This window comes from Rutidosis leptorrhynchoides, chromosome 9 (assembly GCF_046630445.1).
Source record: "Rutidosis leptorrhynchoides isolate AG116_Rl617_1_P2 chromosome 9, CSIRO_AGI_Rlap_v1, whole genome shotgun sequence".
Classification (NCBI taxonomy): Eukaryota; Viridiplantae; Streptophyta; class Magnoliopsida; order Asterales; family Asteraceae; genus Rutidosis; species Rutidosis leptorrhynchoides.
Genome location: NC_092341.1, coordinates 24,009,350 through 24,081,438, shown reverse-complemented (window position 1 = coordinate 24,081,438; position 72,089 = coordinate 24,009,350). Strand labels below are relative to the sequence as shown.

The following is a 72,089-nucleotide window of genomic DNA, read 5'->3' as shown; positions in this document are numbered from 1 at the left end:
AGAACACTTAGAGTTCCTAAGAGTGTGTTTTTTTTTTGGTTAGAGAAAGATGGTTGTAAGAATGAAATGAAAAACCAAGGTGATGGTGATACTTATAGGACAGTCTGGTTGTTGAGGGAACAAGGACAAATTATTGTGTTGAATTTTTGAGTAATAATGTATGCTAGCTTACAAATAAGATTCCCTCTTATCTAGGGCAGATCTAAAGCTGATAAGGATATTGATTTGATGTGTATTTACCAATAGTAAATACGTATGGATGATGGGTATGATACGGTAAAAGAAGCTCAAAATCGGGCTTTTATTTTGGATCCAACCGGGCCAAAAATAAAATTTTAAGACATTTTTAATAAAGCAATGTTAGCCCAAAAAAAATTTCCAAGCTGACCTGGCAGCTCGACCCCAGCCAGGGGCTCTGCCCCTTGGACCCCGCCAGGGATTGCCACCCCTTGGACCCCGCTTATCGGGGGCGCTGCCCCCGAACCCCCGTCATAATCAAGATAAGTTCAAACAAGTGTGCACTCCACACTTCCCCAAACTTGTTCGATATTTATCAAGATTATTTTGGTTACAAATTAATCCCATTACACTTAAATCATATTGGTGACATAAATCACAACACATTATAGATTGTAAGTATATATGTCAAAGAACGTTACATATAGTTATCGTTTTGAAAACTTAAGTTAGTGGTCTCAAAGTATACTTATAACTCATTGTTGTTAGTTCACAATGAAATGTTAAACCATCCTTAAATCATGTTAAATATGTATAGATATGTACATATACATAATCGTATAATTATCGTGTGTTATATAGTTCGTGATATCATCGGTCAAATTGGACGGTCAAACGTTGTGTAAAACTCTTTTCAAAAATATAAGTCTCAACAGTTTGGATTGCTTATCATGTTGGTAAGGTTTAATTTATGTAAATATTAATCTCATAAGTATAGAACGATCGGAAAATTCCGGGTCGTTACAACTTTACTTCCTTCAAATGATGGAATTGATTCATCGTGTAGATCCATCTCTTCTTTTCTTTCATCGGGTAAAACAGTTAATTATCGTCTAAAGCAAAAGTATTTTCAATTGGTTGCACAAAAATATGTGGTATATGTTTTGAATAACTTGGTAAAAATTTCCCTCACTTGGCTTTTATTTTCCTTAATTTGCCTTTTTATTCTCCTCTATTCCATTCTAAATGAATTCTAACATTTTGAGTTGTTTCTCAATTTATGTCCTTTCCGAGGTAACGATAATTTCGGTATTAACACCTAGTTTTCATCGTTCATAAATATGTATAAACATGATTTTGAATTCATTTAGTTGAAAATTTTGAAAATTTTTACTAGAATTGGGTAGTCAGTATATAAGACTATGGCTGTTCTTTATTACCAGAAAGCACTAGATTCTAATACAACTACTGCGTTACTAGTATTTTTAATGGTAACCAAGTGTTTAAATCAAAAAAAAAAAATTAAATCCGAAATAATTTAACCCCTTCCCACACTTAAGATCTTGCAATGCCCTCATTTGCAAGAAATCAGTAACAATTTAAATTATTGAGGGTGATTAGCGTAGAAAAATGATTAAATTTTACCAAAATTTCCAAACATATTGAATTTTTTTTAGAAATCTTTAACTTATAAAAAAAAATATTAATTAATTTTAAAAATTTGTTTCTCTTGTTATTTAGGACGAGGTCGTTTCGGATCGTTGTCCTAGTCCGTTCCTCGACAAAGTTTTAAAATTTGTCTTTTTGAAGCGATTGTTTTAAAAGCTTAGATTTTTGGGGTTTTTTTTTTATGTTTTTGGCATACTTTAATTCAATAAGATTAAAAATAATGGTAATAAAAGTTCTCATCCCTTCCTCGGGTAAAGCAATTTCGGTTCAAAGACTTAGTCTTCAACTTACGACGAATTTTAAAAATCATATTTTTAACTTAGCGAAATAAAGTAAATTTTTGTTTTTAAATTCACACCAAACTTAAATTTAAAATGCATAAAATTCAAAATTCATATAATAAAAATTAAAAATTCACACCAAACTTATATTATATTTTTGTTTTTAAACATACAAACTTATATTGAAAAGATTAATTTTTCAAATATTTACAATTTTAAATATATTAATTTTAAAAAGTTTACAATATTATTTTAATTTTTATATATTAATTTTAAAACATTGTAAAAATAAAATTAAAAATCTTTTTGGCTTTTATCCCACTTTAATCAATCAAATATTATCAAAAACATGCGCCCCTCTTTTCGGTAAAGTAATTTCGGTTCCATGACCTAATTTAACGCATGACGAATTTTTGAAATATTTTAAGTTGATTGATTAAAGATATTTATACCTTAAGAATAAACGTTAAATTTCGCAGTGATGTAATAAATTTTTGTATGATATCAATAATTTCGGTCGCCAAACCTAATTTTATTCAATACCAATTTAATACTTTATAGCGAACAAATTAGCGTTTATTATCAAAAGGTTAAAAATAAAAATAAAAAATAAAAAAAAACTGTACAGACTTACATGTGAGATAGTATTCTTAGTTATACGATCTATCCCATTCATAAGATAGTCAGTTTAATTGGTTTTCCTTGGCTACATAGGCGTAACCTCGATCATTCAGTGTTTTTTCTTCTAAACATATGAACGGTCCGTCTCTGCATAAAGTAACAAATTCGGTATTTGAATAGGTTTGATTATTTGAACATTTACCTCCATGTGACCATTTTCCGCATTTGTGACATCTTTCAAGGTGTCGTGCTCTTCTTTTCGATGCGGATTTTGATTTTCCTTTACCAAATTGTAACTTATTATCTTCTCATCTGGATTCTTTTCTTACTCCGTCCAATCTTTCTCTGATGATTACTGATACTATTTCACTCGGAAGTGTGTCATTATTACGTTTAGTGATCAAAGCGTGTAGCATTAGACCATGGTTTAGTTCACAGGAAGTCTTCATTTCCTAAAAAAAATAAAAATTCAGAATGGGGGGAGAAGACTAGTTCTTTAGGGTCTGCTAGGGAAAGACCATTCGGGTTCCATTTTCGAGAACTACACGAAAACAGACAATCTAACTCTAAAAGAAATACATAAAATCCTTAAAAGACTTGATTCTCCCCACACTTAGTTAGCTGTGGTATCGAAATTGTGATTAACTTCGTTGTCGACTTCCATCGTACTATCTATGTAATGTTTAACTCTGTGACCATTAATTTTAAATTCAATCCCATTTGAATTTATTAATTCTACTGTTCCGTATGGAAAAACTCTTTTGACTATGAATGGTCCAGACCATCTTGATTTCAATTTTCCAGGAAATAGCTTGAATCGTGAATTGAAAAGAAGAACTCTGTCTCCTTCTTTAAATTCTTTTGAACTTCTGATTCTTTTATCATGCCATTTCTTCATTCTTTCCTTATAGATTAACGAATTTTCGTATGCTTCTTGTCTTAATTCTTCTAATTCGTTTAATTGACTTAACCGTAGACGTCCAGCTTCATGTAAGTCGAGATTACATGTCTTCAAAGCCCAAAATGCTTTGTGTTCAATTTCTACTGGAAGATGACATGCTTTTCCATAAATAAGTCTAAAAGGTGTGGTTCCAATTGGAGTTTTGTAGGCTGTTCTAAAATCCCAGAGTGCATCCTCCAATTTAATGGACCATTCCTTCGGATTTGATCCTACGGTTTTCTCTAGAATACGTTTTAAAGCTCGGTTGGTATTTTCAACTTGTCCACTTGTTTGTGGATGATATGCAGTGGAGATTTTATGAGTTACTCCATATCTTTTGAGAACTTTCTCAAGTTGATTATCACAGAAATGAGTACCCCGATCACTTATTAAAGCTTTCGGTGTTCCAAACCTTGCAAAAAGACATTTTAAAAAGTTGACTACAACTCGTGCATCGTTAGTTGGGAGAGCTTGTGCTTCCGCCCATTTAGATACATAATCAATGGCTACGAGAATATAGAGATTATTATGAGATTTTGGAAACGGACCCATAAAGTCAATACCCCAAATGTCAAATACTTCACATACTTGGATGACATTTTGTGGCATTTCATCACGTTGACTTATTTTTTCGGCCCTTTGACAAGCATCACAGGATTTGCAAAGAAGGTGTGCGTCTTTGTAAATTGTAGGCCAATAGAATCCAGCTTCATAAACTTTTCTTGCTGTTAATTGAGGCCCATAATGCCCTCCTGTTGGTCCTGTGTGATAATGGTTTAAGATTTTACTAGCTTCATTTCCAAATACACATCGGCGTATTATTCCATCGGGACAACTTTTAAACAAATGTGGATCTTCCCAGAAATAGTGTTTTATATTACTGAAGAATTTCTTTCGTTTTTGGTACGACAATCCTTTTTCAAGGAATCCACAAACTAAGTAGTTTGCATAGTCTGCAAACCATGGGATTTCATTATAATCTATCTTCAATAGATATTCATCAGGAAAGTTGTCTTGTATGGCCGATTCATTTAGAACTTCTAATTCGGGATTTTCAAGACGAGAAAGATGATCAGCGGCGAGATTTTCTGCTCCTTTTTTATCTCGGATTTCAATATCGAACTCTTGTAAGAGTAAGATCCAACGGATTAATCTTGGTTTAGCATCTTGTTTCGAAAATAGGTATCTAAGAGCAGAATGGTCGGTATAGACCACCGTTTTAGCTAGAACGAGATATGATCGAAATTTGTCAAAAGCAAAGACAATAGCAAGGAGTTCTTTTTCAGTAGTTGTATAATTTGTTTATGCTCCTTGTAACGTCTTACTAGCATAATATATAGGTTGAAATCGTTTTTCAATGCTTTGTCCTAAAACGGCTCCCATTGCAAAATCACTTGCATCGCACATTAATTCAAACGGCAGATTCCAATTTGGTGTTATCATGATCGGCGCATTAGTGAGTTTCTCTTTAAGAATATTAAAAGATTTGATACATTCATCTGAAAAGATGAATGGAGCATCCTTTTCTAGGAGTTTGTTCATAGGAGTGGCAATTTTAGAAAAATCTTTTATGAAACGTCGGTAAAAACCGGCATGCCCTAGAAAACTCCTAACTCCTCTAACATTGGTGGGATGTGGAAGTTTAGCAATTACATCTACTTTAGCTCTATCCACTTCAATTCCTTCCTTCGAAATTTTATGTCCAAGAACGATGCCTTCTTTAACCATGAAATGGCATTTCTCCCAATTAAGAACTAGATTTGATTGTTCACATCTAATAAGCATTCGTTCCAGATTAACTAGACATGATTCAAATGTATCACAGAAGACTGGAAAGTCATCCATGAAAACTTCCATGCATTCTTCTATCATGTCGTGAAAAATCGCCATCATACACCTTCGAAAGGTTGCAGGGGCGTTGCAAAGTCCAAATGGCATGCGTTTGTAAGCAAAAGTACCATAAGAGCACGTGAATGTGGTTTTCTCTTGATCTTCGGGTGCTATTGGAATTTGAAAATATTCGGAAAATCCATCTAGAAAATAATAGTAACTATTTTCGGCTAATCTTTCCAACATTTGATCAATGAAAGGTAAGGGAAAGTGATCTTTTCTGGTGGCGTCATTTAATTTTCTATAATCAATACACACACACCATCCTGTTACAGTCCTAGTAGGAATAAGCTCATTTTTCTCATTTGTAATGACAGTCATGCCACCCTTCTTAGGCACGCATTGAACTGGGCTTACCCATGGACTATCAGAAATTGGATATATCAAACCTGCATCTAGCAGTTTAATAATCTCTTTCTTAACTACATCTTGCATATTAGGATTTAGTCTTCGTTAACGTTGCACATACGTTTTATGACCTTCTTCCATAAGGATTTTATGTGTGCAATACGAAGGACTTATTCCTTTAATATCATGAATCTTCCATGCAATGGCTGGTTTATGAGCTTTCAACACAGAAATGAGTTGTGATTTCTCATTTTCAGTAAGAGAAGACGATATTATTACAGGTAATTCAGATTCACCATGTAAATAAGCGTATTCCAAATGGTTTGGAAGTGGCTTTAACTCTAATTTCGGTGGTTCTTCTATCGATGATTTATATCAATATCTGTCTTCTTCTTTTAGCATTTGAATTTCTTCTGTTGTTGGTTCATATCCATTAGCTATTAGTGTAGCTAACATTTCAGCTTCATCAATTTGTTCAGTACCTTCTCCTAAAGAACATTCTCCTGTTCCTTGTAATTCTGGAAATTCTTCTAACAATTCTGCATGTAAATCTATAGTGTGAATATAATAGCATGTATCATCTGCAGATTGCGGTTGTTGCATTGCTCTATCAACTGAAAAGGTAACACTCTCATCCTCTATACTTAGGGTCAATTTCTTACCAAACACGTCTATCATTGCTTTAGCCGTGTTTAAGAATGGTCTTCCTAATATGAGAGGAACTTGAGAATCTTCTTCCATGTCCAGAACAACAAAATCTACTGGAAATACTAAAGTACCAACTTTAACTAGCATGTTCTCCATTATCCCTCTAGGATATTTTATTGATCTATCGGCTAGTTGTATGCTTATTCTTGTTGGATTCAATTCTCCAAGGTCTAGTTTAGTGTATAGTGAAAACGACATTAAATTTATACTAGCACCTAAGTCTGCCAATGCTTCTATTGAACTAAGACTACCCAGAAAACATGAAATTGTGAAACTTCCTGGATCAGATAGTTTTTCTGGTATCTTATCCAACAGCACTGCTGAACAATTAGCATTCATAGTAATGGCCGAGAGTTCTTCCATTTTCTTTCTATTTGAGATTAGATCTTTCAAGAATTTAGCATATCTAGGCATTCCTGAAATCACATCAATGAAAGGAAGATTTACATTTATCTGTTTAAACATATCCAAGAATTTGGATTGCTCGGCTTCAAGTTTCTCTTTCTTCATTTTACTCGGGTAAGGAAGTGGTGGTGGGTATGGTTTAACATAAGGTTTAGCCTTAACTGTGTTATCTTCATTAACCTTTTCAACTACCGGTTCTTTTTCCTTATCTTGATCAGGTTGTGGTTCTTGTGAAGTAGGAATAGCTTCATCAAAAGTTACAGGTATTTCAGGTGGTTTAAGTGTTGTACCACTTCTTGTGGTAATGGCTTTAGCTATTTCATTCCGGGGGTTAGCATTTGTATCACTAGGTAAACTTCCCGGTTTTCTTTCACCTATTAACCTTGCTAGGTTACTTACTTCTTGTTCCAAATTTTGAATAGAAGCTTGTTGATTTCTAAATGCTTGAGCATTTTGTTCATTCGTTTGTTTCTGAGATGTGAAAAACTGCGTTTGAGTTTCAACTAGCTTCGTCATCATATCTTCTAAATTCGGCTTTTTATCATCGGTTTGTGGTGGTTTGTTTTGAAAATTAGGTCTTTGCTGATTGTAAGTATTGTTGGATACTTGTTGATTGCTAGGACCTTGTTGGTTGTTGTATGGAATATTTCGGTTATAGTTTTGGTTTTGATTGTAAATCGGTCTTGGCGGTTGATAATTATTCTGATAATTATTTCCAGGCCTTTGGTTTATGTATGAAATATTCTCTCTTTGTTCCATTGTTAATTCAATACCGAGACAATCTTTTGTCAAATGTGGTCCTCCACACTGCTCACAACTAATTCGTATTGAGTGAATATCCTTAGTCATCTTTTCCATTCATCTCTCCACAACATCTATCTTTGCGGAAATGGAATCTAAGTCATGGCTAGAATCGGCTCTAGCTGCTTTAAATGATCTACCGATATCTTTTTCTTGGTGCCACTCATGTGAGTGGGAAGCAGTGTTATCAATAATTTTATAAGCATCAGTTTCGGTTTTCTTCATAATGGAACCACCAGCTGCTATATCGATGTCTTTTCTTGTAGTGATGTCGCATCCTTAGTAGAATATTTGTACTATTTGACAGGTGTCTAAACCATGTTGCGGACATCCTCTTAATAACTTTCCAAATCTTGTCCACGCCTCATATAGAGTTTCATTCGGTTTCTGTGTGAACGTAACAATTTCTCCTTGAAGTCTTACGGCTTTAGATGCCGGAAAGAATTGTTTAAGAAATTTTTCAACTAAAACGTCCCATGTATCGATCGCCCCTTCCGGTAACGATTCCAACTAATCTTTGTCTTCTCCCTTTAAAGTCGAGGGAAATAACATGAGATATATCTGTTCATCTTCAACTTCTCTTATTTTAAATAGAGTGCAGATCCTATTAAAGGTACGTAGATGTTCATTTGGATCTTCCTTCGGCGCACCACTAAATTGGCATTGATTAGTCACCATATGTAGAATTTATCCTTTGATTTCATAATCTGGCGCATTAATGTCTGGATGAGTAATTGCGTGACCTTGGCCAGTACGTTTAGCTCTCATTCGGTCTTCCATACTTAAAGGTTCTAGATTCTCCATAATTGAATTTGTTGAATCGGAATCACTAGAGGATTCTGATTTAATGGTTCGTTCCTCAACAATCTCTATTTGAATGATTGGTGGTTCCGGAGGAAAATTTAATGGTTCAGGATCTATGAATCGTCCCTGAATATTCTCCGGATTCTCAATTGTGAGGTCGGGTTCAAAAAATGGATTATCGGAAATTTGAACTGAAGTACTTGGTTGACTGGATGACGATTCTAAAGAAAAATAAACGGCGGTAATATTTGCTAAATGTCTTGATCGAGTTACAGGTGGTGAACGTACAAAAGGTGGTGAACGTCTTGCTCGGTGCATTCACTGAATATCCTATTAGTTTTTAAAAAGGAAAGAAAAATTATATAAGTTATCCAATTAATAGACTTTTCTGATTTTGCCCAAATTTCGAATAGCCAAAAGATGCAGCAGAGGGGCAGGATTCGTTTGGTCTCAATATAATTGAGGACTGTTTGGCTCCAATAACCCGGTCCACGTACAAATCCAACTATTACTACGAACCAGAAAATTTTGATGTCTATCAATTTAACCACTTAAAATAAATTTTCGTAATTTTAAGAAATTTAGTTAAGAAGTAGAATAAAAATCTATGTCCTAAAACTAGAATAGCGAGAAATAAGAAAGAAAAAGAGCGTGTCGGAAAAAAATCGAAAACTAAAAATAAGAAAGAAAAAGAGTAACTTATAGAACTTAAAAACACTCGACTAACCCAACCTTATTACTATCACTAACTTAAAATTATAATCGTAAATTGAGATTACTAATTGGAATGATAATTGATACATAGGTAAAAGGCGTCTAAAAATATTAAAGCTTGCAAGAAAAACTATATCCCAAATGGCAATAACTAAAAAAAAAAAAAACTAAAACTTAAAAAGGCGTCGCAAAATTCTAAAGTACCTAAATCTTAGTCTAAAAAAAGCACTTAAGGGATTTTACGGCAAAGCCTAAAAATCTAGAAATAAAAATATAACTATGGCAAAAACTAAGATTAAAACTAAAAACTAGCGAAAAATACAAATATTACGCTAAAACAATTAAAAAGGGAGAAAATATAAAATATACAAAAAGTTGTAAAAATTACAATTTTTATAAAAATATTATTTTTATAATATTTATTTATTAAAACTATTAATTTTACAATTTAAATAAACTGATTTAACTAAAATATATAAATTAAATAAAAAGTAAAACTAATTAATATATTAAAATTAAACCTAATTAGGGTTAAAAGTTAATTAATAAATATAAACCCCGTAATTAATGCTGATTAGGGTTTCTGTCGGCGTGTCAGAGTGGCTCCGCGAGTTGCGGTGCTCGAAGCTGGAAACTCCGCGAGTCGCGAGGTATCAAATTTCAGATCAGGAGCTTTCGTTTGACAGGTTTATATTTTGTTTTATTTTTTTTATTTTTCTGTTTAAATTTTCTGTTTTAATAAATATATAAAATATTTATATAAATTAAATAAAAACTTATGTTTTAAAATAGATTTATATATATATATTTTTTCGGTTTTTAATTTTTTAAATTTTAAAAAGTATATATTTTACAAAAACTAATTAAAACTTAATAAGAAATTTTTTTTTTTAATATATATTAGCGTTGCGCTTCCGGCTTTTAAGCTAGATGTTCCCCGGCAGCGGCGCCAAAAATAACTTGATGTTATGCGAGGTGTATATAAAATAGCTAATAAATTTTACAAGGAAATACTATTAAATACGATACAATTTTACACAAGATATTTATTTATTTAGAGAATGGATATACTTAAACCTTGCTACAACACTTATAGGCAGTGTACCTAATCGTACAGTAGTGTAGTGTTTAGTAAGTCCGGTTCGTTCAACAGGGAAAATCTTTTAATCAAAGCTTAATGCTATATTAGTTTAATTTTATAAAAATAAAAATATATATATATAAGTAATATTATTATTATAAAGGGGGGCTTTTATCGTTTAATGACCGGTTTGTCGATTTTAAAACTTTAGTCGCAGTTAAAACAAAATGTAAAATATTAAATAAATAAAAGACTTAATTTAAAGCATAAAGTAAATAACGATAATGAAATTGCAAATAATAAAAGTGCGATAAAATAAACTTGCGATAATTAAAAAGTACGATAATTAAAAGTGCAATTAAATATAATAACAATAAAATAAAATACGATAATTAGAAGTGCAATTAAATATAAAATAAAGGAAATTAAATATGAAATAAAAGAATTATGCTTATTTAAACTTCCGTAATCATGATGTTTGACGTGTTGATTTTAGTTTTATGCCCATGGGTTAATTGTCCTTTGTCCTGAATTATTTAATATGTCCGTCTGGTTTTTGTCCATAACAGTCCATCAGTCATAAATATAAAGTGCGAGTGTCCTCGTCAAATTATTCTTATACCCGAAGTCAAATATTCCAACTAATTGGGGACTTAAACTGTAACAAGATTTTAATACTTTGTTTAATAATTACACCAGGATGTCGACTGAGTGTAACCCAAGGTTTTAATACTTTGTTATCAATTATGCCAAGTGTCCTTGTACATAATTTCACCCATGTTTTAATAATTCTAGTGACTATTAATCCATTCCCGTGTCCGGTTAAATGAACGATTATTCATACATATAAATACCCCGTCCATCGTGTCCGATCGAGTGTATATGGTTATTTATAGGGACGTCCAATTGTAAATCTTTATATTAAAATTAACAAACTATCATTTAGTTAAACAAATATAAAGCCCATTAATAATCCATAGTCTAATTTCCACAAGTGTCGTTCTTTTGTCCAAACCCCAATTATGGTACAAATCCCAATTACCCAATTTTAGTAATTAGCCCAACATCATGATTACTTCGGATTAAATAAGCATAATAATAAATTAGCTACGAGACATTAAATTAAAAAGGTTGAACATAACTTACAATGATTAAAAATAGCGTAGCGTTACACGGACAGAATTTCGACTTACACCCTTACAACATTCGCTAACATACCCTTATTATTAGGATTAAAATTAAAATTAAAATTAAAATATAAATTATAAATATAAATATTACGTATAGATAGATGGATGGATATATATTGATGATTTTTGCGATCAGAATGCGTGAGCTTTATAGGCAGTTTTAACATTTGGGGCTCCGCGACTCGCGGCCCTTTTCTTCTTCAAACTCCGCGAGTCGCGGAGATCGTATTTCCAGCCCACACACCTTTGTCTTTTAATCTGCCGACGGAATTTAATATATAAATGTAATATAAATATATAATTTATATAATTAATTATATATTATATTATATTTATATACATAATTAATTTATAACTTTCGGTCCGTTGCGTCGAGCGTTGAGAGTTGACTCTGGTCCCGGTTCCGGATTTTCGAACGTCCTTGCGTACAATTTAATATCTTGTACTTTACGTTTTGAATCTTGTACTCTTGTAATTTCGAGACGTTTCTTATCAATAATTGGAACCTCTTTGATTGTATTTTGTACTTTTGAGCTTTTTGGACCTTTGCGTCTTCAATTCGTCGAATCTGTCTTTTGTCTTCACCTTTTATTATTTAAACGAATATCACTTGTAAATAGAACAATTGCAACTAAAAGCTTGTCTTTCTTGAGGAATAATGCTATGAAATATATGTTCGTTTTTAGCATTATCATATTGCCAAATTGCTGAATGAAATGCATACGTCTCCATCACAAATGGTTCCGCAATCACAAACGGCACCACATCAACACACATTGTCACAACAAAAACTTGTTCAAGATGATGAAGAATCCGGTGATTATCAAGATGATCCATCTTATGATGGATCTGATTCTGAAGAGGAGTCACAACCTATAGATAGTGGTGAAAGTGTTCATAATCTGCCACAAATTGTAGAAGTTTAGGAAGAACAACTAGAACCTGAAGGTGTTCGTAGATCATCACGAACAGTTGTCTTACCTCGACACTTAGATGATTTTATTGTTGATTCGAAAGGAGTTTCTGGAGCACCATCAAATGATGCCTCAACGTCTGAAAATCAGATATCTTTAACTGAAAATGTTATGCAAGCTTTCTATTCTTCGCTAAATAGGTCAGGCAAACTCTTCTTACATGCATATTCATGCTTTGTGTGTCAAATTGAACCAAACTCTATTGAGGAAGCTCTTCTATATGATGATTGGGTAAATGCTATGCAAGAAGAGCTTTTGCAATTCAAGCATTTAGGAGTATGAAAACTGGTGACTCCGCCTCATGGTTGCAAACCTTATGGGCTTTGATGGGTATGGAAGAATAAAAAAGACGAGCAAGGTATTGTAATCCGAAATAAAGCTAGACTGGTTGTGAAGGGATATCAACAGATCCCTGATATAGATTATGATGAAGTATTTGAACCAGTGGCTAGACTTGAGGTAATTCGAATATTTTTGGCATTCGCATCTTTTAAAGGCTTCAAGGTCTATCAAATGGATGTCAAAAGCGCCTTTTTGTACGGGACTCTCAATGAGACCGCGTTTGTTAAGCAACCACCGGGTTTTACAGATCCACACTCTCCAGAAAAGGTATATCGTCTAGAAAAAGCACTGTATGGGCTTCATCAAGCTCCAAGAGCGTGGTATGGTACGTTGTCCAACTATATGATTGATAATGGTTTCAGAAGAGGTGTCATCGATCAGACACTTTTCATCAAAGAAAAGGGCAAGCATATTATGCTAGTACAGGTGTACGTGGATGATATTATCTTTGGATCTACAGATAAGACGATGGTGGATGATTTTGAGGAGGTAATGCAGAAACGGTTCAAGATGAGTTCAATGGGAACTATCAAATTCTTCCTTGGTATTCAGGTTGTACAAACAAATCAGGGTATCTTTTTACATCAGACAAAATATGTATCAGATATTCTGAAAAGATTCAAAATGGAAGATGAACATCCTGCAAGGACGCCGCTATCGGTGAATCACGGGATTACACCGGATAAGGAAGGTGATAAGGTTGATCAAAACTTATATAGGACCATCATTGGTTCGTTGATGTATCTGACAACGTCTCGCCCTGATATCATGTTCGCAGTTTGTTTATGTGCTCGCTATCAAGCAAATCCGAATGTACATCATTTGCTTGTGGTGAAAAAGATTATGCGTTATTTAAAGCAAACTCTGAATTTGGGCCTATGGTATACCTGTGATAATGATTTTGTACTGACGGCTTATAGTGATTCCGACTATGGTGGATGCAAGAAAGATTTTAAGTCAACATCAGGAGGTTGTCAATTCCTTAGAAACAGACTAGTTACATGGCAGTGCAAGAAGCAGACAGCAGTGGCCTTGTCCACTTGTGAAGCTGAATACATTGCTACAGTAAGCTGTACATCTCAGGTTGTGTGGATACAACAGCAGCTTCGTGACTACGGTTTGAATATTTCTAACACTCCTATTTTTGTTGATAATTCTGCGGCCATAGCTGTTATGAAAAATCCTGTGAATCATTCTAAGACCAAACACATAGGGATTAAATACCATTTTATTCGAGACTGTTATGAGAAAAGGCTAATTGATGTTGTTCAAATTGGCACAACTATGCAAAGGGCTGATCTTTTCACAAAAGCTTTTGATAAACCACGTTTTAATTTCTTGTTAACTGAGTTAAGTGTCAAAATATAGTCAGATGTCGTTCCTGATGAAGAGACCAAAGAGTAACTTCATTTTATGTGTTCTGCATGCATAGTTGTATATACTGTGTGATTATATTTTTTTTTCTGATTGTTTATGTTTGTTTAAAATCCAAAAACCAAAAAGATTTTAGATTTTTAGTATTTTAGGGGGGAGTAATGAATGCAACATCAGAAATTCAAAAAATTAAAAAAAAAAAGAGTTTGATCTAACATCAGAAATTCAGAAAATTAAAAAAAAATTGAGTTTGATCTAAATAAAAATGGGATACGGACTTAATCATAGAATGAGATGATCATAATCACAATCATGTAAATATCTTGATAAGGAACTCATGGAAAGGTTTACAGCGGTTGAGGGTAGTCACTTAATTACCACAGGTGCATACTTTAAAGAAAATTGTTGAGGAAATCAACAAAAGGTGAGGGTATCCCCTATCATGACGTATAATCTAGAAACACATGATGTAGAATATCCCCAAGCAAATTCCAAATTGATGCACCATTGAGTCTCACGACTAATTGGGATATTCAAGCGATCAATAAACGTTGAAAATGTTCTGATTAACTGTGCATACCGACTTCTATCAAACTTTAATTCTTGAATCGCACCTAAACTCCAAAATAGTAAGTTTATCTCAATGAGAGTGTCTTTCCTGTGAACGGGTTGAAAAGTGTGGTTCTATATTACAGATAGTCCATGAATGAATGATTTAAGTTAATTGTTACAAAAATGAAGAAAAGAGATCTTCATCGCAAGGAAGTCAATTCGAGAACTAAATCTAAGTCAAGACTGCAATGTGTTGTTAAAAAAAAAAAAAATATGGCACATTGCATATCAAGTTATTATATCATGAAAACAGAAGTGAAATCATGGAAGACGAAAATATCAAGGTCAAAATAATGATGAAATCGAGAAGAGAAGTCTTTGTAAGAATACTAATGAGTGTGAAGCTTACCAAGAAGAACTTAAATCATTCATACTTTAACAAAACCATTCTATTGGACTTATTATCATTGTCTGTGATATGGGACTGTGCCCATTAAGGCCTAGATAGCGAAAGATGTTTTCAGAGGGATATTCTGAATACTCACTTATTAAGAAAGCTACGTCTTTCATTCCGTTTCCTCCAATAACTTTAATAATAAAGAAGGAATGAGATTGATAGCAGTTGGTTACATAAAAGATTGCACGATTGACAGAATATTAAATATACTATGAGATCCATCATAATCATATGAATTGAAAAGTATACGTTACGATAGAAGCTAATGGCTGACAGGGATATTCCAAAATTACTATGAGAACCTTCCTGTTCAATTAGACCTAACGTATGTGTTTGTGGTAACGGAAAGCGTCAATAGACTTGTGCTCAATTGACTACCTAAAAAATCGTGCGATCTCACATTGATGACCGAGTCTGTGATTGAATCTAACATAGCAATATGTTAAAGTAATTAATTAACTTGATCATCAAAATGTCTAAGAGGAAAGTCTGTAAAAGGTTAATGAAGATAGATACCATGTTAAGATCAATTTCTCTGGTATTATTTGCTTTTACTTGTGAAATTTTGTGTACATATTGTTGTCTGAATGTTGATTGAACATGTATACATTTTGATAGTTTAGCTTCCTTAGGTTTATGGCTTACAGAAACTGCTTCCTGTAAATAACATGTTTTATGCCATACAATCTTGGATCTTTCTTAACCTTGATCATTGACTTTCTGACATGAATTGTCCTTCATTTGCATTTTTATTGTGATAAGTTTTAAAATCCTAAAAACTGCAAAAAGATTTTTCAGTGTGTTGATATTTATTTTGAAAAATACAAAAACATTTTATTTGTTTGCTTATATGAATATGTGTATATTTACTTGAAGTTACAAATTGTGTCTCGACGTCAAAAAGAAACGAACTACACATCTCAAATCATAAACTTGTTAAAGTCTTCAAAAAGAAAATATTTTGCGTGTAAAATCAGCCAGTGGATGTGAATAGAGGGAATTATCGGGGTTTCTAAATCGAAAAATAATTTTTTAATAAGGGGGAGACAGTCGACCGATTTGGACTATAAGTCGGTCGACATTGAACAAAAATCGACCGACTTACTGGTTTGTCACATATGTCGGTCGTTTGTCACGTATGTCGACCGATTGTCACATATGTCGGCCGACATAATCACATAGTCGACCGATTGTCGAGCTGGGTATAAAAAGGCCTCAGACGGCCGAAGTTCGTTATTTCGTGCGATTGTGTTGTTTTACCAAAAATTCGAACTTTGCAAGGAGGAGTTTTTGATCGTGTTTTTCTTATACATCTTTGAATTGTGATTCCAGCGCCGTTAACCAATCAAGGTAATTCTTTTTAAATCGAAAGTTATTGAAGTTTTCTTGTTTATTTTTCATTTTCGATTAAATTTGTGCGAATTAAGATCTGTTAGAGTTAATTGGTGACTAGATCATGTATATCGGCTTTCTCTGGATCTTTATTAGTCATTGATTGAAACAAAACACCATAAAATCGATGGATTTGAGTTTGGATCTGTGTTTTTGCTCCGTTAAACAATCGACCGATTGACTTCCTAAATCGACCGATTTACCGTATGTCGGGCGACTTTATAAGTCGATCGATTTATATATATGTCGGTCGACTGTCCTTGAAAATCGACCGACTTATATAGTAAGTCGACCGACTGTTGTTTCTTGTATTTTTTTTAATGTTTTTCGATTTAACGCTTTTCGATTATTGTATATATGTTTGTATAGCAGAATCAATGGCTCAACAGGGTAGTCCAGTGAACGAAGACATACATGAGGAAGAGGTGATTCTGTCCAAGAATCTTTCGGGCCTGACGGTAAGCGAAAACGCCAATCTAGAGGCATGTCTAAACGAGGAAGGACCTGAAGCAAAAGAAGGCTTCGTTGATATTATCAAATTCTTGAAAAGGTCCAGGATTCATATTGCAATCACTCTAGAATGCAAGGCATACTACTCGCACCAACGAGAATTCTGGAACAATGCTTCTATTGTCACTAAACATGGAAAGAAGGTGATACGAAGCAGCGTTGGTGGTACAATTGTGAAGATCTCGGCTCAAACAGTTCATGAAGACTTAGGCTTTCCCGATAATGATTCTATGCCAGTTACACTGAATAGAACTAAGGTCCGAAGGTGTTTAGTAAGATGTGGATATTCTGGTGATCCGATGAAAGGTGCTGTTAAGAGAACTCGATTCTATCATCAATACAAATACTTAACTTTGGTGTTGTTGAGATGCATGAGTCCAATGGTAGGCGGTTTTGATGAGCTGAACGAGACTTATAGTTCGATGTTTGCAGTACTAGTTCTTCATGCAGACTTCAATTTCTCCGAAGTGATTTTCAGAAGCATGTTGGTGAACGTGAAAAAGAAAAGCCACTTAATGTTTCCTAGGTTCTTGGAGGTGATGATTGAAAAACAAGTGAAAGGATTGAATAAGGTTTGGGAGGATGAGATTAAACTGAATCATCTGAACGACTTGACTTTCAATTGAGTCAAGCAAAAGAGAGTTCCGGATGAACCATTCAAGAGATTGGTTGGCCACATCACAAATGAAAACTATGTATGTCCACCAGGTGCTGCCTGTCATCATGAGAACAGTACGTCTGGTAATGAAGATGATAGCGTCACAGTTGGTGAAGACGATCAAGAGGTTAATCAGCCACCTCCAGTTGTTACAACTGAGCAGATACTGGTTGATGAAGATGATGAAGGAGATGACTTTGACCCTGATCAATTCGAGCTGAGAAAGCGAAAAAAATCTGAGGGTCCTTCAGTTATGATAAAGCCGAAGCAGAAACGAATAAGGTTCATTAAAAAGGCAAAAAGAACTAAGTCATCTTCAGCTGCTGAACAGCGACAATCACAACAATCACATCAACAACGACAATCTTCAGCTGCTGCTACTCAAGAAACACGTGCTGAAACTGATACAGGAGTCCATGCTGCTGCATCCACGACTGTTATTACACAAGATGCTGCGGTTACTATATTAAGCGAGAAGGTTGTAAATATGGCTTCTGAATTTGAAAAGTTTAAAGAAAAAGCTGATGAACGGGAGAGAAGAAAGGATGCTGAGATTGCCAAACTGACCAAGCAGGTTGAAGATCAACAGGTTGAAATGAAGAAGTTACAAACTAAGTTTGATGCTCAGAATTTGCTGATTGTAAAGGCCGAGTCTGCAGCGAACAAGGCACTGTCGAAGGTGCTTGAGTGGGAAAATAATTTCGATATTGAGGCTGTTGATCTCGAGGAGGATATAGAATTTGGTAATTTTAACGATCAAGGCGAGGATGAGCTAGGTTTGGATCTTGCTAAAGGCACAATCGAGAACCCACTGTCAGTGATTCCTCTAAATATTGATTATTCTTTACGTGATTTTTTGGCAAAACAGGATCATATGAATCACTCAGTTGTATTTGATGATTTAGAAGAAGGGGAGATCCCGCCGGATCTAAGCGCTGAGGAGCAGGCCGAGCTAGTGCGTCAAGAGCAATAAGCAAGTACTTCAGCTGACGTGACTGCTAGCTCATCTTTTGAGAATCGTTACGATCCTAGTGATGATTTTGAGGAAATTATCGTAAGAAATGAAAACGACAACGATTTTGATGAAGTAATTATTGAAGATGAACCAATAGGTGATTTTCCGGAGTACGAATGTAATAACGTTAAAGATCTACCTACGTTTCAAGATTACTTCAAAATGAATGAAGAGCTTCTAAACCGTAAATGTGAAGAAAAAGAAAAGACCGAAGATTTGCCTCCAGGGTTTTTACCGGTCAAAATAAATAAAGAAAAGATAGAAGTTCTAGAAGTTGAGTGGAAGATCCTGTTGAGGATCAGAAAATATTGTGAGAAGCCAGCGCCGGAACCTGAATGGATGAATTACATTAATAGGTCGGTGAATCTTTTGGCTAAAGGAAAAATCATTGCATGGGCCTACATCAAAGAGTTTAATATATACGCAATAAAGAAGGAGTACGGAGTGGATTACGTCAAACATGGATTCGAGTTTACGACTCTACCGTACATTGAATTTATGCAGGTGGCTAGGCTCAAGATGTTATATAGGGATTATGACGGAATTCCTAATATTGTCTGCAAGAAGATAAGACGATCGTACTTGTCAAAGAACTTTGAGGGATTCAGCCCTCAATTTCCCACGATCACTTATCGAACAAACAAGAAAACGGGCGAACGAAGAAAGATTGTTAAATACAAGCCAGTAAAATATATGAGAAAGGTTCCTGTGATGAAAATGCCGCAGAACTTTAGTCCACGTTTTCGCTGGTGGTACTACGATGAACGCTCAGAGGAAGCAGCCATCGTTTTGGACAAATTGAAGGAAGATGAGACCGACTCGATACGGGTTTTAGATCCCGTTTGGTTGAGAAATTGCTGTGAAGCTGACATCTTCACATTGTACTACAACCGGATGCTGTACAGGCCAGAAAATAGAGTTCAAGCACAACAGTACATTCGTGTTGCAAAGGTTTGCTATTTGAACAATATGGTTACAGATCCGTACAGAGATTGAAGTAGATCGAAGACTTATGAGGAACTAGGTCTTAAGGGGAGTTTGTTAGTGCATATTTTGTAATCCCTAGTTCCATGAACTTTAATGTTTATTCGATCATGCAGTAACCTGTAATATTGTTAAACGTTGATTGTCAATTTGTTACTTTATATTTGTAAACGTTTAAATGTAATATGTAATGTTACTCGACAGTCGCCGACTGACATAGTCAGTCGACCGACTGTCATCCACTGTCGACCGACATACGATCTGGGATATTTAAGCCAAGTTAATCTCCACTAATTTGGTTAATGACTCAACACACTTTTTCACACACAAACAAACAGTTCCATGTCCGGTTTTTCACTCAATCTTCATGTCCAAATACCACAGAATGTCAGTCTAGGCTTCGTGTTTATCTAGATCTAATCTTGGTTTGACTCGCACGAACCTGAAAACCCATAGATATTCGTTTAAGCTCGTTCTAGTGTTATTCCTCCCCTAGATCGTATTAGGTTGATTCTAAGATCCTCTCCCAGCGTCTACAATTAGGATTAAGATTAGGATTAGGATGGATGTTGATACGATATTCAGTTTGGTATCTGATTGGGGGTATACAACGATTAAATATATTATTTAGTTTTGTTATCTTAGGGATGTTGCTGCTTAATTTGGATATAAACGTGTTTTCCCGTAACCTGTACTTATTGCGAGTAATCTATAATCATTGTTTTGCAGTACATTAGCAATTATATGGAGAAACTACAGAGGAGATCACAACACGGTGGTGTCTCGTTGGAGTTGATTCAGCATATACAAACATTGTTGTCGGTAAAACAAGCGGCTCGTACGTGTGTGTTTTCCGAGACTTGGTCACACGCTTGGTATACCATCCCTAATCTCAGGTTTGATCAAACATTATTTTCTCCTACAGAGGGGAAAAAAAGTGATTACAAGATGTTTATGGATCGCACCATGTCTAAGTATGTCCGAGACAACATACCAATAGAAAGTTTTGATTTGAAACTAGACGACATGCATTCGGTTTCTCTTATTTATGAATGGATTCGAACTGTTGCTGCACGTCTCAAGGAGCTTTCCATCCATCATCAAAGTTATGAATCTGAATATTTACTTCCGGGTGAGATATTCTCCGGGAAATACCTACATACTCTGTCTATTAAGAATAGTTCAGCGAGACCTAAACCTTTAATCAACTGTGTATCGTTGAGAGTACTCAAGTTGTCTTGTGTGAAGATAAGTGAAGATGTCCTCCATACCTTATTCTCTACTTGTACCTTACTCGAGAAAATTGAAGTTTCTAATTGCATCGATTTGAAGACTATCAAGGTTAGAAATCTTCGTTATCTTCAACGACTCACGTTAGAGACATCAATGCCATTTGATGTTTTGAAAATTGATGATGTCCCTAATCTTTGTTTGTTTTACTACCATGTGGTGTGTGTACCTATGAAGATATTTAACATGGCCTTTTTATCGAGTGTTACTGAATTATCATTACATGGTGTGACAATAGACGTCGCGTTTCTTGACATGATCAAATTTAAATTACCTTTTCTGGAGATTTTGGACCTTAATTTATGCACCGGACTCTGGAAAAGTTGGATTTTACAAGTTCTTCGTTGAAAAGACTGACATCTAATAAATTGGGCAAAGAGACGGATTGACATACAAGTTTATGCTCCAAAGTTACTTTATTTGAATTACAAAGGCTTCACAACGCATGATCTCCTATTAACATCGAGTAATGCTCCTAAAGATATCAAGCTTGAACAGGAAATGTGGGGTCCTGTTGATCATTCTTTCTTCCTAAGGATGAGGGACCTACTCAATTTATCAAGCAACTTTGATATCAAAATAGGATATTGGATTCATAATAAGGCGCTGAATATCGATGTTAATGATCTTGAAAAAAGGTTCCCAATTCCAGCTACAAACGTGCAACAATTATCATTTAAGACATTTTCACCAATACATTTGTCGGGGCACCAGAGAGTAATTGATGCACTTCTTTCGATTTGCCGTCCCAAATACGTAACCATATATACTTATAGTCACATAGATAGTCATAGTCTCGAGGTATTCGCGTATGACTTCTTTAAACTCATGATAAGTGGAATAATGGCAAAGAAGACATGTGACCAAAAAGAGATGGAGGTCATGAATCCTGGTAATGAAAAATGGCAAGTTCTAAAAGATTGTTGGACAAGTAGTATACTTTACACGTCGTATAATGGGCATGGATATTCACTTGAGTTGAAACCAAACTGGTAGAACCTAGCTAGGTAGCTAATCTTTGGTTCTATTGTTTGAAATTAATACTATATATGAGTTCATTGACATTTAATTTATCAAGTTTACCTTGTTTCTTTATAACTTTTTTTTTTCCCCATATTTTATAACGATATTAGTTAAGGCGATTTGAGCTCTACTAGCTTAGGAGTGTATTTAATGTCATGTGGCTTGATAAAAATGTTACATTTGATATTTCAATTGATTGATTTGATATTTCATTTGTTTTGATATTTGATTTTGACATTTAATGATACCTCGCTAACATCAAGATGTGTATTCAAGTTGGTTGAAAACTCATAGAGCTTAATAACTAATGCTGACTCTGATAAGAACAGATACCACAAGGCTGAGAAATTAGAGTATACTATACAAGCTGAAACACAAACAAGGCTTAATTGTGTATATCTTGTTTTTTGAACCTTGCCCATGAGACAAGACTCGAGTCGGTGTGAGTTTGTTATTGGAAGTACTCTTTGTGTTTACTGCTCTACTGTTTCAAGTTTTTAATTTCCTCTTTACTGAATTATTCAGCATAACATCTACGTACTCCAGATTGTTTTTAACAGCAATTTGGGATCACATAGGGGGACTAAACCACCCACACGTTCATCTCTCGCAGTTGCATAAAACGCCCTCAACTACTGCACGGGAGGAAATCTGGCCCAATCTGAGGGCATGGGCGGTAAAACCCCCTCCCCACCCACTGCCTCTACAACGTGATGTACAGAAAACACCGTTGGGTGGAATTCAAGGGTTAAGGAGAAACCTTGTGTGCAATGCTGGGTGGAATTAAATGTAAATATGGAAAGGTGAAAATTTAAATGGTTTTCTTAAGGTTGGAAGTTGACATGAAATTGAGACTGTTTTATACGTTGTACGATGAATCAAGTTATCAAATCAATTTGATATCAAAAGTATTCATTCATTTTAAATTTAATTATTTGGAAAAAGGATGTGATTCGTTTTTTACTTTTATTATAACAATTTTGAAGATAATTAAAGACTCTTTTGAAAATTCTTTAAGCTAAAACCAAATCTGAAATCTGAAATAAAATTAAATATGAAACGATTAGATCATTATTTATCCTAGTTTTGATATCCCCGTAACACTTTAAAATATTAGAGGTGTATTTTGGAGATAATATTTATATATTCTAGGGATTATTTAAAAATTATATTTGATCAATAGTAATCTTTATTAGGTTGATCTAGTTACCATTTATAATTAAGTTATTTATTTATTTATCAAGTTTGATTTAGTAATATATAATAGGCGTATATGTAAACTATTACTCTATTAGAATCACAATCAAACTTTTTTATTATATTATATTCCTATAATCAATCAAAGGTTTAGCAACCCTAAAAAGAATTCTGTCTATGGATGTCCCGGTGGAGTTGATTCAGCGTATACAAACGTTGTTACCTGTAGAAGAAGCGGCTCGTACGTGTGTGTTGTCCAAGACTTGGTCACACTCTTGGTCTACCATCCCTCATCTCAGGTTTGATCAAACCTTATGGTTTCTTGATGAAGAAAAAGAAAGAGATTACATCAAGTTTATGTATCGCACCATGTCTAGGTACGTCCAAGACAACATACCAATCGAAAGTTTTGATCTGAAACTAGACGACCTGCAGTCGGTTTCTGTTCCTTATGAATGGATTCGAACTGTTGTAGCTGCCCGTCTCAAGGAGCTTTCCATTAATACGAGTAGTGAATTTTATATACTTCCGGGTGAGATATTCTCAGGGAAATACCTTCATACTCTGTCTATTGAAAATAGTTCAGTAAGTCCCAAACCTCCTCATGTGATCAACTGTGTGTCCCTACGAGTACTCAAGTTGTTCCGGATGAAGATAAGTGAAGAGGTACTTGATACCTTATTCTCTACTTGTACCTTACTTGAGAGAATAAACCTCTCATATTGCAAGGGCTTGAAGAAAATTAAGGTTAGAAGTCTTTGTTATCTTCAACAACTCAAGTTAGAGACAAGATTACCATTTGATGTTTTGAAAATCGATGATGTTCCTAATCTTTGTTTGTTTTCCTACTTAGTTGAGTTTGAACATATTAAGACCTTAAACATGGCTTCATTAACGAGTGTGACTAAACTATCATTACATGGTGTAACCATAGACGTCCCATTTCTTGACATGATCAAATCAAAATTACCTTCTCTCGAGATTCTGGACCTTGTAATTCGGAATTGGACTCTAAAAAGGTTGGATTTTACAAGTACTTCGTTGAAAAGACTGACGCTGGAAAATGGTAAAAGGTGGATTGACATACAAGTTTTTGCTCCAAAGTTACTTTATTTTTGTTACAAAGGCTACATAATGCCTAGTCTCTTATTTCCATCGAGTAATGCACTTGAAGATATCGAGATTGAAGTAGAAACAGGGGATCCTATTGACCATTCTTTCTTCCTTATGATCGATGAGGGAGGCACTCAATTTATCAAGCAAGTTTGATATCAAAATAGGATATTGGATTAATGAGACGCCGCTGATCGATGTTAATGATCTTGAAATAAGGTTCCCAATTCCATATACGAACGTGCAACATTTATTCTTTTATACATTAGCTGGTAAACACTTGCCAGGGCACCAGATAGTAATTGATGCACTTCTCTCGATTTGCCGTCCAAAATACGTAACCATACATGGTGATAGTGTCAAGGAATTCTCTCGCAAATTCTTTAAACTCGTGATAAGTCGAATAATGGCAAAGAAGAAGTTTGAGCAAAAAATGATGGAGGTCAAGAATCCTCGTAATGAAAAATGGGAAGTTCTAAAAAATTCTTCTTGGCCAAGTTTTGGTCCTTACATTTCGGGTGGCGGCTACAATTATTTACTTGAGTTGAAACCAAACTGGTAGAACTACTCATCTTTGGTTAAATTGTTTGAAACTAATACAATATGATTTCTTACTTATTAGGCATATAATTTATCAAGTTTACCTAGTTACTTTGTAACTTTTTTCATATTTTCTAGAGATATTTAAGGGGATTTGAGCGACTAGCTAGGGGCGTATTTAATGTCATGCGACTTGATAATTTGCGTGAGAAATGTTTCATTTGATAAGACTTGAGTCAATGTGAGTTTGTTATCGGGAGTATGTATGCTTTGTGATTAACATATATGTGTTTATTGCTCTACTGTTTTAAGTTTCTAATTTTCTTCTTATTGAATTCAACATAACATCTACGTACTCGAAGTTCTACAATAAGACAATCAGTTGTAAGTTTCATTTATTTTATGTATAACTAGTCACTGGCTACGGGTTTTAGAATCATAAGGAGTATTTTTTACTCAAATGGATGGTGTGAGTTTGTTGTCATATTTTATTTTGTGTCATGGTCTCATGGTTGTCTACTGTCAAGTATATTACATTACATTACAAAGGGTTCCTTCATTCAAAAGTGCAGCATACATGGTGTTATTTACAAAGCTAATTCTGAAGTTAACTTTGAAGGTTTGACTTTAGAAAGTCAAGAAAGGTTATGTCACTTATTTGGGTTTACAACTTCTGTTATTAGCATAAAATTATTGGGGTGAGCCAGGCCAAGATAGTAGTGAAACACCAAAAAGATCCCAATAGCAAGCCATTGTGACGGATCTTTTCCCATGAAAGGGTCAATTTGGGTTTAGGATGTCAAAAAAGGTTATGTCAATTTGGGTTTAGATATTATAGTGAACAATGGTTCACATATGAGATATTAAACTAATAAGAACAAATAATACACTTTAATAATGTTAACCAAAAGGTAGAGAAAGGTATGCTTCTCATCTTCTGCCTGTCTTTTATAACATGTATCCATGTATCCTGTTACTTGTAAGGATATTAGGACCCAAAACAACGCAAGTGATTCAACAAGATCACTCACCGATAGTAATTCTACAAGATTACTAACGCACATAATGAACGAAAGATTATAAATGCAAGAAATGTAAATCGACACAAGAGATAACGTGGTTATATGCAATCGTTGTGATTGCTTTAGTCCACGGACCAACTAGAGAATGTATTTACTGAATATTGTGGTGTATTTACAATGAGTTACAAGAGGGTCTATTTATAGAATTATTTAAGGAGTAAGCTAAAAACAATTCCTTGAAGCTTCATGTGAGTTTCCTGACAGCTTCATGGAGGCTACATGTGAGTTTCCTGACAGCTTCGTGGAAGCTACATGTGAATTTCCTCACAACTTCGTGGAAGCTACATGTGAGTTTCCTAACAATTTCGTAGAAGCTACATGTGAGTTTCCTAACAACTTCGTGGAAGCTTCGTGTGAGTTTCCTGGAATCTTCCCTCTAATTGTTTAAAGTTCTCCATATCTCCAACAATCTCCCACTTGGAGACTTTGAACAAACCCAACCTTCGTCAACCCAAAATATCAACGATCTAACCAAGAACGTTAAACCACCATTATACCGCCAAATTCCATTTGGGACACGCACACTCAACACATACTTCGGATGAGCAGACTTTCGATACAAGGTCTTCAACACTACTTGTTAGAATTGAAACATTAACTCTCTAATTCTCTAGTTGGGGTCTTCTCTCATCAATTCATTAGAAGACCAATTGAGGTAATGCAAAACCTCAATTTCTCTGTCGTAACAACCTTAGTAAACATATCAGCAGGATTCTTCGTACCAATGATTTTCTCCAATAATAAAGTACCATCATTTATATGTTGTCGAATAAAATGATACCTTATCTTGATGTGTTTCGTACGACTATGAAACACCGGATTCTTCCCAAGATGAACTACACTTTGATTATCACAATTCAAGACGCAATAGTCTTGTCTTTTACCCAACTCACCTAAGAAGTTCTTCAACCAAACAAGCTCTTTAGAAGCTTCTGCAATAGTCATATATTCGGCTTCGGTGGTTGATAAAGCAACACTCTTTTGTAGTCGAGACATCCAACTAACCGCCGTCTTCCCTATTGTGAAAACATAACCCATAGTGTTTTTCCCTGAATCATCACATCCACCCAAATCAGCATCCGCATAACCCCTAAGTATGAGATTCTTTTTGAAGAAACACAATCCCATATTAGAAGTACCTTTCAAATAACGAAGCAACCATTTGACCGCTTCCCAATGCTGTTTCCCCGGATTAGACATATAACGACTTACAACTCCCACTGCTTGAGCAATATCGGGTCTTGTACAAACCATGGCATATATAATACTACCCACAACCGATGCATATGGAACCTTTTCCATATTCGTTTTGTCTTTTACCGTCTTTGGTGATTGACTTTTCGATAACTTAATCGTGCTACCCAAAGGCATAGAACGAGCCTTTGAATTCTCCACATTGGACCTCTCTACTACTTTCTCAATATATTTGGATTGAGACAAGTATAGAGTACCTTTCACACAATCACGCACAATACTCATGCCAAGTATTTGCCTAGCAGCACCAAGATCTTTCATCTCGAATTCACGGGAAAGTAATCCCTTCAACTTGTTAATTTCGGACATGTTGGAACCTGCAAGTAACATGTCGTCAACATACAACAATAAGATTATATAAGAAGACATGAGTTTCTTCAAGTAGCAACAGTGATCCGCTTCACATCTTAAGAAACCAATCTTCTTCATAAATTCATCAAACTTCAAGTACCATTGCCGAGGTGCTTGCTTCAATCCATACAGACTTTTCTTTAGCTTACAAACCCACTTCTCTTTACCCTTTACCTCAAAGCCCTCGGGTTGCCTCATGTAGATCTCTTCAACAAGATCACCATGCAAGAATGCGGTCTTCACATCTAGTTGCTCTAGATGTAAGTCTTCGGATGCAACAATAGAAAGTACCAAACAGATCGTAGTCATTTTAACTACTGGTGAAAATATCTCTTTGTAGTCAACCCCTTCCTTTTGTTGAAAGCCTTTGACTACCAAACAAGCCTTGTACCTTTTCTTGCCATCCAAATCATTCTTGATTCGATACACCCATTTACTTTGCAATGCCCTTTTATCATGAGGTAACTTCACTAATGACCAAGTTTTATTCTTCTCAAGTGACCCCATCTCTTCTTTCATGGCAAGCTCCCATTGTATGGATTCTTTTGTCTTCATTGCCTCAAAGTAACTTTCGGGTTCACCATTCTCGGTATAGAGCAAGTAGTTTGCTGATGGAGAATACCTAGGATTAGGTTTGGGCACTCTAGTCGAGCGTCTTAGTGTAGGAGCAACCGAAATGGTTGGACCGGTTTCATTTGTGTCCTCCTCATCACTAGAACTCGCACTATGTTCGGAATCATCACCGCTTTCCGAATCATTTCCATCATTAGCATTTTATGATGCCTCACCGTTATTTGGCAATTCATTGTTACCCGTACTCCCACTAGAACCTGCAAGATCATCAATAGAAACATCGTCAAAAGTAACATGACCCGGTTTAGGACTCCCCGTTTCAGGTTTGCCATAGACCGAATCTTCATCAAAAGTAACATCGCGAGAACGAATTACTTTTCTAGCCTCGTTATCCCAACAAAGATAGCCCATTTCATCCGACCCGTAACCTATGAAAGTACACTTCTTTGACTTAGCTTCAAGCTTGTCTCTATCCGCATCTTTGGTCTTCACATAAGCATTACACGCAAAGATCCTAAGGTGATTATAACTCACCTTCCTACCTTGCCATTCTTCCTCGGGAATTCGGAAACCCAACGGTGTTGAGGGTCCCCTATTTATCAAATAAGCCGACGTGTTAACCGCATCCGCCCAAAACAATTTAGGCAAACCGGCATGTAGTCTCATACTCTTAGCCCTTTCATTTAACGTACGATTCATACGTTCGGCGACCCCATCGTGTTGCAGTGTCTCCGGTACCGTTTTCAACATTCTAATACCGAGCTTTGCACAATGTTCTTTAAACTCAAGACTACCATATTCTCCTCCATTATCCGACTTCAAGCACTTGACTTTCAAGTTAGTCTCATTTTCTACCATAGCTTTCCACTTCACAAATGTATTAAATACATCAGATTTAGCTTTAAGAAAATAAACCCATACCTTTCGAGTGGAGTCGTCAATGAAGGTGACATAATAGCGAGAACCTCCATGTGATTCTACATTGGTTGGACCAAACATATCCGTATGAACAAGTTCCAATTTCTCCAACTTAGGAGCATTTCTCGATTTCCTAAAAGTCACCTTCTTTTGCTTCCCATATACACATGGTTCGCAAAATCCAAGTTCTACCTTTTTCAAATCTGGAATTCTCCCACTCAAAACAAGCATCTTCATACCATTCTCACTCATATGCCCGAGTCTTCGGTGCCATAGAGTTGATTCGGACTCAACATTAAGCGTAGCAACCACCGTGTCTTCATCAAACACTTCAACCATATAAAGAGTTCCCATTTTATGTCCACGAGCCACGACACAACTACCCTTAACCACCTTCCATTGGCGGTTTTCAAAAGTAACCGCGTTACCTTCATCATCTAATTGACCAACAGAAATAAGTTTCCTTTTTAATTTAGGAATGTACCTTACGTTTTTCAAGGTCCAATTAGAGCCAAGAGTAGTCTTCAATACAACATCTCCAATGCCCTCTATATTGAGTTGTTTGTCGTCCGCCAATCTCACCTTACCTTGATATGAACAGAAATTCTTCATCATGCTTTTGACATGAGTAGCATGAAACGAAGCTCCCGAATCCAAAATTCAAGACTCCATAGAATTTTCAACACTACATAAAAGTGCATCATCACTTTCTTCCTCAGTCAAGTTCACACCTTTCGGCGGACCATTTTTACAATTCCTTTGAAAGTGTCCTTTTTGATTGCAACCCCAACAAACAGCTTCACTTCTATCTTTCGATGGATACCTCTTCTTAGACTTCTTTCTACCCTTCTTCTCACCGCGATCAAATTTCCTACCACGGTTGTCGGTACTTAACAAAGAACCGGATGTCGATTCCCCCGAGTTTATCCTACGAGTATCTTCACTAAGAATCAAATCCCTTATTGCTTCAAACGCTAGCATAGTAGTTCCTGTAGAGCTACAAACCGTGGTAACCGTACCCGACCAACTTTCCGGTAATGATGAAAGAAAGATTAGTGCTTTTAGTTCATCATCAAACTTAATCTCTACCGATTCAAGCCTTGAAACGATATTATTAAATTCATTGATATGATCCGTTGCACTCGTACCTTCCTTCATCTTTGTATTGAACAATTGACGCATGAGAAATACCTTATTAGAAGCGGTAAGTTTCTCATACATGTTAGAGAGTGCTTTCAAGCAAGTAAACGTCGTCTTCTCATTCACAACATTGTATGCAACGTTCTTAGCAAGTGAAAGACGAATAGCTCCTAAAGCTTGACGATCCAAAAGCGTCCAATTGGCATCGTTCATGCTTTCAGGCTTGATTTCTAACAAGGGTTGGTGAAGCTTCTTTTGATACAAGTAATCTTCAATTTGCATCTTCCAAAAGCCAAAGTCTCTCCCATCGAATCGGTCGATTCTAAACTTCCCGTCTTCCGCCATCGTTCCCTTAACGAAACCTTGTGCTCTGATACCAGTTGTAAGGATATTAGGACCCAAAACAACGCAAATGATTCAACAAGATCACTCACCGATAGTAATTCTACAAGATTACTAACCCACTTAATGAACGAAAGATTATAAATGCAAGAAATGTAAATCGACACAAGAGATAACATGGTTATATGCAATCGTTGTGATTGCTTTAGTCCACGGACCAACTAGAGAATGTATTTACTGAATATTTGTGGTGTATTTACAATGAGTTACAAGAGGGTCTATTTATAGAATGATTTAAGGAGTAAGCTAAAAACAATTCCTTGAAGCTTCATGTGAGTTTCCCGACAGCTTCATGAAGGCTACATGTGAGTTTCCTGACAGCTTCGTGGAAGCTACATGTGAATTTTCTCACAACTTCGTGGAAGCTACATGTGAGTTTCATAACAACTTCGTAGAAGCTACATGTGAGTTTCCTAACAACTTCGTGGAAGCTTCGTGTGAGTTTCCTGGAATCTTCCCTCTAATTATTTAAAGTTCTCCATATCTCCAACATTACTTAGTTTCTTTTTCGGTATCAAAAGCAAGGTCACTGAAGAGTTAAATAGTCTTTAGCTTTCATGTCCAAAAAGATCAATCTATATTTTTATAAAATATAAAAGAAAGAAAAAAGCAAAAGCGAATTCTGTAATGAGTTGCTTTTACATGATTCTTCTTCAAGTGGTGGTATCCATCCATTAACTTCAAATTTTGATTGTAGTCATCGTGTTTCACTTCCACAAACTAATGAATTAACATTTGAAGCTTAAACAGTCCTTTAGTACCACTTTTAGACCCTGTTTTCTTCCCTCTATTTCTCTTTTTGATACTATCAAGTTTTGAATCCCAACATGATTTTGAGTAATTTCGAGTTTTGGCTGAGAGTTTGACCGACTTGACCAGGTACTCACCGACTAATTCTGAGTTCTTCAACACCGACTTTCGTACACTTGACACTTTTTAAACAAACAACTAACGTGTGCAAAACAGCTATGAAATGTCAACCAGAACGTATAGCGAAACGCGGGTTTAACATACCTTGGTAAAATCAGCAGTGATGCTTGGTTGCTTGGTAACACGTACCACGTACTGCGTTGAAAGGGACAAATTTACATTTCTAAAATTTTAAGGGTATATGTTAAACATTTTGTTAGATTTAGTGTCAATTTCACCAATTTTTCATAATATTGATTTGATCTTTTAAAATTTGGGCATTTTACAAAATTACGGGGTTATGTCACACGCTCTAAAACGCTACATCTTGTTCGTTCCCCATTAAAAAAAATAAACCCTAATACACAAAAAATTTCTACTCATACGATCCAAAAATCAAAAAACTATTAATTGGCGGCAGTCGAATCCTAAGTCTGGATTGATAACGAAGAGCTTAACAGTTTCAAAAGTAGAATTCGAAGATTAATCGAGTCAGATATTCTCTCGTTAGATAACGGTACGTAAAAATTTGTTCTTCAACAACAAATTAGGGTTTATCTTATTATACATTTGGTATTCAAATTCAACAATCTTCATATATCTGTCTTGCTGCTTAATTTGAATATAAACGTGTTTTACCTTAACCTGCTTATTAATGTATATTCAATTTGTTGCTTATTTATTAATTTGCTGCTTATTTGTTGTTCAATTTGTTGCTTAATTTGTTGCTTATTTATTAATTTATAATTATTGTTTTGTAATACATTGTTGATGAATATTCAATTTGTTGTATTCTTTCAGCATTCATAACTTTATATGGAGGAATTGCACCAGGTGGAGTTGATTCAGCGTATACAATTGTTGTTGCTGGTAGAAGAAGCGGCTCGTACGTGTGTGTTATGCAAGACTTGGTCACACGCTTGGTCTACCATCCCTCATCTCAGGTTTCATCAAACCATAATTTATCCTTCAGAGAAAAAAAAAAGTGAATACACGATGTTTATGGATGGCACTGTGTCTAAGTATGTCCGAGACAACATACCAATTGAACGTGTTGATCTGAAACTAGACGACATGGAGTCGGTTTCTCTTGCTTATGAATGGATTCGAATTGTTGCTGCCCGTCTCAAGGAGCTTTCCATCCATCATCTACGGTATATACCTGAATTTTTACTTCTGCCGGGTGAGATATTCTCTTGCTGGGAAATACTTAAGTACTCTGTGTATTAAAAATAGTCCAGTGAGAACCAACACTTAGAGTACTTGAGTTGTACAATGTAAAGATAACTGAGGAGGTATTTGGTAGCTTAATCTCTAATTGTACCTTACTTGAGAAAATAAACATTTTATTATGCTCCGGTTTGAAGACAGTTAAGGTTAGAAATCTTCAATATCTTCAACAATTAAAGTTAGAGACATCAGTAGCATTTATAACCCCTTTTGTTAAGCTTCTAGATCTTGGGCCTGCTGGGCTGTTAGTCATCATAGTTGGGCTGGGATCATTGGGTTATTCCTTATCAATACCGACGTCTTGAAGATGAGGCTTGTCGTCAAGCCTGAATTCTAAATTTTTGGCTCTGGAAATTGGATGGTGCCTTCCATAGAACCACATTGCCATGGAATAAGCCATTGGCGAACTTGCTCCTTATCCTTCCAGTATGTACTTCCAGTATGTATGAGCTGCTAAACCTCTTTGTCGAGTACAATTACTTTTTATGCCGACTGGAAATCCGGGTTCAACATGGGTGATTTCAACAACTAGTGTGATGGGTGAAACGTGCAATAACGAAGGAATCGTGGTTGAATCAGGAAGTTGGAGATTATAAGCAGGTGCATTTGTCAGGCTGATGGGCATGATAAGAAACTCGTAATGTCCATACTGATTATGAAAGATCGTCATCTCTTTGTCAGATATGTAAACCCGCACTTGATAGAATTCTAACTTCGAATTTATATTTGAAAATAAATGAAGCCCATAAAGCTTACGAAGGGGTTCTTCAATTCCTGGACTTGGTTGGAAATTGTTCATAAGCTTTCTTGATCATGTCCTTGGTGTTATGAATCTAACCATGCTATATCATGTAGGGTCACTGTATGATCTCGATCCCAGACTCGAATCTCATGAGCATGCCTATTAAACACCACATCACCTAATTGATCTAACCAGGGAGATTTTAGAAAGAAGTTCAAGGGCCCTAGGTCGGACACTAATGCATTAACCACACAACTAAAAGAATCAGCTTTCAGTGAAATATTCTTACATTGCTCAGTAACATTAATACGGTTTCCATCTCCCATAAGTATATTAAAACGAGAAACTGATGTAACAATTAACTCAAGAGTATCAACACACTTTTTAGATATGATGTTAGGAATAGCTCCACTGTCAATAAAAATTGCAACAGTAGAATTGTACACTTTGTCAATTATTTCTAAAAGGTTTGGGCAAGAATCAGAAAAGTTGTTAAAACGCTTTAGCGTTCCGTATTCTCCATAAATGGGGTTCAAGATTGGATCAGTTGATTGAAGCATGCTAGCATCGTCATCTAGACCCATACCATTGTCATCATCCAAGAGTAAAATGCGCAATTGATATGATGAGCAGTTGTGCTGAACCGTAAATTGTAATCCACAACTGAAACGAAACTCTTTACGACGACGATTTTTCCATTCTTGTTTAGATAAGTGTTTAGGGTTATGTGTTACAGGCTTACAGCAAATGGATTTTTGATAAATGGGCTAATAGAATAAGTGGACATTTCAATACGTAGGTAAGCATTTCTAAAAATGTTCTTAATACATTTCAGGATTTGAAAGGTCTCGTCTTACCCCGAGGTTGCTCAGATCATTCTCCGATTATGTTATTTCAAGATAAGGTTGATTTTGGTCCTACGTATTTCAAGATTTTTGATTCATGGTTCGATAGAGATGATTTTGATGATACAGTTCATGTTGCTTGGGAGACGATTAGTATGGACTCAAATCTTGATATAGTGGCTAAATTTAGATTACTAAAAGGCCATTTAAAGAGTTGGATCCATAATTCTAGATCTAGTGAAGCGAAAAGATTAAAAGAAATCACGAGTCAGATTGATGAGTTAGACAATTTTATAGATGCGGGTGTTGCTAGTGAAGATGATGTTCAAAGATGCAACAAGTAAGCTTCCGAAAAGAATGACTTAACTAAATTCATTGATCTTGATTATCTTCAGAAGGCTAGAGTTAGATGGGATGTGGAGGGTGATGAGATTTCAAAAATTTTTCAATTGTCTTTGAAACGTACAAGTCGTTTACAACATATTCAAGGTTTATTAGTGGACGAGACCTGGATCGATAACCCGAACGATATAAAGGACTGTTTCTTTGAACACTTTAAGTCTAAATTCGATGCACATGATTCTAATTTTATTTTCGATGATCCTAGGCCGAGAAGGGTTTTGACCGAATCGGAATGTTCTATGTTGGAAGCCGATATTGAAGACGACGAGATAAAAAAAGCCGTGTGGCGTTGCGGTAGTTCTAAAGCTCCCGGACCGGACGGTATTTCTTTTCGCTTCATCAAACATTTTTGGGACTTAATTAAGTTTGATTTTTGCAGGGACATAAGAGGTTTTTTCTCTTCTTGTTCTATGCCTCGAGGTGCTAATTCGGTGTTTTTTTTGCTTATTCCGAAGATATATAACCCGATGCTTATTACCGATTTTAGACTTATATCCTTGGTTGGTTGTTTTTATAAGATTGTTACCAAGATTCTTACGAATCGTCTTCAAGGGGTTATTGATAATATTATTAGTCCGGTTCAGACGGCTTTTATCGCTAGAAGACAGATTTTAGACGGGCCTATCATGTTGAGCGAGAGTATCGATTGGTATAAACGTAAAAATAAAAAGATGCTCATGTTCAAAGTCGATTTTGAGAAGGCGTATGATTCTGTTAATTGGGAGTATCTTTTATCTATGTTATCGATTCTTGAGTTTGGTGACAAATGGTGCTCTTGGATCAAGGGGTGCCTTTTTTCTGCCCGTATATCGGTTCTTGTGAATGGCTCTCCGACTCGTGAATTTCCTTTGAAACGAGGCTTGAGACAAGGTGACCCGCTTAGCCCTTTTTTATTTATTATTGTTATGGAAGGGCTACATTTAGCGTTCCATCAAGCCATGGAAAGAAATATTATTCATGGGATTAATGTGGGGACTGAGGATATTAGTCTTTCCCATTTTATTTATGCGGATGATGTTGTGATTTTTTCGGATTGGAATGCCATAGAATTGAGGCGAATTCTTCTTATCTTGGAAGTGTTTCATAAAACTTCGGGTTTAAAGTTGAATGTTAATAAGTCACATGTCTTTGGAATTGGTGTAGATCATATGGAGGTGGAAACATTTGCTAATGCTACAGGCACCTGAGTAGGTACGTTTCCTACGACTTATTTGGGTATTCCCATTGGTTCTAATATGAATATGGTTTCGAATTGGGAATCGCTAGTGGTTAAGTTTCGTACTAAGCTGGCCACATGGAAAGCGAATCTTATGTTGGTTGGTGGTAGATTGACTATTATAAAATTCGCAATGGGTAGTTTGGGGATTTATTGGTTCTCATTGTTTAAATGCCCCGTTACTATTATTAAACGTCTTGAATCGATACGAGCTACATGTTTTTGGGGTGGAAGTAATTCGACCAAAAAAATTTCATGGGTTAAATGGGAGAAAGTTTTAGCTTCGTTTGATAAAGGCGGGCTCAATATTGGAAGCTTTAAAGCATTTAATTACGCCTTAGTATTTAAATGGTGGTGGCGTTTCCTAAAGAGCCCGAATGCCTTATGGACTAGAGTTATGAAGTCGATCCATGGTCATAATTTTTCCGATGCTACTGTTGGCTCATCTACCTGGTCATCGATCACTAATTGCTGCTCGAAATTGGTTTCCAATCAGACACTTCCTTCTGATTCTTTTGGGATTCTAGTGGGTAATGGTTACAACATACGTTTTTGGCACGATTTATGGGTTGGAAATGAACCGCTTTCTTATCGTTTTAATAGAATCCTACACCTTGATTCTACACCTAACGCAACCATCTCGGATAAATGGGTTAATGGTAATTGGGTGTTCACTTGGGTTAGAGATAACTTAGGTGGGAGAAATGAAACTCTTATAAACACTCTTTTCAAGACTATTGGTAAACCGGTGCTAAGTGATCGACCGGATTCATGGTTGTGCTCGTTTTCTAATGACGGGTGTTATACGGTGAAAAAAGCGAGGGTGTTGATTGATAATAAGTTACTTCCCACATCGCAGATTCACACGGTTTGGTACGACTTTATCCCTAGAAAAGTTAATGTTTTTTTATGGCGTTTTAGTTTAGATTCTCTCCCGGTTCGTTGGAATCTATCCGCGAAAGGGATTGATGTTGCTTCGATTGTTTGCCCGTCTTGTATTAATGGGGTGGAAACTAGAGACCACTTATTTTTCGATTGTGATTTGGCTCGTGATTTATGGCGGAAAGTTCGTGTTTGGCTCGATTGTGATATGCCTCTTTTTGTTTCATGGGATTCATTTTTGGTATGGTTAGAAGGTGTACGTTTACGGTCTTCTTCCAAGGATAGGATCATTGCGGTTATGGTGACGTCGTTATGGGCTCTTTGGCGATTCAGGAACGGCCTCGTTTTTTCTGATTCTTTTTGTAACAAGAGTAGTTTATTTGATTTTGTTAGGTTAATTACTTTTCGTTGGATTAAAATAAGAGGCCATTTAGTTTTCAATTGGAACTCATGGCTTGCTATACCTTTGTAATCATCCCTTAGCACCTTGCTAGGGATCGCTTTTATTTATTATTTAATATAATTATTCGTTGGCCGTAAAAAAAAAAGAGAAATTAGGCTTTTTTTGGTGGGTTGTATGATTGTTAGGATAAGAGAAAGTGGGCTTACCTTTGGTGTTGGATTTATCTGTAAGGCCCGTAGTAAATGCAATGATGGGCTGATGCTTTGAAAACTCAATTGCTGGAGCAGAGCAAGTAGGGTTTCTTGTATGTACGCCGTTAATTTTATCTTTCTTACATACACAGTTTTTCCTTTCTTCATATAACCATTCCTGAAACACATTGATACCTTGTTCCTTCGATTGATTAGGAACCTTTATTGATATCACTTCAAATACCTGAATATTTTCTTCTATTTTCGATTGATCAAGTGAGGTAACAGAATTGGTGATTGAATTTTGACTGGAGAGTTCAATTAATTGATCAGTAGATTTAGTGGACGTACCTCCATAATTCCGTTTCCCTCCATGACCGGTGGCGATGGCTACATGACAAGCAATATCAATTGCTTTGTCACACGATTATGGATTCAGCATAAGTAACCAATTCCGGATCTCAGTCTGTATTCCACGTATGAACATACGAATTAATTCTTCTTCGGATTCATCTGGTATGAGAGTTGAAATAGCTTTGAATTCTTCTATGTATTCATCTATATCTCCAGTTTGATGCAAGGACTCTAATGGAAGATCATTGCTCGGTTTGGAAATGGAGCTTGCAATCGTTGTTTCGATGGATTCTGGTAACCTAGTTAGTAAATCTTTTATGGAATTCACAATAGAACTCGATATTTGGTTTGAAAGCTTCTCTAGTTTTTGATCATGAATATCGAGTCTATATTCTAAGATATATATTTGTTGGTTTGAAAGGTGCTCTGGTTCAGCCATGGTGGAGAAATAAGGTAAGCGGCAATGGAACCAATTAATAAGAATTGGGTCTGTAGAAGTTTAGATGATGTAACATTGTAATAGAAATAAGAACACGATGAATTAATGGAACTTTTTATTGAATGATCAAAAGCAAAATTACATAAATCAGAGAAGAATCTAAGTATGGAATCTTCCTGCCTAAATCAGTGAAGAAGCTGTGCTTCTTACTGCCCAAGTCTAATGACCGAAATACAAAGTAATCTCCAAAACTACCCATCCTATTACAGAATACTGCCCTTTATAAACCCTTTTGTGAAGCTTCTAGATCTTGGGCCTGCTGGGCTGTTAGTCATCATAGTTGGGCTGGGATCATTGGGTTATTCCTTATTTCTCTTTTTATCAAGTCACATGACATTAAAAAAAAGATAGTTGATTTTTTTTAAAAAAAAAAAAATTTCGACATCTTTTGGTAGCATTGAAGGGTTGGTCCTTTTACGAAAGTTGCTTATTTTATCGTTGGGGACCAAAAAAAAGAAGGGAAATGATGAAAATACCCCTGATTACTATTGGTGAATAGTAAAACATTGTTTTGTCTATTAGTTAATAACTAGTTGTGGAGCCCTCGCTTCGCGCCGGGGGCTCCGTTTTGAATGCGAGTTAAAAAAAAAAGTCTTGATCTATTTTATAAAAAGAATTTTTTTCAACATGGGTTGTTCCTTTTGTGAAAGTTGATTCTTTTAGTTTTTTTTTTTTTTTAAAGTTAGTTGATCTATTTTGTAAAAAAGAATGTTTTTTGACATCTTTTGGTATCATTGAAGGGTTGTTCATTTTATGAAAGTTGCCTCTTTTATAGTTGAGGAAGAAAAGAGAAAAAAAAAATTAGTTGATTTTTTTGTAAAAAAGTATTTTTTTCGACATCTTTTGATAACATTGAAGGGTTGGTTCTTTTACGAAAGCTGCTTTTTTTATCGTTGGGGATACAAAAAAAAGGTGAAATGACAAAAATACCCCTGATTACTATTGGTAGATAGTGAAATAGTGTTTTGTCTATTAGTATATATGTAAGTATAAATTTCACCAATTTTTCATAATATTGATTTGATCTTTTAAAATTGGGTACTTTTACAAAATTATTATGGGGCTATGTCACACGCTCTAAAACGCTACATCTTGTTCGTTCCCCATTAAAAAAAGTAAACCCTAATACACAAAAAATTTCTACTCATACGATCCAAAAATCAAAAAACTATTAATTGGCGGCAGTCGAATCCTAAGTCTGGATTGATAACGAAGAGCTTAACAGTTTCAAAAGTAGAATTCGAAGATTAATCGAGTCAGATATTAAGATTGACGGTTACCGTGGCCGGTGGCTGTTGGCGGCTGTTGGTGGTTGCCGGTAGTATGTAGTGTGGTGGTGGCAGTCATGGACTGCTGATAACGGCCGGTGTTCATCGGTTGTCGTCAGCGATCTTTACTTGTTGTTTGTTGGTTTTTTGGATCTGCTTGGTTATTTATCCTTAGAAAATTTGGCGGAGATGGCTTGGTCTCTTTCGGTTTGATTCCGCGATTAGCGCTGGTTGGTTACTGCTTGTCTGTGTAGTTCATGCCTTTCCCGTAGTCGTGTCTATTCGGGTGGGCACGATGTTGTTGCCGACGTGTGTCGACTTAAGTTGACCTCGGAAAATTGATGTATACTGGAGTGTTCTCTCGGGGTCTTTTTTTCCGCTCGAACGGGGTTTCGATCTGATTCGACAGGTTTGTGTCGGGTACGAGAGGCTATTTTGGTTTGCAGGCCTCGGGTTAAGTGCTGCTGGAGTGCCCGGTGTTCTATTTATTTATGCGATTCTTGATTAGCGGCGATTGCAGTGTTAGATACGAGTTAGGTTTTATGTATATTTTAGATTTAGGTTTGGTGGTTCGTTCGGTTGTATTGTATCATTTTAGATTTCATTTTCAATGTGCTCGCTCTCATCCAATGTTATCGTCAATTGTTTGTAAGACGATCAGAGCGAGACCTTTCAATTATATTCGTTTGTATGTACCACCGGATCTTTATGATCTTTTATATATATATTAATATTTTCGCCAAAAAAAAAAAAAAAAAAAAGATATTCTCTCGTTAGATTACGGTACGTAAAAAAATTGATCTTCAACAACAAATTAGGGTTTATCTGATTATTTTTCTTATTATACATTTGGTATTTAACACTTTTCATATATCTGTCTTGCTGCTTAATTTGGATATAAACGTGTTTTACCTTAACTTGCTTATTAATGTATATTCAATTTGTTGCTTATTTATTAATTTGCTGCTTATTTGTTGTTTAATTTGTTGCTTAATTTGTTGCCTATTTATTAATTTATAATTATTGTTTTGTAGTACATTTTTGATGAATATTCAATTTGTTGTATTCTTTCAATATTCATAACTTTGTATGGAGGAATTGCACCAGGTGGAGTTGATTCAGCGTATACAATCGTTGTTGCCGGTATAAGAGGCAGCTCGTACGTGTGTGTTATCCAAGACTTGGTCACACGCGTGGTCTACCATCCCTCATCTCAGGTTTCATTAAACCATAATTTATCCTTCAGAGAAAAAAAAAGTGACTACACGATGTTTATGGATGGCACCGTGTCTAAGTATGTCCGAGACAACATACCAATTGAACGTTTTGATCTAAAACTAGACGACATGGAGTCGGTTTCTCTTGCTTATGAATGGATTCGAATTGTTGCTGCCCGTCTCAAGGAGCTTTCCATCCATCATCTACGGTATATACCTGAATTTTTACTTCCGCCGGGTGAGATATTCTCTTGCGGGAAATACTTACGTACTCTGTGTATTAAAAATAGTCCAGTGAGAACCAAACTTGTGATCAACTGTGTGTCACTGAGAGTACTTGAGTTGTACAATGTAAAGATAACTGAAGAGGTATTTGATAGCTTAATCTCTAATTGTACCTTACTTGAGAAAATAAACCTTGTATTATGCTCCAGTTTGAAGACAATTAAGGTTAGAAATCTTCAATATCTTCAACAACTAAAGTTTGAGACAGAAGTAGCATTTGATGTTTTGAAAATTGATCATGTCCCTGTTGGGTTTTTTATTTAAGTTTCCAAATATGAGGAAAGCTTAGCCCAAGCCCAACAAAATAGGCCCAAGATGCTTGTTGACTTGGTCAAGTGTCTTAGGCATTATTTGAATCAATTGTGCAGCTGTATTCAAGTGTGAGAGATTACAGAGAGTTGAGAGATCAAGAAAAAGAGTCAAAAAACTCCATTTCCGTCTACAGTGACAGCAGGACAGAAAAGAGACGATCTCCGGAGATCTAACCGTTGGATCTTCATCAAATTTGGGCTGTGTCTTCCTGACATCAGTGCCAAGGTTTTCAACCGTTGAATTCGTCTAAAGAGGTCTGTAGCTCAAGTTACAGCAGGTCGAACAGTAGCAGAATTTTGGGTGATGTTATTACTCTTTTGTCTTTAATTTCTTCATATACTTGTTGATTATTGTTGTTCAAGAGTATGATGATGTTGTATACCTCTAGTTGATCTAGAGAAGGATTATTGTATTGCTCTCCTTGTTGATGATAGTGGAATTTAAGTGGCTTACGAGTCCCGTGGTTTTTACTCTCGATTTTGAGGGGTTTTCCACGTAAAAAGTCTCGCGTGTATTGTGTGTGCTTGATTATTCGTTATTAGTTGATTTGCTACTGATTTGGGGACTGATTTGGGTTGGATTTGGTATAGCTTATTTGTTAGCATCCTCACGGTTTCATACGGGTCGGGAAAGTGTTGGTCAAACGGGTTTGTTTCCGCTTTGTAGATTATCCGTTGTGATTATTTACCCATCAAATTGGTATCAAGAGCTAGGTTATTTGATTTGACTTGTGTGAAAGATGGAAGCTAATACAAGTAAAATGATTAGTTTAAATGGTTCAAATTATCGTGTTTGGAAAGGTAAAATGGAGGATCTTCTTTATGTGAAAGATTATTATTTGCCTGTTTTTACTGAGGATAAACCTGAGGAAAAATCTGATGCTCAATGGAAAATTTTGCATAGACAAGTATGTGGGTATATTCGGCAGTGGGTTGATGATAATGCTGTGAATCATATTACTGGGGAGACTGATGCTAAAGCCTTATGGAAAAAGCTTGAGCAGTTATATGAACGAAAGACTGGAAATAACAAGTTGTTCTTAATTAAGCAGATGATGGCTTTGAAGTATCATGATGGGACTCCTATTACAGATCACCTAAATGCATATCAGGGTATTATAAATCAGCTTGCAGGTATGGGTATCAAGTTTGAGGATGAGATTCAGGGTCTCTGGTTACTTGGTACATTACCGGACTCTTGGGAGACTTTTAGGACATCTTTGTCCAACTCTGCACCGAATGGTACTATCACTATGGAATTGGCTAAGGGTAGTATTTTGAATGAAGAGATGAGAAGAAAGTCACAAGGTTCCTCTTCACAGTCAGATATCTTGGTCACAGAAACGCGGGGGAGAAGTCATAGTAGAGATCAGGGTAAAAGAGGCAATCATCGTAGCAGCTCACACAAAGGTAAATTTGCTAATGTTGAGTGTTATAATTGTCATGAAAAGGGGCACACAAAGTGGTATTGTCCAAAGTTGAAGAATGAGAAGAAAAGGGCATATGACAAGAATAAACAAAAGAAAAGTGATGGTGGTGATGATGATAAGGTTGAAGTTAACACTATTACGGATGAATTCTTTGTTTGTATTGATTATGATATGATTAATCTTAATCAGGATGACACGAGTTGGATTGTTGATAGTGGTGCTACATGTCATGTTGCAATTTGTAGAGATCACTTCTCATCTTACACTCCAGGTGACTATGGATTTGCTAGGATGGGTAATGCCGGGTTATCAAAGATCGTTGGTATTGGAGATGTTTGTTTGAAATTTGACACGGGAATGGAGTTAGTTTTGCATAATGTAAAACATGTTCCGGATATGAGACTTAATGTTATTTCAACAGGCATTCTTGATGATGATGGTTATTATAACGGTTTTGGTAATGGTATTTGGAAACTAACTCTTGGTTCTATGATAGTGGGAAGAGGCAAGAAAGACTCAAGATTATACATCACGCGTCCGAAGATCATCCAGAACATTGTTAACGCAGTGGATAATGTTGATTCTACCGAGTTGTGGCATAAAAGACTTGGCCACATGAGTGAAAAGGGGATGTCTATCTTGTTTAAGAAGAATGTGTTGTCGGGTGTTAGTGGTATTGATTTGAGTAAGTGTTCTCACTCTTTGGCAGGGAAACAGACCAGAGTTGCGTTTAAGAGTCATTCTCCTTTTCGAATGGAGAACATACTTGATCTAGTTCATTCGGATGTTTGTGGGCCTATGAAGACTAGGACACTTGGTGGATGTTCCTACTTTGTTACATTCATCGATGATCATTCCAGGAAGGTATGGGTTTATACCTTAAAGTCAAAGGATCAAGTATTTGAAAAGTTTAAGGAATTTCATACACTAGTTGAAAGGCAAACGGGGAAGAAACTCAAGTGTATTCAGACTGATAATGGCGGTGAATACATTGGCAGATTTGATGCTTATTGTAAGGAGAATGGTATTCGGCATCAAAAGACTCCACCAAAGACACCTCAGTTGAATGGCTTAGCAGAGAGGATGAACAGAACTTTGGTTGAGAGAGTTAGATGTTTGCTTTCACATGCAGGGTTGTCCGATTCCTTTTGGGTTGAGGCTTTAAATACGGCAGTTAATATTATTAATCTAACCTCTTGTGTTCCTTTGCATTTTGATGTTCCTAACAGGGTTTGGAGCGGCAAAGATGTTTCTTACCGTCATTTACGAGTTTTTGGATGTAAAGCTTTTGTTCATATTCCCAAAGATGAGAGGTCAAAGCTTGATATGAAGACTAAGCCATGTGTATTCCTCGGCTATGGTGAAGATGATTTTGGGTACAGGTTATATGATCCAGTTCAGAAGAAACTTGTACGAAGCCGAGATGTTGTTTTTACAGAAGATCAGATGTTAAAAGATGTTGAGAAGACAGATTCAGTTCCTCAACCTAGTACTGATCTTGTTGATTTGGATCCAGTTACTCCACAACATGTTGGAGATGATGTTCAGAATGATGAACATGGTACTGATGTTGGTGATGCTCCGGAGCAGATAGAGATTCCAGTACCAGATGTGCCCCCATTTTTCCCACTTAGGCGGTCTACCCGAGACCGTCATCCTTCTGTTAGATATTCTGCTGATGAGTATGTATTAGTTACTGATGGGGGAGAGCCAGAATGTTATTCAGAAGCAATGAAAGATGAGCATAAGAAAGAGTGGGGTGAAGCTATGCAAGATGAGATGAATTCTTTGTATGAGAACAATACGTATGACCTGGTGAAGTTACCTAAAGGCAAAAGAGCTTTGAGAAACAAATGGGTATTCAAAGTGAAGACAGATGAGCTTACTTCACAACTAAGGTACAAAGCTAGGTTAGTCGTTAAAGGATTCAGCCAGAAAAAGGGTATTGATTTTGATGAGATTTTCTCTCCGGTCGTGAAGATGGGATCTATTCGAGTGGTTCTTGGGTTAGCTGCTAGTCTTGATCTTGAGGTTGAACAGATGGATGTCAAGACTGCTTTTCTTCACGGTGATTTGGATAAGGAAATCTACATGATGCAACCTGAAGGTTTTCGGGTTAAGGGTAAAGAAAATTATGTTTGTAGACTTCAGAAAAGTCTATATGGGTTGAAGCAAGCACCGAGACAGTGGTATAAGAAGTTTGAGTCGGTTATAGGAAAGCAAGGCTACCGAAAGACAACTTCAGATCATTGTGTTTTCTTTCAGAGGTTTGGTGATGATGATTTCATCATATTGTTGTTATACGTTGATGATATGTTGATTGTTGGTAAAAATATTAAAAGAATTGCGCAGTTGAAGCGAGAATTGAGCAAGTCTTTTGCTATGAAAGACTTAGGACCAGCAAAACAGATTCTTGGCATTCGGATTTTTAGAGATAGAGGTGCTAAGACGTTACATATATCACAAGAGCAATACATTGAAAAGGTGCTTAGTAGATTCAACATGGAGAATGCTAAAGTGGTTAGTTCTCCTCTTACTAACAAGTTTAAGCTAACAGATAGAGATTGCCCTTCTTCAAAGGAGGATGTTGAGGAGATGGATAAAGTTCCATATGCTTCGGCGGTTGGTAGCTTGATGTATGCTATGGTGTGTACTAGGCCTGATATAGCTCATGCGGTAGGTGTTGTTAGTCGATTTATGTCAAATCCGGGTAAGAAGCATTGGGAAGCAGTTAAATGGATTATGAGATACTTGCGAGGTACTTCAAAGTTGGGTATCACATTTGGAAATGGAGAGCTGATGCTTGTTGGTTATACAGACTCAGATATGGCAGGAAACAAAGATAACATGAAATCCACTTCTGGGTATTTGATGACTTTCGCAGGGGGAGCAGTTTCATGGCAATCAAGGTTACAAAAGTGTGTTGCATTGTCTACAACCGAGGCTGAGTATATGGCAGCAACAGAAGCGTGCAAAGAACTATTGTGGATGAAAAGGTTTCTACAAGACCTTGGGTTTAAGCAATCACGATATGTGGTTCTTTGTGATAATGAGAGTGCAATTCATTTGGCTAGAAATTCTATGTATCATAAGCGGACAAAACATATAGATGTGCGGTATCATTGGATTAGAGAACGTCTTGAAGATGGTTCGTTTGAACTTGATAAAGTTCACACCGTTGATAATGGTTCCGATATGTTTACAAAGGCTTTAGCAAGTGAGAAGCTTAAGGTATGTTGCTCGATCGCTGGGATGGTGATTCCTTCCTCATAATTGGAAAGGGGGAGATTTGTTGGGTTTTTTATTTAAGTTTCCAAATATGAGGAAAGCTTAGCCCAAGCCTAACAAAATAGGCCCAAGATGCTTGTTGACTTGGTCAAGTGTCTTAGGCATTATTTGAATCAATTGTGCAGCTGTATTCAAGTGTGAGAGATTACAGAGAGTTGAGAGATCAAGAAAAAGAGTCAAAAAACTCCATTTCCGTCTACAGTGACAGCAGGACAGAAAAGAGACGATCTCCGGAGATCTAACCGTTGGATCTTCATCAAATTTGGGCCGTGTCTTCCTGACATCAGTGCCAAGGTTTTCAACCGTTGAATTCATCTAATGAGGTCTGTAGCTCAAGTTACAGCAGGTCGAACAGTAGCAGAATTTTGGGTGATGTTATTACTCTTTTGTCTTTAATTTCTTCATATACTTGTTGATTATTGTTGTTCAAGAGTATGATGATGTTGTATACCTCTAGTTGATCTAGAGAAGGATTATTGTATTGCTCTCCTTGTTGATGATAGTGGAATTTAAGTGGCTTACGAGTCCCGTAGTTTTTACTCTCGATTTTGAGGGGTTTTCCACGTAAAAAGTCTCGCGTGTATTGTGTGTGCTTGATTATTCGTTATTAGTTGATTTGTTACTGATTTGGGGACTGATTTGGGTTGGATTTGGTATAGCTTATTTGTTAGCAACCTCACGGTTTCATACGGGTCGGGAAAGTGTTGGTCAAACGGGTTTGTTTCCGCTTTGTAGATTATCCGTTGTGATTATTTTCCCATCAGTCCCTAATCTTTGCTTGTTTTACTACCATTTAGTGTGTGTACCTATGAAGACATTCAACATGGCTTCATTAACGAGGGTTACTGAATTGTCATTACATGGTGTCACCATAGACGTCACATTTATTGACATGATCAAATCGAAATTTCCTTTTCTCGAGATTCTGGACCTCAAACTCATAGACTGGACTATGGAAAGGTTGGATATTACAAGTTGTTCGTTGAAAAGACTGACCCTCATTATTCATGTAAGTAAGAGGAATGATATACAAGTTAATGCTCCAAAGTTACTTTGTTTGTATTACAAAGGCTACATAATGCATAATCTCTTATTTCTTCCATCGAGTAATGCTCCTAAAGATATTAAGCTTGAACTAGAAACGTGTGATCCTATTGACCATTCTTTCTTCCTTAGGATGAGGGACCTACTCAATTTATCAAGCAAGTTTGATATCAAAATAGGACATGAGAGTTATAAGATGCCGCTGAACAACATCAATGTTAATGATCTTGAAATAAGGTTCCCAACTCCATTTACAAACGTGCAACAATTATCAGTTTACGCATATTTACGAAAACACTTGCCGGGGCACAAGATAGTAATTGATGCACTTCTTTCGATTTGTCGTCCCTGTAAGGATATTAGGACACAAAACAACGCAAGTGATTCAACACGATCACTCACCGATAGTAATTCTACAAGATTACTAACCCACTTAATGAACGAAAGATTATAAATGCAAGAAATGTAAATCGACACAAGAGATAACGTGGTTATATGCAATCGTTGTGATTGCTTTAGTCCACGGACCAACTAGAGAATGTATTTACTGAATATTTGTGGTGTGTTTATAATGAGTTACAAGAGGGTCTATTTATTGAATGATTTAAGGAGTAAGTTAAAAACAATTCCTTGAAGCTTCATGTGAGTTTTCTGACAGCTTCATGGAGGCTACATGTGAGTTTCCTGACAGCTTCGTGGAAGCTACATGTGAATTTCCTCACAACTTCGTGGAAGCTACATGTGAGTTTCCTAACAACTTCGTAGAAGCTACATGTGAGTTTCCTATAAACTTCGTGGAAGCTTCGTGTGAGTTTCCTGGAATCTTCCCTCTAATTGTTTAAAGTTCTCCATATCTCCAACAATCTCCCACTTGGAGACTTTGAACAAACCCAACCTTCGTCAACCCAAAATATCAACGATCTAACCAAGAACGTTAAACCACCATTATACCGCCAAACTCCATTTAGGACACGCACACTCAACACATACTTCGGATGAGCAGACTTTCGATACAAGGTCTTCAACACTACTTGTTAGAATATTAACTCTCTAATTCTCTAGTTGGGGTCTTTTCTCATCAATTCATTAGAAGACCAATTGAGGTAATGCAAAACCTCAATTTCCCTGTCGTAACAACCTTAGTAAACATATCAGCAGGATGCTTCGTACCAAGGATTTTCTCCAATAATAAAGTACCAGCATTTATATGTTGTCGAATAAAATGATACCTTATCTTGAGGTGTTTCGTACGACTATGAAACGCCGGATTCTTCCCAAGATGTATTGCACATTGATTATCACAATACAAGACGCAATAGTCTTGTCTTTTACCCAACTCACCTAAGAAGTTCTTCAACCAAACAAGCTCTTTAGAAGCTTCTGCAATAGCCATATATTTGGCCTCGGTAGTTGACAAAGCAACACTCTTTTGTAGTCGAGAGATCCAACTAACCGCCATCTTCCCTATTGTGAAAACATAACCCGTAGTGCTTTTCCCCGAATCACCACATCCACCCAAATCAGCATCCGCATAACCCCTAAGTATGAGATTGTTTTTGGAGAAACACAATCCCATATTAGAAGTACCTTTCAAATAACGAAGCAACCATTTGACCACTTCCCAATGCTCTTTCCCTGTATTAGACAAATAACGACTTACAACTCCCACTACTTGAGCAATATCGGGTCTTGTACAAACCATGGCATACATAATACTACCCACGGCCGATGCATATGGAACCTTTTCCATATCCGTTTTGTCTTTTACCGTCTTTGGTGATTGACTTTTTGATAACTTAATCGTGCTACCCAAAGGCATAGAACGAGCCTTTGAATTCTCCATATTGAACCTCTCTACTACTTTCTCAATATATTTGGATTGAGACAAGTATAGAGTACCTTTCACACGATCACGCACAATACTCATGCCAAGTATTTGCCTAGCAGCACCAAGATCTTTCGTCTCGAATTCACGGGAAAGTAATCCCTTCAACTTATTAATTTCGGATATGTTGGAACCTGCAAGTAACATGTCATCAACATACAACAATAAGATTATATAAGAAGACTTGAGTTTCTTCAAGTAGCAACAGTGATCCGCTTCACATCTTAAGAAACCAATCTTCTTCATAAAATCATCAAACTTCAAGTACCATTGCCGAGGTGCTTGCTTCAATCCATACAAACTTTTCTTTAGCTTACAAACCCACTTCTCTTTAACCTTTACCTCAAAGCCCTCGGGTTGCCTCATATAGATCTCTTCATCAAGGTTACCATGTAAGAATGCGGTCTTCACATCTAGTTGCTCTAGATGTAAGTCCTCGGATGCAACCATAGAAAGTACCAAACGAATAGTAGTCATCTTCACCACCGGTGAAAATATCTCTTGATAGTCAACTCCTTTCTTTTGTTGAAAGCCTTTAACCACCAAACGAGCCTTGTACCTTTTCTTGCCATCCAACTCATTCTTGATTCGATACACCCATTTACTTTGCAACGCCCTTTTATCATGAGGTAACTTCACTATTGACCAAGTTTTATTCTTCTCAAGTGACCACATCTCTTTTTTCATGGCAAGCTCCCATTGTATGGATTCTTTTGTCTTCCTTGCCTCAAAGTAACTTTCGGGTTCACCATTCAGTTTGCTGATGGAGAATACCTAGGATTAGGTTTGGGCTCTCTAGTCGAGCATCTTAGTGTAGGAGCAACTGAAATGGTTGGACCGGTTTCATTTGTATCCTCCTCATCACTAGAACTCGCACTATGTTCGGAATCATCACCGCTTTCCGAATCATTTCCATCATTAGCATTTTCTGACGTCTCACCGTTAATTGGCAATTCATTGTTACCCGTACTCCCACTAGAACCTGCAAGATCATCAATAGAAACATCATCAAAAGTAACATGACCCGGTTTAGGACTCCCCGTTTCCGGTTTGCCATAAACCGAATCTTCATCAAAGGTAACATCACGAGAACGAATCACTTTTCTAGCCTCGGTATCCCAACAACGATAACCCATTTCATCCGACCCGTAACCTATGAAAGTACACTTCTTTGACTTAGCTTCAAGCTTGTCTCTATCCGCATCTTTGGTCTTCACATAAGCATTACACCCAAAGATCCTAAGGTGATTATAACTCACCTTCTTACCTTGCCATTCTTCCTCAGGAATTCGGAAACCCAACGGTGTTGAGGGTCCCCTGTTAATCAAATAAGCCGCCGTATTAACCGCATCTGCCCAAAACATCTTAGTCAAACCGACATGTAGTCTCATACTCTTAGCCCTTTCATTTAACGTACGATTCATACGTTCGGCGACCCCATTGTGTTGCGGTGTTTCCGGTACTGTTTTCAACATTCTAATACCGAGCTTTGCACAATGGTCTTTAAACTCAAGACTACCATATTCCCCTCCATTATCCGACTTCAAGCACTTGACTTTCAAATTAGTCTCATTTTCTACCATAGCTTTCCACTTTCAAGTGGAGTCGTCAATGAAGGTGACATAATAGCGAGAACCTCCATGTGATTCTACATTCGTTGGACCAAATACATCCGTATGAACAAGCTCCAATTTCTCCAACTTAGGAGCATTTCCCGATTTCCCAAAAGTCACATTCTTTTGCTTCCCATATACACATGGTTCGCAAAACCCAAGTTCTACCTTTTTCAAATCCGGAATTCTCCCACTCGAAACAAGCATCTTCATACCCTTCTCACTCATATGCCCGAGTCTTCGGTGCCATAGAGTTGATTCAGACTCAACATTAACCGTAGCAACCACCGTGTCTTCATCAAATACTTCAACCATATAAAGAGTTCCCCTTTTATGTCCACGAGCCACTACACAACTACCCTTAACCACCTTCCATTAGCAGTTTTCAAAAGTAACCGCGTTACCTTCATCATCTAATTGACCAACCGAAATAAGTTTCCATTTTAATTTAGGAATGTACCTTACGTTTTTCAAGGTCCAATTAGAGCCAAGAGTAGTCTTCAATACAACATCTCCAATGCCCTCTATATTGAGTTGTTTGTCGTCCGCCAATCTCACCTTGCCTTGATATGAACGGAAATTCTTCATCATGCTTTTGACATGAGTAGCATGAAACGAAGCTCCCGAATCCAAAATCCAAGACTCCATAGAATTTTCAACACTACATAAAGGTGCATCATCACTTTCTTCCGCGGTCAAGTTCACACCTTTCGCCAGACCATTTTTACAATTCCTTTGAAAGTGCCCTGTTTGATTGAAACCCCAACAAACAGCTTCACTTCTATCTTTCGATGGATACCTCTTCTTAGACTTCTTTCTACCCTTATTCTCACCGCGATCAAATTTCCTACCACGGTTGTCGGTACTTAACAAAGAACCGGATGTCGATTCCCCCGAGTTTCTCCTACGAGTATCTTCACCAAGAATCAAATCCCTTATTCCTTCAAACGCTAGCTTAGTAGTTCCCGTAGAGCTACTAACTGCGGTAACCGTACCCGACCAACTTTTCGGTAATGATGAAAGCAAGATTAGTGCTTTTACTTAATCATCAAACTTAATTTCTACCGATTCAAGCCTTGAAATGATATTATTACATTCATTGATATGATCCGTTGCACTCGTACCTTCCTTCGTCTTTGTATTGAACAATTAACGCATGAGAAATACCTTATTAGAAGCGGTAGGTTTCTCATACATGTTAGAGAGTGCTTTCAAGCAAGCAATCGTCGTCTTCTCATTCACAATGTTGTATGCAACGTTCTTAGTAAGTGAAAGACGAATAGCGCCCAAAGCTTGACGATCCAAAAGCGTCCAATCGGCATCGTTCATGCTTTCAGGCATGTTCTCTAACAAGGGTTGGTGTAGCTTATTTTGATACAAGTAATCTTCAATTTGCATCTTCCAAAAGCCAAAGTCTCTCCCATCGAATCGGTCGATTCTAAACTTCCCGTCTTCCGCCATTGTTCCCTTAACGAAACCTTCTGCTCTGATACCAGTTGTAAGGATATTAGGACCCAAAACAACGCAAGTGATTCAACACGATCACTCACCGATAGTAATTATACAAGATTACTAACTCACTTAATGAACGAAAGATTATAAATGCAAGAAATGTAAATTGACACAAGAGATAACGTGGTTATATGCAATCGTTGTGATTGCTTTAGTCCACGGACCAACTAGAGAATGTATTTACTGAATATTTGTGGTGTGTTTACAATGAGTTACAAGAGGGTCTATTTATAGAATGATTTAAGGAGTAAGCTAAAAACAATTCCTTGAAGCTTCATGTGAGTTTTCTGACAGCTTCATGGAGGCTACATGTTAGTTTCCTGACAGCTTCGTGGAAGCTACATTTGAATTTCCTCACAACTTCGTGGAAGCTACATGTGAGTTTCCTAACAACTTCGTAGAAGCTACATGTGAGTTTCCTAACAACTTCGTGGAAGCTTCGTGTGAGTTTCCTGGAATCTTCCCTCTAATTGTTTAAAATTCTTCATATCTCCAACAGTCCCAAATACATAACCTTATATGGTGATCGTTTCAAGGGATTCTATCGCGAATTCTTTAAACTCATGATAAGTGGAATAATGGCAAAGAAGACATCTGGCCAAAAAAAGATGGAGATCAAGAATCCTCGTAATGAAAAATGGCAAGTTCTAAAAAATTCTTCTTTGACAAGTTTTGATCCTTACATGTCGGTTGAAGGCTGTGACTATTCACTTGAGTTGAAACCGAACTGGTAGAACCTAGCTAGCTAGCTACTCATCTTTGGTTCTATTGTTTGAAATTAATACTATATGACTTCTTTGGCATATAATTTATTAAGTTTACCTTGTTTTTTGTAATTATTTTTTTCATATTTTATAAGGATATTTAAGGTGATTTGAGCTACTAGCTAGGGGTGTATTTAATGTCATTTAATGTCATGTGACTTGATAAATTGCGTGAGAAATGTTTCATTTGATATTAGAAAGTCAAGAAAGGTTATGTCAATTATTTGGGTTTACAACTTTTGTTATGGCAGATTGTTATTAGCAGCTGCTTGCTATTATTGAGAGCTAGTGTTTCTTCTGGATGGTTTTAAAGGTTGTGAATAGAGAATTTTGACTGTTAAATTTACTTTATAGAGTCAACTCTATATTTTTTATATATTGGATATTGGAATGGTTTTAGTAGTTGTCTGTTTTATAAGTAGTACAGTTTTAATTTCAAACATCACCTTCGAAAAAGGTGTTAAAATTTTACAGAAAGAAATGTTGGGGTGAGTCAAGTAGTGTAACACCAAAGCGACTCACAAAGATCCCAATAGCAAGCCATTGTGACGAATGAAAGGGTCAATTTGGGTTTACGATGTCAAAAATGATTATATGTCAATCTGGGTTTAGATATTCTAGTGAACCCATGGTTCACATTTGAGAGATATTAATACGCTTAATAATAATGTTTACCAAAAGGCAGAGAAAGGTATGCTTCTCATCTTCGGCATCTTTATTTATAACATGTGCCCTGTTACTTGGTTTCTTTTTCTTCAATAATAAAAACAAGATCACTAAAGAGATAAATAATAATCTTTAATTTTCATGTCCCGAACAACGAATTTTTTTATAAAATATAAAGGTCCTTTAGTACCACTTTTAGACCCTGTTTTCTTTTCTTTTTCACTTTTTGATACTTGTATGTTCTTCAGATCCAATACTTTCAAACTATGTTTATTATGTCTTCACACCATCACTTTTATCTTCCCTTCGTCACTTTCTTTTCGCCAATATATGCAGAATCATTGTCACAATTTACAACCAAACTTTCGTATCTGTCCAAGGTTTCTTTTTCACTTTCAATATCTTATGATGCTTACACTTCCGTACGCTCCCATACTCAAATGTTTGTTTCTATGTTTCGTCTTTGCGTTTAACGTTTAAACTTTGCCACTCCTTGTGAACGGATGCAGCCAAAGTTTGCCCAAGTCTCTGATGCCTTTTGGAGCTATTTACTCTAATTTTGTCCTACCATTCCAAACTAAACACGACACCATTTTCTTCTACCACTCCCATGTGACATAATTCAAGACCAGATAATGCAAGAACTATAAATAAATGACCAAGAACCCCTATAAAATACGGAAGCAAACTCACTTAAAATCTTCACAAAAATATGACCGGCCATCATATTAGCAAATAAACGTGTTCCTAAGCTTAATGCGCGAACAATAAGAAAATAGAAATGTTCCGATGAAGCTTTATTCACACTTTGTGTCGCTAGCCCGTGAACATAGCTAGGTGACGGTAAAGGTAACTCCACACTTCTAATTAGAATTTTTAACAAAAATTGAAGGAGCGAGCCAACACCAACGCCCCATAAAAAATGAGGAGGTGATTTGTACACAACAAAAAATTAAGCCAAACAAAACCAATTGTTATTTAAGATGTTGTACATTACAACAATTTAACAGTATGTATGGCAAATTTTTAGTTGTGCACAAATCAATGTCCTAAAAATAAGATTAATTTCAAGCAATGACTCACATATCTTAAACTGATAAGAACAGAGCCAAAAGGCTAAGTAAGTTAGAATTCTTCTAATCTTGGGCCTCTGTTTTTATAGGCAGTATTATTTTTTACTTAGTTTTTTTTGTTGGGCGATGTGGGATGTAGTTGAAGTGCTTACCCGACCACCAGTTTTTTACATTGTTCATAATCGTATATCACCTGATCTGATGTTGTTTAAAGAACTTGCTCTTCAACTTCAATTCATCAAAGCTCCAATTGATTTGTAACAACGAAATTATAAGTGAAAGTCACAGGCTGCAACCAAGAAGTTACAATCTTGTACTAATTATGTTTGATTTACATCTATACTTTAATCTGGATCTGTGAGAAGTCTGGTTTGTTACATCAATATTTATAAGTTTGGGGTAGTGATTTTGAAACAAGTTGGTAATGGTTCGAAAATTAGTGTAATCGAATAATAACAAGTTACAAACCTGTAGCAAACGTTTTGAAGTGTGAGCGTGTTTGACTTACCTACATCATCCAAAACAAGATTCTTCACTTCTTCAAGATTAGGGTCGAGCTCCTTTGAGTTTCTTACATTTCAAAACATGTTTGTAAAGTAATGATTTGGTGGGGGCCACGGGAATGTAGGCCTCTGCTAACACAAACTGTGACGAAGATTCGACCGCTTGGACCGACCTTAAAGTTTCAAACAGTTGCTATAAATGGATCCACTGAATGAATAATTCTTTTATATAAAACACTGAAAGAAGATCTAACAAATGAATGTTGTGATTTGGTCTATAATTTTCCTGTTATAAAAAAACACCATAACCTCGACTTCAAGAGACATAAAGGGGTAAAAGTGTCAGAAGCAATCATCTGTGCAAGAGAATGCTAAACTCAACGAAAGCCCTTAGCTGTTAGCGGTAGTAATAAACTAATAATCTCAGGTTTATCATAGAGTTTGAATATCTCCCTTAAAAAAAGTTATGGTGTTGCAAATTAAGCCGTTTAAGACACAGTTAAACGCATTTCAATGAAGAAACACGTGAAGCAATGAAGGCAATACACAACATAGCAGAACGGCATACATTTTTCTGTCACTGTTTTATCCATAAAGTAATATTGTAAGACATTTTTGATCCATCACTAATCGAATGGCACTTCGTTTACATTCGATTACTGATGCAAAAACTCTGGGAAATAGGATTTAAAAGCTCAAACTTTGCAAAAATATTATAATAAGTGTTGGAGATATGGAGAACTTTAAACAATTAGAGGGAAGATTCCAGGAAACTCACACGAAGCTTCCACGAAGTTGTTAGGAAGCTCACATGTAGCTTCCACGAAGTTGTTAGAAAATTCACATGTAGCTTCCACGAAGCTTTCAGGAAACTCACATGTAGCTTCCATGAAGCTGTCAGGAAACTCACATGAAGCTTCAAGGAATTGTTTTTAGCTTACTCCTTAAACCATTCTATAAATAGACCCTTTTGTAACTCATTGTAAACACCCTACAAATATTCAGTAAATACATTCTCTAGTTGGTCCGTGGACTAAAGCAATCACAACGATTGCATATAACCACGTTATCTCTTGTGTCGATTTACATTTCTTTCATTTATAATCTTTCGTTCATTAAGTGGGTTAGTAATCTTGTAGAATTGCTATCGGTGAGTGATCTTGTTGAATCACTTGCGTTGTTTTGGGTCCTAATATCCTTACAACTAGTATCAGAGCTCAAGGTTTCGACTTTGGGTACGATGACGGAAGACAGAAAGTTTAGAATCGACCGATTCGATGGGAGAGACTTTGGCTTTTGGAAGATGCAAATTGAAGATTACTTGTATCAAAAGAAGCTACATCAACCTCCGTTAGAGACCAAGCCCGAAAGCATGAGCGATGCCGATTGGACGCTTTTGGATCGTCAAGCTTTGGGGGCGATTCGTCTTTCACTTGCTAAGAACGTTGCATACAACGTTGTGAATGAGAAGACGATGTTTGCTTGCTTGAAAGCACTCTCTAACATGTATGAGAAACCTACCGCTTCTAATAAGGTTTTTCTCATGCGACAATTGATCGCGGTGAGAAGAAGGGTAGAAAGAAGTCTAAGAAGAAGTATCCATCGAAAGATAGAAGTGAAGTTGTTTGTTGGGGTTGTAATCAAAAAGGACACTTTCAAAGGAATTGTAAAAATGGTCCGGCGAAGGGTGTGAACTTGACCGAGGAAGAAAGTGATGATGCACTTTTATGTAGTGTTGAAAATTCTATGGAGTCTTGGATTTTGGATTCGGGAGCTTCATTTCATGCTACTCATGTCAAAAGCATGATGAAGAATTTTCGTTCATATCAAGGCAAGGTGAGATTAGCGGACGACAAACAACTCAATATAGAGGGCATTGGAGATGTTGTATTGAAGACTACTCTTGGCTATAATTGGACCTTGAAAAACGTAAGGTACATTCCTAAATTAAAAAGAAAACTTATTTCGGTTGGTCAATTAGATGATGAAGGTAACGCGGTTACTTTTGAAAACCGCCAATGGAAGGTGGTTAAGGGTAGTTGTGTCGTGGCTCGTGGACATAAAAGGGGAACTCTTTATATGGTTGAAGTGTTTGATGAAGACACGGTGGTTGCTACGGTTAATGTTGAGTCCGAATCAACTCTATGGCACCGAAGACTCGGGCATATGAGTGAGAAGGGTATGAAGATGCTTGTTTTAAGTGGGAGAATTCCAGATTTGAAAAAGGTAGAACTTGGATTTTGCGAACCATGTGTATATGAGAAGCAAAAGAAGGTGACTTTTGGGAAATCGGGAAATGCTCCTAAGTTGGAGAAATTGGAGCTTGTTCATACGGATGTGTTTGGTCCAACCAATGTAGAATCACATGGAGGTTCTCGCTATTATGTCACCTTCATTGGTGACTCCACTCGAAAGGTATGGGTTTATTTTCTTAAAGCTAAATCTGATGTATTTAATACATTTGTGAAGTGGAAAGCTATGGTAGAAAATGAGACTAACTTGAAGGTCAAGTGCTTGAAGTCGGATAATGGAGGGGAATATGGTAGTCTTGAGTTTAAAGACCATTGTGCAAAGCTCGGTATTAGAATGTTAAAAACGGTACCAGAGACACCGCAACACAATGGGGTAGCCGAACGTATGAATCGTACGTTAAATGAAAGGGCTAAGAGTATGAGACTACATGCCGGTTTGCCTAAAATGTTTTGGGCAGATGCAGTTAACACGGCGGCTTATTTGATAAATAGGGGACCCTCAACACCGTTGGGTTTCCGAATTCCCGAGGAAGAATGGCATGGTAAGAAGGTGAGTTATAGTCACCTTAGGATCTTTGGGTGTAATGCATATGTGAAGACCAAAGATGCGGATAGAAACAAGCTTGAAGCTAAGTCAAAGAAGTGTATTTTCATAGGCTACGGGTCAGATGAAATGGGTTATCATTGTTGGGATAACGAGGCTAGAAAAGTAATTCGTTCTCGCGATGTTACTTTTGATGAAGATTCGGTCTATGGCAAATCGGAAACGGGGAGTCCTAAACCGGGTCATGTTACTTTTGACGATGTTTCTATTGATGATTTTACAGGTTCTAGTGGGAGTATGGGAAACAATGAATTGCCAATGAATGGTGAGGCGTCGGAAAATGCTAATGATGGGGATGGTTCGAAAAGCGGTGAAGATTTCGAACATAGTGCGAGTTCTAGTGATGAGGAGGATACAAATGAAACTGGTCCAACCATTTCGGTTACTCCTACACTAAGACGCTCGACTAGAGTGCCCAAACCTAATCCTAGGTATTCTCCATCAGCAAACTACTTGCTCTATACCGAGAATGGTGAACCCGAAAGTTACTTTGAGGCAAGGAAGACAAAATAATCCATACAATGGGAGCTTGCCATGAAAGAAGAGATGGGGTCACTTGAGAAGAATAAAACTTGGTCACTAGTGAAGTTACCTCATGATAAAAGGGCGTTGCAAAGTAAATGGGTGTATCGAATCAAGAATGAGTTGGATGGCAAGAAAAGGTACAAGGCTCGCTTGGTAGTTAAAGGCTTTCAACAAAAGAAAGGAGTTGACTACCAAGAGATATTTTCACCGGTGGTGAAGATGACTACTATCCGTTTGGTACTTTCTATGGTTGCATCCGAAGACTTACATCTAGAGCAACTAGATGTGAAGATTGCATTCTTGCATGGTGATCTTGTTGAAGAGATCTACATGAGGCAACCCGAGGGCTTTGAGGTAAAGGGTAAAGAGAAGTGGGTTTGTAAGCTAAAGAAAAGTTTGTATGGATTGAAGCAAGCACCTCGGCAATGGTACTTGAAGTTTGATGATTTTATGAAGAAGATTGGTTTCTTAAGATGTGAAGCGGATCACTGTTGCTACTTGAAGAAACTCAAGTCTTCTTATATAATCTTATTGTTGTATGTTGATGACAAGTTACTTGCAGGTTCCAACATGTCCGAAATTAACAAGTTGAAGGGATTACTTTCCCGTGAATTCAAGATGAAAGATCTTGGTGCTGCTAGGTAAATACTTGGCATGAGTATTGTGCGTGATCGTGTGAAAGGTACTCTATACTTGTCTCAATCCAAATATATTGAGAAAGTAGTAGAGAGGTTCAATATGGAGAATTCAAAGGCTCGTTCTATGCCTTTGGGTAGCACGATTAAGCTATCGAAAAGTCAATCACTAAAGACGGTAAAAGACAAAACAGATATGGAAAAGGTTCCATATGCATCAGCCGTGGGTAGTATTATGTATGCCATGGTTTGTACAAGACCCGATATTTCTCAAGCAGTGGGAGTTGTAAGTCGTTATATGTCTAATCCGGGGAAAGAGCATTGGGAAGCGGTCAAATGGTTGCTTCGTTATTTGAAAGGTACTTCTAATATGGGATTGTGTTTCTCCAAAAATAATCTCATACTTAGGGGTTATGCGGATGCTAATTTGGGTGGATGTGATGATTCGGGGAAAAGCACTACGGGTTATGTTTTCACAATAGGGAAGACGGCGGTTAGTTGGATGTCTCGACTACAAAAGAGTGTTGCTTTATCAACCACTGAAGCCGAATATATGGCTATTGCAGAAGCTTCTAAAGAGCTTGTTTGGTTGAAAAACTTCTTAGGTGAGTTAGGTAAAAGACAAGACTATTGCGTCTTGAATTGTGATAATCAAAGTTCGGTTCATCTTGGGAAGAATTCGGTGTTTCATAGTCGTACGAAACACATCAAGATAAGGTATCATTTTATTCGACAACATATAAATGATGGTACTTTATTATTGGAGAAAATCCTTGGTACGAAGAATCCTGTTGATATGTTTACTAAGGTTGTTACGACAGAGAAATTGAGGTTTTGCATTACTCAATTGATCTTCTAATGAATTGATGAGAGAAGACCCCAACTAGAGAATTAGAGAGTTAATGTTTCAATTCTAACAAGTAGTGTTGAAGACCTTGTATCGAAAGTCTACTCATCCGAAGTATGTGTTGAGTGTGCGTGTCCCAAATGGAGTTTGGCGGTATAATGGTGGTTTAACGTTCTTGGTTAGATCGTTGATATTTTGGGTTGACGAAGGTTGGGTTTGTTCAAAGTCTCCAAGTGGGAGATTGTTGGAGATATGGAGAACTTTAAACAATTAGAGGGAAGATTCCAGGAAACTCACACGAAGCTTCCACGAAGTTGTTAGGAAACTCACATGTAGCTTCCACGAAGTTGTTAGAAAATTCACATGTAGCTTCCACGAAGCTGTCAGGAAACTCACATGTAGCTTCCATGAAGCTGTTAGGAAACTCACATGAAGCTTCAAGGAATTGTTTTTAGCTTACTCCTTAAACCATTCTATAAATAGACTCTTTTGTAACTCATTGTAAACACACTACAAATATTCAGTAAATACATTCTCAAGTTGGTCCATGGACTAAAGCAATCAAAACGATTGCATATAACCACGTTATCTCTTGTGTCGATTTACATTTCTTGCATTTATAATCTTTCGTTCATTAAGTGGGTTAGTAATCTTGTAGAATTACTTTCGGTGAGTGATCTTGTTGAATCACTTGCGTTGTTTTGGGTCCTAATATCCTTACAATAAGAATATATTGTATTTGTGAATATTTTATATTTGAACCTCAAGTCAATGTGAGAATGTTCTTGGGAGTACGCATTGTGATCAACCTAGTTTCCTTTTTTATTAAAGGAAAGTTGTTAGCATCACCAGAGAGAGTGGATTTAACCACCTTCACGATCATTTGCCACGCACGCATAAACTTTCGGAGGAAACTCGAATCGCATTGCAAGATCCGATCCTTAAGCTATCCCGAGGATATATTTTGGAGATAATATTTAGATATTCTAGAGATTATTTAGTAATTATATTTAATTAGTTAATAATTATGTTTTTAGTTTGATTTAGTTTCCATTTATAATTAAGTTACTTATTTATCAAGTTTCTATTTATAATCATAGTTATATACGGAGTATATACATAGGCGTATATGTAAGCTATTGAAATCACAATCAAACTTTTATATTATTCCTATTCCTGTATAAAATAAAAGATCATTAAACCCTAAAAACAATTCTCTCAATGGATGCCCCGGTGGAGTTGATTCAGCGTATACAATCGTTGTTGCCGGTAGAAGAGGCGGCTCGTACGTGTGTGTTATCCAAGACTTGGTCACACGCTTGGTCTACCATCCCTCATCTCAGGTTTCATCAAACCTTAATTTATCCTTCAGAGGAAAAAAAAAGTGAATACACGATGTTTATGGATGGCACCGTGTCTAAGTATGTTCGAGACAACATACCAATTGAAAGTTTTGATCTGAAACTAGACGACATGGAGTCAGTTTCTCTTGCTTATGAATGGATTCGAACTGTTGCTGCCCGTCTTAAGGAGCTTTCCATCCATCATCTAACGTATAAATCAGAATTTTTACTTCCTCCGGGTGAGATATTCTCTTGTGGGAAATACTTACATACTCTGTGTATTAAAAATAGTCCAGTGAGAACCAAACTTGTGATCAACTGTGTGTCACTGAGAGTACTCGAGTTGTACAATGTAAAGATAACTGAAGAAGTATTTGATAGCTTAATCTCTACTTGTACCTTACCTGAGAAAATAAACCTTTTATATTGCTCCGGTTTGAAGACAATTAAGGTTAGTGATCAGGCATATTTTTACCATAGGGTTTAACATGCCTGCTCAATACGTTAGTGGGGTTTAAGGATCTTAGAACGAGGCTCTCTGGTCCGGCTACCGTGAATAACCCTGGCCGACATGATGATGTCGGCGGGGTGGCCAAGTGATTAAGTCCACCTTTTAATGACGATCGTCGATTAAAAGGCCCCAAATAAGGTCGTAGGTGCTAGTTAATCAAGAAACTAACCTGTTAACCTTGAGAAGATGCTAGATGATGTTGTTACATAAGACGTGTAGCAGATGATGGTTATGTAACGTGATGATGTTTAGAATGATAGTTAGGGTTTGTATATATAGGCAAACCCTAATTCTAGAACCATCCGAGATAATGACAATCCTTTCCATAACAAACTCCCCCGAATCACGGATGCAATTATGGAAAAGATATTTACTTGATAGCCAAGTAATCGCTGTTCCAGGAACAAAGGCATTAGATATGAATCCGCATACCGCATAACGCATAACGCACATGAGCACACGCATACGCACCCTAGAGGGTGCCCGCATAGATATGGGGTGCGCATGCGGATTGCGGTATCATTATGTCCCCCCAGTTTGATGTTCTATGGCGCAAGACATACGACATCAAAATATTAAGCGGAAAAAACAAGAAAACGGCTAGCATTCAATGTTCCGCGTGCGTTTCGAGGTCATTTAATGCCTGTCACTGTCGCAGAAGACCATTCAACTGACAAGACGTAAAGTGTCAGTTGGCAGGCGCGTGTCAGCCACGCGCTCATAGGTAACCATACCCAACTGACATCCACGCGCGCACTTAAAATGCCACCCGTTGATCGCGTAACACGTGTACAGCCATGATCAACGCATTCCACCCCATGACTCAAAATAGTCACTATAAATAGCCCCAATTCACACACATTTCCATTTTTCTGCTCCAAACTTCCCCAATACGCTGCTATATTCAATTCCGATCAAATCCTAAATACTCCGGCCACCGTCTAAAGGTTAGTAATTCTCCAACCACTCTATAGAAAATGACTAAGGCTAACGAGACCTATGTAGATAGTGTTAGATCGGTTATAGAGCAGAAACACATTGATTACTTAGTCAAACAATACCCACCGTTAGCAAAGTATAATTCGGTGCCACCCCTTTCTAATCAGCGTGCTCACGAGCCACCGGAGAAGAAGGTGGCCATCTACGAACATGCGTTCAAGCACGGCAACTTTAGGGTTCCCCCCTCTGACTTCTTCCTAGGCGTACTAGACCACTTCAGAGTGGGATTAGGGCATCTACACCCGTATGCCATAGGTAAAATAGTACTATTTGAGATGTGGTGCGTCGCACTCAACAAGGTACCGCTGGTTAAAGTTTTCTGTCATCTATTTGAAACATTTTTGGTGGCCGGGTATGAAAGCCGATGTTGCTAAATACGTAGGAGAATGTTTGACGTGTTCTAAGGTCAAAGCTGAGCATCAGAAACCATCAGGTCTACTTCAACAACCCGAAATCCCAGAATGGAAATGGGAAAACATTACCATGGATTTCATCACTAAATTGCCAAGGACTGCAAGTGGTTTTGATACTATTTGGGTAATAGTTGATCGTCTCACCAAATCAGCACACTTCCTGCCAATAAGAGAAGATGACAAGATGGAGAAGTTAGCACGACTGTATTTGAAGGAAGTCGTCTCCAGACATGGAATACCAATCTCTATTATCTCTGATAGGGATGGCAGATTTATTTCAAGATTCTGGCAGACATTACAGCAAGCATTAGGAACTCGTCTAGACATGAGTACTGCCTATCATCCGCAAACTGATGGGCAGAGCGAAAGGACGATACAAACGCTTGAAGACATGCTACGAGCATGTGTTATTGATTTCGGAAACAGTTGGGATCGACATCTACCGTTAGCAGAATTTTCCTACAACAACAGCTACCATTCAAGCATTGAGATGGCGCCGTTTGAAGCACTTTATGGTAGAAAGTGCAGGTCTCCGATTTGTTGGAGTGAAGTGGGGGATAGACAGATTACGGGTCCGGAGATTATACAAGAAACTACTGAGAAGATCATCCAAATTCAACAACGGTTGAAAACTGCCCAAAGTCGACAAAAGAGCTACGCTGACATTAAAAGAAAAGATATAGAATTTGAAATTGGAGAGATGGTCATGCTTAAAGTTGCACCTTGGAAAGGCGTTGTTCGATTTGGTAAACGAGGGAAATTAAATCCAAGGTATATTGGACCATTCAAGATTATTGATCGTGTCGGACCAGTAGCTTACCGACTTGAGTTACCTCAACAACTCGCGGCTGTACATAACACTTTCCACGTCTCGAATTTGAAGAAATGTTTTGCTAAAGAAGATCTCACTATTCCGTTAGATGAAATCCAAATCAACGAAAAACTTCAATTCATCGAAGAACCCGTCGAAATAATGGATCGTGAGGTTAAAAGACTTAAGCAAATCAAGATACCAATTGTTAAGGTTCGATGGAATGCTCGTAGAGGACCCGAGTTCACCTGGGAGCGTGAAGATCAGATGAAGAATAAATACCCGCATCTATTTCCAGAAGATTCGTCAACACCTTCAACAGCTTAAAATTTCGGGACGAAATTTATTTAACGGGTAGGTACTGTAGTGACCCGAACTTTTCCATGTTTATATATATTAATTGAGATTGATATTTACATGATTAAATGTTTCCAACATGTTAAGCAATTAAACTTGTTAAGACTTGATTAATTGAAATATGTTTCATATAGACAATTGACCACCCAAGTTGACCGGCGATTCACGAACGTTAAAACTTGTAAAAACGACATGACGATATATATATGGATATACATATGGTTAACATGAGATTATGATAAGTAAGTATCTCCATAAGTATATTAACAATGAGTTACATACATATAAACAAGACTACTAACTTAAGGATTTCGAAACGAGACATATATGTAACGATTATCGTTGTAACGACATTTAAATGAATATATATCGTATTAAGATATATTAATATATCATAATATCATGATAATATAATAATTTAAAATCTCATTTGATATTATAAACATTGGGTTAACAACATTTAACAAGATCGTTAACCTAAAGGTTTCAAAACAACACTTACATGTAACGACTAACGATGACTTAACGACTCAGTTAAAATGTATATACATGTAGTGTTTTAATATGTATTTATACACTTTTGAAAGACTTCAATACACTTATCAAAATACTTCTACTTAACAAAAATGCTTACAATTACATCCTCGTTCAGTTTCATCAACAATTCTACTCGTATGCACCCGTATTCGTACTCGTACAATACACAGCTTTTAGATGTATGTACTATTGGTATATACACTCCAATGATCAGCTCTTAGCAGCCCATGTGAGTTACCTAACACATGTGGGAACCATCATTTGGCAACTAGCATGAAATATCTGATAAAATTACAAAAATATGAGTAATCATTCATGACTTATTTACATGAAAACAAAATTACATATCCTTTATATCTAATCCATACACCAACGACCAAAAACACCTACAAACACTTTCATTCTTCAATTTTCTTCATCTAATTGATCTCTCTCAAGTTCTATCTTCAAGTTCTAAGTGTTCTTCATAAATTCCAAAAGTTCTAGTTTCATAAAATCAAGAATACTTTCAAGTTTGCTAGCTCACTTCCAATCTTGTAAGGTGATCATCCAACCTCAAGAAATCTTTGTTTCTTACAGTAGGTTATCATTCTAATACAAGGTAATAATCATATTCAAACTTTGGTTCAATTTCTATAACTATAACAATCTTATTTCAAGTGATGATCTTACTTGAACTTGTTTTCGTGTCATGATTTTGCTTCAAGAACTTCGAGCCATCCAAGGATCCATTGAAGCTAGATCCATTTTTCTCTTTTCCAGTAGGTTTATCCAGGGAACTTAAGGTAGTAATGATGTTCATAACATCATTCGATTCATACATATAAAGCTATCTTATTCGAAGGTTTAAACTGGTAATCACTAGAACATAGTTTAGTTAATTCTAAACTTGTTCGCAAACAAAAGTTAATCCTTCTAACTTGACTTTTAAAATCAACTAAACACATTTTCTATATCTATATGATATGCTAACTTAATGATTTAAAACCTGGAAACACGAAAAACACCGTAAAACCGGATTTACGCCGTCGTAGTAACACCGCGGGCTGTTTTGGGTTAGTTAATTAAAAACTATGATAAACTTTGATTTAAAAGTTGTTATTCTGAGAAAATGATTTTTATAATGAACATGAAACTATATCCAAAAATTATGGTTAAACTCAAAGTGGAAGTATGTTTTCTAAAATGGTCATCTAGACGTCGTTCTTTCGACTGAAATGACTACCTTTACAAAAATGACTTGTAACTTATTTTTCCGACTATAAACCTATACTTTTCTGTTTAGATTCATAAAATAGGGTTCAATATGAAACCATAGCAATTTGATTCACTCAAAACGGATTTAAAATGAAGAAGTTATGGGTAAAACAAGATTGGATAATTTTTCTCATTTTAGCTACGTGAAAATTGGTAACAAATCTTTTCCAACCATAACTTAATCAACTTGTATTGTATATTATGTAATCTTGAGATACCATAGACACGTATACAATGTTTCGACCTATCATGTCGACACATCTATATATATTTCGGAACAACCATAGACACTCTATATGTGAATGTTGGAGTTAGCTATACAGGGTTGAGGTTGATTCCAAAATATATATAGTTTGAGTTGTGATCAATACTGGGATACGTATACACTGGGTCGTGGATTGATTCAAGATAATATTTATCGATTTATTTCTGTACATCTAACTGTGGACAACTAGTTGTAGGTTACTAACGAGGACAGCTGACTTAATAAACTTAAAACATCAAAATATATTAAAAGTGTTGTAAATATATTTTGAACATACTTTGATATATATGTATATATTGTTATAGGTTCGTGAATCAACCAGTGACCAAGTCTTACTTCCCGACGAAGTAAAAATCTGTGAAAGTGAGTTATAGTCCCACTTTTAAAATCTAATATTTTTGGGATGAGAATACATGCAGGTTTTATAAATGATTTACAAAATAGACACAAGTACGTGAAACTACATTCTATGGTTGAATTATCGAAATCGAATATGCCCCTTTTTATTAAGTCTGGTAATCTAAGAATTAGGGAACAGACACCCTAATTGACGCGAATCCTAAAGATAGATCTATCGGGCCCAACAAGCCCCATCCAAAGTACCGGATGCTTTAGTACTTCGAAATTTATATCATATCCGAAGGGTGTCCCGGAATGATGGGGATATTCTTATATATGCATCTTGTTAATGTCAGTTACCAGGTGTTCACCATATGAATGATTTTTATCTCTATGTATGGGATGTGTATTGAAATATGAAATCTTGTGGTCTATTATTATGATTTGATATATATAGGTTAAACCTATAACTCACCAACATTTTTGTTGACGTTTTAAGCATGTTTATTCTCAGATGATTATTAAGAGCTTCCGCTGTCGCATACTTAAATAAGGACGAGATTTGGAGTCCATGCTTGTATGATATTGTGTAAAAACTGCATTCAAGAAACTTATTTTGTTGTAACATATTTGTATTGTAAACCATTATGTAATGGTCGTGTGTAAACAGGATATTTTAGATTATCATATTTGATAATCTACGTAAAGCTTTTTAAACCTTTATTGATGAAATAAAGGTTATGGTTTATTTTAAAATGAATGCAGTCTTTGAAAAATATCTCATATAGAGGTCAAAACCTCGCAACGAAATCAATTAATATGGAACGTTTTTAATCAATAAGAACGGGACATTTCAGTTGGTATCCGAGCGTTGGTCTTAGAGAACCAGAAAATTTGCATTAGTGTGTCTTATCGAGTTTGTTAGGATGCATTAGTGAGTCTGGACTTCGACCGTGTTTTCTTTAAAAATGATTGCTTAACATTTTTGTTGGAAACTATATATTATTAACATGTATATATTATGTGATATATTAATCTCTTAACATGTTTGATATTATGTGATAGATGTCTACCTCTAGAACAAGTCCCATTGACTCACCTAATAATAATGAAGAGTCAAATGTAAATTGGAATGATTCGTGGACTGATTCACAAGTTCCCGAAGAGGAACCGGAAGAAGAGTCGGAACCGGAAGAAGAATCGGAACCGGATGAAGAAATAGAACCGGTGGGGGAAATAATAAAACGGTTAAGTAAAAGAAAATCCTCAACCAACCGACCAAGGTTAATTATGGTCAATGGTGTTTCCGCCAAGGAAGCAAAATATTGGGAGGATTACCAATTCTCCGATGAATCGGATTCCGACGAGAATTCCGATGATGTTATAGAAATTACCCCAACTGAATTTAAAAAGGAAAAAGAAAATAATAAGGGAAAGGGCATAAAAATAGAGAAATCTAATTCCAACCCCGATGAACTTTATATGTATCGTCAACCCCCGAAGTCCTTAAGTTGTAACAATGACCCGGGAACCTCTAAACCACCAGGTTTTTCTAAACCAATGTGGAAAACGACGGCTCGTATTAGGGGAACATCATATATCCCTAGAAACTTGGCAAAACGAACCAAAACCGAAGAAGAAGAAACGAGCGAGTCGGAATAAGATAGTTGTATTCTTGTGGTGTAATATATGTAATATAGTGTGCTTATGCTTTATGATATATGTAAAAATTGCTTGTATTAATAAGTATTTTTTTTATGAATCTAACTCTTGTCTATTTTACAGATTAAAAACACAAAATGGATAGACAACCCAATATTTTAAGAGACCTACCCGGAGACATGATTGATGAAATCTTGTCTAGAGTCGGTCAGAATTCCTCGGCACAACTATTTAAGGCGAGATCAGTTTGTAAGACATTCGAAGAACGTTCCAAGAATGTCTTGGTTTATAAGAGACTTTCGTTTGAAAGATGGGGGATATCACATTGGGAAACCCATAAGTTACGATGTGTTTACTTTGACGCATATATTGCGGGGAACCCAAATGCTATTTTACGCAACGGGTTAAGAAATTATTTTGACTCAATATATCCGAATATTGGACTTCGTGATTTAGAAAAAGCGGTTAACATGCAACACAAAGAAGCATGTTATGCTTACGGATTAGTAATGTTCGCTTCTCACCAAAGTGAGAACAAAAATATCGGGCTACAACTATTAAACAAAACGTTTCCACAAGTGACGGAGTCGGTAATTGGGGTAAGAAATGAGGTTTTTAGATTGTTATGGGACTGTTGGACATTACGTAACCCTCGTCCCTTTGACGACGTTACAACACGCTGTCTTATCAACGGCCATAACGGTTATGTTCCACAAGACCAAGGATGGGAAGTAGTCCTAGTAAAACCAGAATGCATGACTTGTTTCTGGACGTATGAATTACGTGTCTTTATTGCCTTTGCTGAACGACTTGTGTACTAGCTAGAATTATCTTCACAACTATCTTGTATCAAAGTTATTGTGTGCTATATTTCATGCTTTATGTAAAATAAGCGGTATTGTAAGTTTGTAAAATATTGTATAAAAGTTTGAACGCGAAATATTATTATAATCTGTTTTTCATATAGAATTGTAGTAGTTGAATTGTATATTAGCTACTAAGTATGAACTTAACGGGTAGGTACTACCCGAATTTAAACTTATAAAACGCTAATATGAAGAAAAAGCTTTTATAAATGAGTTCATATTATGCTATGAAATACTATTAACTACTCTTAATATTCTGTATGATTAACTTGTTCCATTTGACTATTTTGAAGGCAATGGCACAGACTACTCGACACACCGTGAATATGAATGAAGAGGAATTCCGTACTTTTCTAGCTTCAAACATAGCCGCAGTACAGGCTGCGCTACATACCAGCAATAACCTTGGATCTAGCAGTACAGGAAATCGTGTAGGATGCACCTACAAAGAATTCACTGCCTGCAAACCTTTGGAATTTGATGGAACCGAAGGACCGATCGGATTGAAACGGTGGACCGAGAAGGTCGAATCGGTGTTTGCCATAAGTAAGTGTACTGAAGAGGACAAAGTGAAGTATGCTACGCATACCTTCACAGGTTCTGCGTTAACATGGTGGAATACCTATCTAGAGCAAGTGGGACAAGACGATGCGTACGCACTACCGTGGTCAGCATTCAAGCACTTGATGAACGAGAAGTACCGTCCCAGAACCGAGGTCAATAAGCTCAAGACAGAACTTAGAGGGTTACGAACCCAAGGATTTGATATTACCACATACGAAAGACGATTCACAGAATTGTGCCTATTGTGTCCGGGAGCATTCGAAGATGAGGAAGAGAAGATCGACGCGTTTGTGAAAGGATTACCGGAAAGAATCCAAGAAGATATAAGTTCACACGAGCCCGCCTCCATACAACAGGCATGTAGAATGGCTCACAAACTAGTGAACCAGATTGAAGAAAGAATTAAAGAACAGACTGCTGAAGAGGCCAATGTGAAGCAAGTCAAAAGAAAGTGGGAGGAAAACGGTGATAAGAATCACCAATACAACAACAACAGCAATTACAACAATAATCGCAACAATTATCCCAACAATCGTAACTACAACAAACGGCCCAACAACAACAACAACAACAACAATCATCCCAACAACAACAATAACCGCAACAACAACAACAATCAGAAGCAGCTATGCCAAAGGTGTGAAAAGTATCACTCGGGGTTCTGCACCAAATTTTGCAACAAGTGTAAAAGAAATGGTCATAGCGCGGCGAAGTGTGAGGTCTACGGACCAGGGGTTAATAGAATGAAAGGAACAAATGGTGTCGGAACGAGTAATGGCGGAGCAAGTAGTGTTGGAGCAAGTTATGCCAATGTAGTTTGTTATAAATGTGGAAAACCGGGCCACATTATTAGAAATTGCCCGAACCAGGAGAACACGAATGGACAAGGCCGCGGAAGAGTTTTCAATATTAATGCGGCAGAGGCACAGGAAGACCCGGAGCTTGTTACGGGTACGTTTCTTATTGACAATAAATCTGCTTACGTTTTATTTGATTCGGGTGCGGATAGAAGCTATATGAGTAGAGATTTTTGTGCTAAATTAAGTTGTCCATTGACGCCTTTGGATAGTAAATTTTTACTCGAATTAGCAAATGGTAAATTAATTTCAGCAGATAATATATGTCGGAATCGAGAAATTAAACTGGTTAGCGAAACATTTAAGATTGATTTGATACCAGTAGAATTAGGGAGTTTTGATGTGATAATCGGTATGGACTGGTTGAAAGAAGTGAAAGCAGAGATCGTCTGTTACAAAAATGCAATTCGCATTATACGAGAAAAAGGAAAACCCTTAATGGTGTACGGAGAAAAGGGCAACACGAAGCTACATCTTATTAGTAATTTGAAGGCACAAAAACTAATAAGAAAAGGTTGCTATGCTGTTCTAGCACACGTCGAGAAAGTACAAACTGAAGAAAAGAGCATCAATGATGTTCCCGTCGCAAAAGAATTTCCCGATGTATTTCCGAAAGAATTACCGGGATTATCCCCACATCGATCCGTTGAATTTCAAATAGATCTTGTACCAGGAGCTGCACCAATAGCTCGTGCTCCTTACAGACTCGCACCCAGCGAGATGAAAGAACTGCAAAGCCAATTACAAGAACTTTTAGAGCGTGGTTTCATTCGACCAAGCACATCACCGTGGGGAGCTCCTGTTTTGTTTGTCAAGAAGAAAGATGGTACATTCAGGTTGTGTATCGACTACCGAGAGTTGAACAAACTTACCATCAAGAACCGCTACCCACTACCGAGAATCGACGACTTATTTGATCAACTACAAGGCTCGTCTATTTATTCAAAGATTGACTTACGTTCCGGGTATCATCAAATGCGGGTGAAAGAAGATGATATTCCAAAGACTGCTTTCAGAACACGTTACGGTCATTACGAGTTTATGGTCATGCCATTTGGTTTAACTAATGCACCAGCTGTGTTCATGGACCTTATGAACCGAGTGTGTGGACCATACCTTGACAAGTTTGTCATTGTTTTCATTGATGACATACTTATTTACTCAAAGAATGACCAAGAACATGGTGAACATTTGAGAAAGGTGTTAGAAGTATTGAGGAAGGAAGAATTGTACGCTAAGTTTTCAAAGTGTGCATTTTGGTTGGAAGAAGTTCAATTCCTCGGTCACATAGTGAACAAAGAAGGTATTAAGGTGGATCCGGCAAAGATAGAAACTGTTGAAAAGTGGGAAACCCCGAAAACTC

At 36.6% G+C, this 72,089-nt stretch overlaps 3 protein-coding genes and 1 pseudogene across 3 annotated transcripts; 3 read left to right on the top strand and 1 right to left on the bottom strand.

Moving 5' to 3' along the window:
- The first annotated feature begins 13,463 nt into the window (after window positions 1–13,463).
- On the top strand, window positions 13,464–14,093 carry LOC139867841 (uncharacterized mitochondrial protein AtMg00240-like). The gene is made up of 2 exons (XM_071856191.1): window positions 13,464–13,695; window positions 13,792–14,093. The coding sequence occupies exons 1-2, from the start codon at window positions 13,464–13,466 to the stop codon at window positions 14,091–14,093; spliced, it is 534 nt and encodes a 177-aa protein (XP_071712292.1).
- Window positions 14,094–23,354: 9,261 nt separating this feature from the next.
- On the top strand, window positions 23,355–24,446 carry LOC139867839 (F-box/LRR-repeat protein 25-like). The gene has a single exon (XM_071856189.1). The coding sequence runs from the start codon at window positions 23,355–23,357 to the stop codon at window positions 24,444–24,446; it is 1,092 nt and encodes a 363-aa protein (XP_071712290.1).
- A 1,077-nt stretch (window positions 24,447–25,523) lies between these two features.
- LOC139869642 (U2 spliceosomal RNA) lies at window positions 25,524–25,755 on the bottom strand (annotated as a pseudogene).
- A 35,411-nt stretch (window positions 25,756–61,166) lies between these two features.
- Window positions 61,167–61,775, top strand: LOC139867838 (putative F-box/LRR-repeat protein At5g02930). Its single transcript, XM_071856188.1, has one exon. It carries the CDS (start codon window positions 61,167–61,169, stop codon window positions 61,773–61,775), a length of 609 nt encoding a protein of 202 aa, XP_071712289.1.
- Window positions 61,776–72,089: the final 10,314 nt, after the last annotated feature.

What these genes read in the sequence shown, in the direction of transcription:
- LOC139867841 (XM_071856191.1), top strand. Translation starts at nt 13,464, where the DNA reads ATGTATCTGACAACGTCTCGCCCTGATATCATGTTCGCAGTTTGTTTA. An exon ending in TTTTAAGTCAACATCAGGAG is followed by an intron (nt 13,696 to 13,791) that starts GTTGTCAATTCC and finishes ACATTGCTACAG; the next exon opens with TAAGCTGTACATCTCAGGTT.
- LOC139867839 (XM_071856189.1), top strand. Translation starts at nt 23,355, where the DNA reads ATGGATGTCCCGGTGGAGTTGATTCAGCGTATACAAACGTTGTTACCT.
- LOC139867838 (XM_071856188.1), top strand. Translation starts at nt 61,167, where the DNA reads ATGGATGCCCCGGTGGAGTTGATTCAGCGTATACAATCGTTGTTGCCG.